This window comes from Ornithorhynchus anatinus, chromosome 3 (assembly GCF_004115215.2).
Source record: "Ornithorhynchus anatinus isolate Pmale09 chromosome 3, mOrnAna1.pri.v4, whole genome shotgun sequence".
In the NCBI taxonomy this organism is placed as follows: domain Eukaryota; kingdom Metazoa; phylum Chordata; class Mammalia; order Monotremata; family Ornithorhynchidae; genus Ornithorhynchus; species Ornithorhynchus anatinus.
In genome coordinates, this window is record NC_041730.1 from 30,973,935 (window position 1) to 31,034,882 (window position 60,948).

The 60,948-nt window shown below is 43.4% G+C and overlaps 1 protein-coding gene across 1 annotated transcript; it reads left to right on the plus strand.

Moving 5' to 3' along the window:
• Nucleotides 1–37,981: 37,981 nt before the first annotated feature.
• Nucleotides 37,982–48,482, plus strand: LMO2 (LIM domain only 2). Its single transcript, XM_029061340.2, has 3 exons — nt 37,982–38,105; nt 43,476–43,691; nt 47,486–48,482. The coding sequence occupies exons 1-3, from the start codon at nt 38,065–38,067 to the stop codon at nt 47,703–47,705; spliced, it is 477 nt and encodes a 158-aa protein (XP_028917173.1). The 5' UTR covers nt 37,982–38,064; the 3' UTR covers nt 47,706–48,482.
• Nucleotides 48,483–60,948: the final 12,466 nt, after the last annotated feature.

Below are 60,948 nucleotides of genomic sequence, written 5' to 3' on the forward strand. Positions count from 1 at the left end.
TTGGAATGTATAATTCGGCAACAGATAGAGACAATCCCTGCCCAACAACGGGATCACAGTCTAAAAGGGGGAGGTGAACCCAATGAGGTACAAGGACAGGGTCTGACCTGATTATAATTGTATTTACCTCAGTACTTATTACAGTGTTTGGCATAGAAGTAGACACTTAACAAAGACTACAATTATTATTGGACTGGAGACCATGTACTACTCCCTCCAGGCCAGACTGGAAGCTCGTTATAATCAGGGAACATGTCTGCTAATTCTGATGTATGTACTCTCCCAAGCACTTAGTACAGTGCTCTACACATAGTAAGCGATCTGTAAATACCATTGATTGATTGGTTTGTTGGAATTATATCATCATCATCACCAACTGCATTTATTTAGAACTTACTATATATACAGTCAATCAGTAGTATTTATCGAGTCCTTACTGTGTGCATGCAGATCTTTGTACCAAGTGTTTAGGTGGGTACAATACAATAGAGTTGGTAGACACAATCCATACCCTGAGGGAGCTCACACTCTAGCTGTCAAATAGACAGCTCTCCCACAGAGAAGGTTTCAACTACGTGCATTGAGTAGAAATCTGACATGAAATTAGGGAATGTTCTTCTGACAAGAGGCATCCCTCCAGATAGAACGTGATGTGGGATCTGAAGAAACAGTTGGGTGTATACATAAAATGTCAGTCAAGGCATGGGTTTGCACAGTTTTCCTTTACATGAGATTTGTCAGGAGTATAAGTCCTGTCTTATAGTAGAACTGACTGTACTAGGTGCCTGGGGGCACATCACTAAAATTAGAAACAGAGACCCTGCCCATGAGGAGCTTACAAGCATAGCTGAATCCTTCCCCATAGAGGTGGTAAATGAAATCATGTGAATGGATGAGCTTCCCAAAGAATGAGTGTAGACTGAGAAGAGCAAAAAACCCAAATAGAGGCTTAAAGCACACTCACATTAAAGAGTGAGGAGAGGAAGAGGACCCTCCTCATTTCTACTTCTGCCCAATTCTAGGCTTGAATGCTATGTGACATAGATTAGAGTACTCCTTTACATTATCCAGTGGGTGACTAGGCTGCATCATAACTGACTTTTTTATGATATTTATTAAACACTGGAGTTAATGGAAATAAAAACAGTGCCAGGCATTGTACTGAAACTGGGGTAGATACATCCATGTCCCATGTGGACCTCACAGTCTTAATCCCCATTTTATAGATAAGGTAACTGAAACACAGAGAAGTTAAGCGATTTGCCCAAGGTCACATAGCAGGCAAGTAGCAGAGCTAGGATTAGAACCGAGGTCCTCTGACTCCCAGGCCTGTGCTCATTCCACTAGACCAGGCTGCTTCTCTAGTCTCAGGTTTGAATTGTGAGGGAGCCTTCCACTAGGCCAGGCTGCTTCTCTAGTCTCAGGTGTGAATTGTGAGGGAGCCCTGAACATGCTAATGTTCAATATTCAAACACGGAGTTCTGGTTTTATGCTTTTTTCCATATTAGGTGAGTTATTAGTGATGTTTTAATTATACAATTGACCGTTAAGCTTTTTTTGAATAGTGTCTGTGATAGACAATGGCAAAAATAATGATAAATTTTCCCTTGAGAGTTCGACCTTTGGACATCAAAGGAAGCAAAGCAGGAAACCTGGCCTTGAACTGGTTTCATGATCAGCAAAGGGTGTGTCCACGAGAAACATCAGAATTCAGATTGGAGGCATGTTACTAGGCAGATGGTCTGAAGTCTGACGGTTTGTGTTAGTAACATTTTTTTTTGTTCCAAAAAGTTCCCATTCATTAGCATCTGTGAGTGATCATGGGACCAGGCCAAACAGCCTTGTCAACCAGAAAGGAAACATTTGAGTGTTTTAAATATATTGGACCAATTAGTGTCTTTTCCATTCAGTGTGAGCTAATTAGTCTCTTGGAAAAAAGAAAAGAGCCATGTTAATAGTGTGAAGGAGGCACACTGGAAAATAGCAAAGAGGAAAGAAGCATGTAGAATGTAGGAAACTCCAAGCTCCAATCTGAAAATGTGGAGCTTAATCACAAGAAAATAGTTTCTTTTCAAGGAAAAGTAAGATTAAAAAATACAAGATTTTTTTCTTATTCCTTTTTTTTTATATTAAAGTGTTTGAAGTTAGACCATGTTTGGGAGAAATTGGTGAACTTAAAAACTAACCACTATCATTGCAAAATAGTAGAAAAATGTGTTTCATTTTTATTTCCCATTGATAAGGAGATTTTAGCTCAACATGCATTGTTTCTTGGACCCTTCTAATTTTTCTTTTAAAGTGCCCTTAAAAGACAGTAGAAGGTTTTTTTTGTTTTTTCTTTATGGCATTTGTTAAGCGCTTACTATGTACCAGTCACGGTTTTAAGCTCTGAGATAGATATAAGCTAATCAGGTTGGACACAGTCCATGTCCCACAAGGGGCTCACAGTCTTATTCCCCATCTTTTACAGATGAGATAACTGAGGCACAGAGAAGTTAAGTGACTTGCCCAAGTTCACATAGCAGACAAGTGGCATTACCCTAGATTCATCTCTCTCATTCCACCTACATATTCCATCTATCACCAAATCCTGTCAGTTCTACCTTCACAACATCGCTAAAATACACCGTTTCCTCTCCATCCAAACTGCTACTATGTTAATCCAAGCACTTAACATATCCCGCCTTGACTACTTTTTCAGCCTCTTTGCTAGCCTCCCTGTCTCCTGTCTCCCCCACCTCCATACTTCACTCCACTCCCCAGATCATTTTTCTAAAAAAGTTCAATCTTTGTCTTGCCACTCCTCAAGAACTTCCAGTCATTGCCCATCCACCTCCTCAACAAACAGTAACTCCCTACCATCGGCTTTAAAGTATTCGATCAATTCCCTCCCTCCTATCTTACCTCACTGATTTCCTACTACAAGCCAGCCCATGAATTTCTCTCTTCTAATACCAACTTACTCACTGTACCTTGATCTCATCTATCTTACCACTAACACTTTACCCACGTCCGCCTAGCAACCTGGAATTCCCTCCCCTTCTGTATCTGTCAGGCTACCTCTATCCCCATCTTCAAATCCTTATTAAAATCACATCTCCTCCAAGAGGCCTTCCCAACTAAGCCCTCTTTTCCCTACTCCCGCTTCCTTCTGCATCGCCTATACACTTGGATCTGTACTCTTTAAGCACTTACTACTCACCGCACCCTCAGCCCCACAACATTTATGTACATATCCAAAATTCATTTATTTACATTAATGTCTGTCTCCTCCTCTTAACTGTAAGCTCCTGGTAGACAGGGAATATGTCTACAAACTCTGTAACACTCTCCCAAACACTTATTGTGGTGTTCTGCCCACAGTAATCACTCAATAAATAGCACTGATTAATTGACTGATCGATTGCTGGATTGTTTGGAACTTTTTGCAGAAGAAATAGAGGACTGGGTGAGTGGCTTTAAGTTAATATGACTGCAGAATCAGTGGAAAGATGCTTGTTTAGGTTTGAGGGCCTTCAATGAACAGGGAAACCAGAGAGTGTTTTGTGGTAAGGCAAGTGATACTGAGTGGTGGAAAAGAATAATATTGATATGGCCCCTCTCCTTTATGGGGGGTATCTAGTTCAGGCTTTAGTAAAACATTCACCTTGAAATTACTTGCCAGTCATTTCTTGAGATGTATCACTTAACTCAAGGCTTCACGATAATTTCCTGCTTAAATTCAGCACTACTTTACTTAACTGGCTAAGGGTCAGGACCCTAATGCTTTGATATTTTCTCAGCAGCTGTTTCTGAGGATTTCCATGTGGATCTTTACAGTGTTCCTTTCGAGCCTTGAGTAAAATCACTTTTTTAAAGTTCACTATACAGTCCTGATGTCTTCCGTTCTTATCACATGACCCGCCCAGTGTGTCAGAGCTGGGACGAGCCCAGCTGCCATGCATGTGGTATGACTTTGCTCTTCAACCTTATTACTGGACATTCTGCCCTGCCATTTGATGTGAGAGTTCGCTGACAGGCATCACGGTTTAAACGTATCCGTCCAGTTTCCTTTCAGAATGCTTTCTAGCAACCGGCGCTGAGAGAACTTTCTAGAGGTGAGTAACTGGATTGGAGTGACTAGATTTAAAGGATTCCGAATATGTACTTTCGGAAAAATTTGGCTAAGAAATTTTCTGAGTGCCACGCGGTCATTGTTATGGTCTCAGAAGCTATCACAGGAAACCATCTGTACAAAGTTAGCCTATGAATGTGCTGTTTGCAGTTGGGTGGGCTGCAGGAAATCGACTAGGCAGGAAATCCAGACTGAAGCATAGGTCACAAGTGCCAGGCCAGCTCTAGTCCCAGGAAGATTTCAATTCTTGGCAGTTTTCTCCTCAATACTGCTCACAAAGGATATGAAATACATTTCCAGTTAAAAATTAGCACCCCTTCAAGGGTATGGAATCTTGGAATTTCTTTACCTGGAGGTCTTTAAATGAGAGATAAAGTCTCATCAGAAATGGGTTGAGAATAGTCCTGCCTGAAGGCGGGGGGATGGCTAGATGCCCTCTCCAGATCCTTGTGGTATTTGTTAAGCACTTGCTATGGGGCCAAGCCCTGGAATAACCTCTGAGTTAGACCAGACACAGTCTCTGTCCCACATGGGGCTCAAGGGAATTTAATTCCCCTTTTATATATGAGGAAATTGAGGCCCAAAGAACTTAAATCATTTGCCCAAGGTAACATAGCAAGCAAGTGGCAGATTCAGGATTAAAACCCAAGTCTCCTGATTCCCAAGCCCTTGTTCTTTTCATTAGAACTTGTTGATTTAAGAGTTCGTGAATACTGTGTTCTTGGTTGTCCTTTGTGATATAGGTTACTGGTAGTTTCCATAGGTGACTTGGAAAGAAAACCATGAATATGGTTCACAGTGAAGGTGTTTCACTATGACAGTGGCTTTTTGATGTCCTTGGAAAACTCAATTGTTGTTTCAGGCTTCTTTTCCAGAGAGAGGCAATTAAAAGAATGATTTCATCCTTACTAGAATGTTTGTTTGCCTATCAACCCTCTCCCCTGGTGTATGAGAAAGACATAATCAATAATAGATATGAAATATACTTTAACTGCAGTTTCTCTGCTGGGGTGGAAGATAGAAATGCCATAAGTGTCTCCCTTTTCCTCATCTCCCCCTCCCTTCCACTTCAGCTAGACTCACTCCCTTTGCTCTTCCCCCCATCCCCTCCCCAGAGCACTGAAGTATATATGTATGTATCTATAATTCTATTTATTTATTTTATGCCTGTTTACTTGTTTTGATGTGTACATATATCTATAATTCTTTTTATTTATACTGATGCCTGTTTATTTGTTTTGATGTCTTTCTTCCCCCTCTAAACTGTAAGCTCAGTGTGGGCAGAGATTTTCTCTATTGCTGAATTGTACTTTCCAAGTGCTTAGTACAGTTTTCTGCACACAGTAAGTGCTCAATAAATACAATTGAATGAATAAGTGCCTTTGCCCATTTAAAATGGGCAAATATGGTACCATATATGCATCAATGATCATGGCTACCATGGTTTAGCAGAATGAGCACTGAAGTTTAAGAGCTACCACCTTCCTAGTTTCCATTGTGGTACTCACCTAGATACCTTTTCCATCTGGGACTGGATTACTTTCTGCTTTCTCAATTTCCCCATCTATGAGAGGAGAGTCCTTAAGTGATGGGTGCATAGTGTTTTATGGATGGGCAGAAAGTTCTGGGCACTGGAATTTGTGATGTCAGTGGGGAGAAAAGTACTACATGTCACTGAAGTAAAAATAGGTAGAGTTATGGAAAATGAACAATGGGTTCAAAGCTTCCTTTGTAATCCAGAAACCTGTTTTTTCAGAGGCCTCATGTAGAGGCTTTGGCAGCATTCATATATAATATAATATAATATAATCAAGAAATTTATAAAATTAAACCTAAAAATGGATCCAATAGAAGAGACAAAATTAATGAGGTAGGACTAAGCAACCACCTTTTCAAAAATAGTAATCCAGAGCCAAGATTTATCGGGGGATCAGATAACCTCAGGATATTAACTGGGTCAGAACCACCCACCTCCTATTGTTGCAATTAATTGTTTGGCTCCTACAGAGGGGTCAGAGAGAATCAGAGGAACTATTATCAAGAGTTATAGCCATTAGGTCACAACTAAAATGGATCAAAACACCTTTGCTCATAGAGAAACAAGTCACAGTTTAGAAAGTTTTCTCAAAGAAAAGTCTTCACTGTTATGCTCATGCCCAAAGATGAATTGTGCTTTCCTGATCTCAAAAATATATACTTCCTGAAATGGAAGAGTTTGATTAATACTCCCTTCTTAGCCTTTTTCTATCAATAATGATGATGATTTCCTCGGACAGTACTATGACAATCAACTTGATTGTTACCACCAATCCACATCTGGATTTGATCCACCAGTCCCAAATGCTTTCTGATTAAAGTAAATGAGCTTGAAAAAGAAACTATAAAATTAATGAGAATCGTTTCAGAATTCTGAGAAGAAACTGAGTAACACTGAGTCTTCTAGTCTATAGTCCATATTAGGAGAAAATGAGAATGGTTTCACCCAAAGTACTAGAGTCTTTAAGCAGTGAGACAGTAAATCTTTACTGAGTCTGTGTCTGTGGTCACTCTTTATTGTCTTATTTCAGGAGGGAATTAAGTGGATTGAGTGGGAGCATGAAAGCCAGGAGCTATAAGTTATGATTCTGACATGCTGGGGACTTACTGGGACTGTGAGCCTTCTCACCTCTCTAAACCTTAATTTTATCAGCTGTGAAATGGGTATGGGAGTTTGATTTTGATTTCTGTCAACTTGCCTGAAGAAGCATTTCAAAACAAAGCTAATAAATTAACAACTCAATGCATGCATCTGTAAAGTCCTGTAAAAATTCCCAGTTCTAATGGTATTAATATGAAGTAGGTGACAATTATGCATTTTAGTTACCTAGCCTAAAGAATTTTAAGCTCACAGAGACAGTACAGCAATGCATATACAAAATAGGTCCGTACTTTCGGTTTCCCTGCTTATTGCTCTTTTTAGGCCTGATAAAAATAGTTTGTGTTTATTGCCTTCTGCCATTTTTCTCTGGTTGTGGGAGCTCAAAACTATACACTCTTCAGGATCAAAATCAATCAATCAGTGGTATTTGTTGAGTGCTTACTATGGGCGGAGAACTTATATGAAGCACAGTACAACGGCATTGGTAGTCAGATTCCCTGTCCACCAAGAGCTTATAGAGACTTTGGGGGCTCTGTAGACAAGGGAGTCTACTTAATTTATTCAAAGTCTCTGAACTCTGTTGGTATTATTTCTATCTGTGCTGATGTTGTCTTGAATCTACTGCATTCTGAAACACCTTTGATTTTGCAAGGGAAAGATTTGAATTCATAATAAACGTAAAAAACTGCCCAAGTGTCCTGTTTGTATAACATTGCATCTCTATATAATAAAGTGGCATATTCAAAAGTTATCATGTTTACACAAAATTAGAGGAAAATTGTTATATATGTCTAACAAATAAAAATGGCTACCACCTGCCTCTGAGGAGCTCAAAATACTTTTTTATTCTTATCTTTTAATCCGAATCATCCTTGAAAAACTTTCTGGAAGTCAGGTAATTAAATAGCCATTTTATAGATGTGAAAGCTGAGGCATGGAGAGATTAGCAGTTTGCTAGGGTAAACTCCAAAGGAACTAGAGAGAGAAGCTTAGGTCTGCAAATTCCCAGGTCAGCACTTTAGCTGGGGAATCAATGTCAGAAAGTTGATGCATGGGGATTTTTCAAGTGCACATTTGCCAGAAACAAGGGTTATATATTTTCTCTTTTCTTCCTCCTCTAAGAAATGTGTGAAAAAGTGACTTGAGTTAGATTCATCCCTCATGTTTCATGCAGGAAAGAAACTATTTTTATGTTACCATAAAAGTAGCCTGTTTTCCTGGCTAATGCTGTGGGAACGATGCCTCTGAGGACAAAGCTAAAAGTAGAACAATTAGTGACTTGATGCTGGGGAGAAATTTAGACTTACATATTCCCTGCCTTTGAAAAATGTCCTTCTTCTGAAGTAATTTACTTTTCAAAAACAATTGACTTAACAGGAAAGTGAGAGCAGAAGAGACTTTACTTAGATAAGATTGGCCTGACTGGTAAATTATAGCACAAGGCAAGAATGGCCTCCGATTGTTTATTTGGAAAATTGGGTGAAGGAGAACTTGTTGGAATCCAGGAAATTGAACAACTCTGGATGGACGGTGATGCCAGCTGAAAATGACGGATAAGCCTTTGTCCTGAAACATCAGGATACTACTCTGAGAAGCAGCGTGGCCTAGAGGAAAGCGTGGGCCTGAGAGTCAGAGGATCTGGGTTGTAATCCTGCTCTGCCACTTGTTTGTTAGGGAAGGCACTTAACTCCTCTTTGCCTCAGGTTCCTCATCTGTAAGAATAGGGTTCAAATACCTGTCCTCCCTTGGTCTTAGCGTGTGAGTCCCATATGGGACAGAAACTATGTCTTACCTGATTATCTTGTATCTACCTATTACTTAGTACAATGCTTGACACATAGTAAGCACTTAACACAATTACTACTCTCATTACTCCTCAAAGTTTTCAATTTGCAGTTTTCTTTAGTAGAGCAAAAACTCCCTTGTACCTCCTCACATCTGCTTGAATGAATGTAAAAACTCCAGAGAGGAAGCAGAAATTGAGACATAAAGCCAATTAGGGTATAAATGAGGAAGGAAACAGTATGTTAAATGACTCCCCGCTCAACCCCCGCCCTACTTCCCCAGCTTGCTCTGCTCTTATCAACAAGCCTCGGACCCTCAGAGTTTATAGTGGAACAATTTGATTGAAGAACCCAAAAAGATTTTGATTATTTCATAAATCTGCTCATATCTATGTGTCCTTTTAAAAATTTAAAGGTAAAGTTATTTTGATTGTAGAATGTTAATGTTTTGTGAAATAGGCTAATCTGAAACTACTTTATAGTTCTTTCCCCTTTTCTTGTCTCTGTGGCAAATATTTCTCAATTTTCTTTCCATTCAGACCCCTCTTTTATACACTTAGAACCTACAGTTTGAATAAGGAGTAATTTTTTTAAAGGGGAAAGTTTCTAATACATGTATATATTAAGTTTTATTACATATTGCCAAATTCTTTTCTCTACTTCAGAAGCATCCTTTATTTTGAGGGTCATAGCTGAGCTAATAATTTCTACAGGAGAGGAAATTCCCTCTTTAAAATATAAAATGTGTGGTTTTTTGTATTTTAGAGGCTCACAAATCAGTTAGTAAGTCAGTCAATCATATTTATTGATTGCTTACTGTGTGCAGAGCACTGAACTAAGCACTTGGGAGAGTATAATATAACAAATATAGCAGTGTAATTACACACACCCTGAAAGAGTCCTAAATGATGCTGTGATTAGAAGGATGCTGGCTTAAGGTCCTGAGTTCCCCTGAAGAAAAAGAACAGAAGAGAGAATGTCTTTCCCAAAGTCAAAGGAAGCTTCTCACCTTCTACTGCCGATCAATCAATCAGTAGAATTTACTGAGTGGTTACTTTATGCAGGGCATTGTGCTAAGTGCTCGGAGGAGTGCAAAATAATTAATAGACATGATCCCTGCCCTCTAGGACCTTAGAATATAGTGGGAAAGACAGACACTAAAATCAATTCCCGGTAGAGGGAAGGAAGAGTTTACAGATACATAGATGAGTGCTGTTGGGATAAGGGATGGGTTGAGTACCTAAGTGCTCAGTGGGTGAGGAATCAAATGTAGAGAAGCAGCATGGCTTAGTGGAAAGAGCCGGGCTAGGGAGTCAGAGGTCATGGGTTCAAATACCGGCTCTGCCACTTGTCAGCTGTGGGTCTGTGTGCTAGTCACTTAACTGCTCTGTGCCTCAGTTATCTCATCTGTAAAATGGGGATTAACTGTGAGCCTAACGTGGGACAACCTGACTACCCTGTATCTACCCCAATGCTTAGAACAGTGCTGAGCACATAGTAAGCACTTAACAAATACCAACATCATTATTATTATTATTATTATTAAATGTGTAGGTGAAGCAGTAATAATAGTAGTAGCATTTGTTAGGTGTCTTTTGTGTGCAAAGCACTGTTCTAAGTGCTGAGATAGGTACAAGATAATCAGGTCCCACATGGGGCTCACAGTTTAAGTAGGAAGGAGAACAGATATTGAATCCCTGTTCTGCAGATGAGAGAACTGAGGCACAGAGAAGTTAAATGACTTTCCTGAGGTCACACAGCAAGTATGCGGCAGAGCTGGGATTAGAACTCAGGTCCCCTCACCCCAAAGCCCATGCAATTTTTGCTAGACCACACTGCTTCCATGTTCATTCAGTTATATTTACTGAGCACTTTCTGTGTGCAAAACACTGTATTAAGTGCTTGGGAGAGTACACTAAAACAATCAACGGACACATTCCCTGCCTACGATGTCCTTATGGTCTTAGAGGGGGAAATAGGAAGATGAAAGACTAGACAGGCTAGGCTTCCTGAAGGAGATGAGATTTTAGAAGGGCTTTCTTAATGGGACAGTAGTGTCTGCTGGATAGGAAAGGTGAGGGAGTTTCAGGCAGGAGGTAGGACACGGGTAAAGGGTGAACAATGAGAGAGATGAGATCAAGGTTCAGTGAACAGTTTGGCATCAGAGAAGCATCGGGTGAGGGTTACATTGTAGGGAGAGAGGAGAGAAGTTAATGGGGAGAGAGATGATTGAATGTCTTAAAGCCAACATGTCTCAAATTGTATCCTGGGGGGAAATCCCACAGATAAAAGAGGAGAGACACGTCTCTAGGGACTGTTTCATGTGGTTGTCTGGGATGGGTATCAGAGTGTTAGGTTGAATAGAGCAATTTAAAAGTCCTTCTAATTTGTCACATATCTAATGCCTGGCAATTTATCCAGGAGGCTAACTGTTGTTATTGATATAAAGAAACTGCGTGTACTTATTCTATTGCAATTTTGGTCCTATAATGGTTCAGGAGAGCGTTTCCTCAGAAATGGCCCGGTTATATACACAAGAGAGAATGGGTGTTTTTTTTTGTTGTTTGTTAGTTTTGTTTTTAAGCCAAAGGAAGTCACTAAACATTGCCTACGGGTAACAAAATGACAAATCAATTCCTGCTTTCAACTCTCGGCATTTGATCCGGTATTTGAAGGCCGTATTTCCTAGCAACACCTTTGGAGAAGAATGTTTTCTACTTGCAGAGGGGTAGGTGCTCTAATGGAGTCAAGAAGGATCACCTCACTTTCACTTTCTTGCTGAGGGTTTATTGAAAGTTACCATAGTTTTCAATAATCTCACAGAATGGGAGTTTTTTTGTAGTGCCAAGAATCCAATATAACAGTAAAAAAGGGAATTTAGATGGGCAATCCAAACTACTCCAGGTGTCTGGGTCCCAAAGGAAGGTAGGAGTGCATGAGAGGGAAAATAATAGGTTATCTCCTTTGGTTCAAGGTAACCCTGGAGAGTTGCATTTGTTCTGAGGAGTTCTAACAGCCTGGAAAAGTCCAGTAATTTGGGTCCGCTTTGGAGAGGGCTCTGGCTGGCCCCAGGAGTTCCAGAACAAAAGTGTTCCTGGTCTTTCCTTAGGACAGACTCAAGTCCTCAAATTGAACTCAACCTGATGTAGTGGGGATATGTTGAATGTGAGGTAGTTCAAGGCTGAACAGGACTCTAGTCCCCTCCCGTTGAACTTGGTGGGAATGAGGATGGTAATTTGTGCTTGTTGGGTGGACAGAATTCACTAAGGCGTTTTTCTTACTTTGGGGTACCAGTCTCCAGGGGCCTATGAAGATTTCATTCCTCCAAGGTGTGGTGGAAACAGAGGTTTAGTTTGATGTGGTTAAGTAAAGTTACCACCACTTCTTCGCTGCCTCTACCCCCAAACCACTCTTCTCTCAGTTCACTACTCCACCTTCCGCTTCCTCCTTTCATCTGACTGTCACTGGTAGTAACACCTTCTCCCTGAGGGTTATGCCTACATACTGAATCTTAAATATGCACCCAGAGAGTTAAAAGCTGCTCTTATCGACCATATACCATTCTAATCTTTCTATAGCAAGGGAAAATGATGATGTCTGACCTCCCTCAGTCCCATAGCAACTGTGTAGCCACCTCAGTAGCCTTAGCAATGATGTTGATAGAAGGCCTACCGTATGCCGAGTATGGTACTGGGCTTTTGGGGAATGCACAAAAGAAGTAAAACAAAAAACAAACAAAAAAAGCATATGATTCTAGGCCTCTAGGTGCTTGCAATCTAATGAAGGAGATGGTAAACTTAAACTGACAAATATATAATAGTTACAAGTGAGAAAATGGATATGAATCATAAACACAAGTGAATGGATATCAAATATATGAGCACTGAGGATATTGCTGGGACCATGATGGTGGAGAGGTTGATGAATCAAAAAATACCTCCTGTAGAAGGTGACTTTTTCAGAGGTAATTGAAGGAAAGAGGCATGGAGGAACTGTCTCGAAAGGAAATGCCAAGCAGTTGGAAAAGGCTTGAGTGTAGCTTCTTGATAGCAGAGTTGAGCTCAAGAGAAGGTGTGAGAATTACTTGAGAGGACTGAAGAGCAGAAGTTGGAGTGTAGCAGAAGAGAACAGATAGGTGAGGGGGAACCAGCTGATGGAAAGCTTTGAAACCAGAATAGACCCTGCTGATGCGATCAGCCTCGCTGCCAGATAAACCGATACTGTGAGTTAGGTTGTGTAATGCCTCTGGTTTACTCCAGCTTCTTTACAGCCTTTCTCAGTAACCAGGAAGCTCCATCATGACCTCAAGGTTCAGAAAGAGTAATAAGAACGAGGCATGAACTTCAGACAGCTAAGCATTTTTTCAGAATGATGTCTTTTGAACAAGAGAAGCAGCATGGTTTAGTGGGAAGAGTACAGGCTTGGGAGTCAGAAATCGTGCGTTCTAATCCCAGCTCTGCCACTTGCCACCTGTGTGACTTTGGACAAGTCACTTAACTTCTGTGTGCCTCAGTTACCTCATCTGGAAAATGGGGATTAAGACTGTGAGCCCCACTTGGGATAACATGATTACCTTAAATCTACCCCAGTGCTTAGAACAGTGCTTGACACGTAGTAAGCACTTAACAAATACTATTATTGTTATTATTATTATTATTATTAATAAGAAAAAGGAGAACATACTCGAAGAGTTTTACTGGAATTGTCTTGCCAGGAGAGACACACACACAAACACACACACACGAGAAAATTGTGTACCGGGGAGAAAGTAGGCACTGGGCTAATTCCCCTCTCCCCCCGACCCCATGGTTTTAATCTTCTGTAGCAGGTCCAGCAGTATCCTTGTTGTCAAGATCTGCAGGACGAGTGATGACTCAACTGTGACAGCCTTCAAATTGGAAGGGTAAAGGGCCCAGGAAATCAACTAGAAAGATGTCTTAGTGCCAACAAGTGTGCTTGTCACAGTGGGAGCACTGTGAAGAAGCTTAAAGGAACTGCGGGGCTGTGTTGCCACATTAAGATGCAATTTGGGCCAGCCATTGGCTTATTAATGCAGTGGGGTAGAGGCAGCTGATAGACAAGGGCATGTGGGGCAGCCAGTCATGGCAGAGAACACAAAGCTTGGCTGGAAGCAGAAGCAACCAAAACCAGGACCTTGAAAGAAAGAAGAGAGAGTTGATTCTGGCCAGGTTTGTGGTGAAGAAGATCCTGTTTTGGCTCTGGTGCTTTCCTTTGGGTGGGGAGCTGCCAACCTAAAGAGATAGGCTGGGTGGGGAGGGGAGGGGAGGGGCGTTGGGGCCATGGGGAGCAGCTGATAGAGATTTTGTGATTTTAACAAAGAGAAGGAGTGTGGCTTAGTGGAAAGAGCATGGGCCTGGGAGTCAGAGGTCCTGGGTTCTAATACCGGCTCTGCCGCTTGTCTGCTGGGTGACCTTGGGGAAGTCACTTAATTTCTCTCAGTTACCTCATCTGTAAAATGGGGATTAAGATTGCGGGCCCCATGTGAGACATGGACAGTTTCTAATCCGATTATCTTGTATCTACCCCAGTGCTTAGTACAGTGTCTAGCACATAGTAAGCAATGAAGAAATACCATTTAAAAAAAACAAACAAAAACAAAACAAAGGAAAATTTCTATTCTTTAGGCTATCCAAGCTTGTGTTTTCAAATTCTAAGCTCTAGAAAGAAATGAGTATATTTTCTGTGGTTTGGTTTGGCATACAAGTATTTGTTAAAATGCTGCTCTAGTACTTAAAGTAGCCTGACCTTAAAAAACCCTCATGCTTGGTGTAAATGATACTCGTAAACCTTCCCCCTCCACAGATAAATGGCAGTTTTACTTGGTTTAGTTGCCCTCATATTACCCAGGATGAAAATGTTGTAGGTTAATTTGGGAAGATAGTGAGCAAAACATGGGACATCTGCCACTCACAAATGAGGGAAAAGGTATTCTTATTTTTCAGGCACCCCAGATGTTCAAACCCTCTCTGCCATTCACAGGGGCATTCCTATTTACTGGCAGAGAGAAGGTAGCACTGACATCAGACACAGGCCCTCCTGAGATGAAACAGGTGGAGCGGAGTGGCAATTAGTGGAGAAGACAGCAGAAAAAGAGGCTGAGATGTGATATGCCCAACTACGCAGATTACATCATCTGCCTGATTTTAGGACTGGATGAATTCTCTGATGAATGGAGCATTTGAATAGCTTTTTTTTTTAAGTAACTAGAAGACAGAGTAGTGAAGTTTCAAAAGTAAAGATTATAGGAGTTGTGGGAGCCTTCAAACTGCAGTGATAGCTATCTTCAGTTTTCAGCTTCTGCTTTACACTCAGAGGAAGTCATGCTATTCATAGGCACTGTAAAGGCAGCTAAGCAATGATTCAGTCGCTTGTGAAGTGTTCTGTTATTGCTAATGTCTACGGTAACTACTAATTTGCCCATCCAATTTGTTCCTCCAAGCCAGCCACAAAGGGAGATTACTCAATTATTTTCATACAAAACCGAGGTGTTTACCATTATCTCCCTGGCAACCTTTTTGCATGACAACAAAATGCAGCACAATCTCAGAGTTACTTCAAGTCACTGGAGTTTTATTCAAGGTCAAGGACGGTCATACAGTGACACTGGTGTCAGTGACAGTGTCAGGCTTGGTGAAAGGATATCTTAGAAAGTTCTGGAGGCCTGAGAGAGGCCTCCGTGATGGGTTTCTGTGGAGGAGGCGGTGGGGGCGTGGGAGATAGAGAGTAAAAAGCAGCAGGGCTGACAGCTCGGCCCCCAGAGAATGACACACCAGGTGTTTGGCGAACAGTGTTAATTGAGATACTAACTAGGAGAGCTCTATCAGTGTATTGAAGGGAAAGTGAGAAGAGTTCAGTTCCCCAAGTCAACTCTTTTTTCCCCTCTGCTGTCATTTTGGTGACAGCTGACCTGTGCTGAGGCTGTGGGGGAGGGGAGGGGTTTTCTCATTTCACTCTCTATCTACTCTTTGGTGTGGGTAGAATGAGACCAGACCCTGAATGGTGGGAGTTAGAAACCTGCTAGGTGGCCCTTGGCGAGTTGTTCAACTCTGTGACTTGGTTTCCTCATCTGTTTATGAGGGGGCCTGCTTTTCAACACATCTAGCACTTCAGTAATAGGGCCTCTTGGATAAACAATCGGTCAGTAAATCAATGGCTTTTATTGAGCGCTAACTGTGGACAGAACCCTGTACTAACCACTTGGGAGAATACAATACAACAGAGTTGGTGGCCATGTTCCCTGGCAGTAGGAAGGCAGGGAGAAAGCCAGTGCTTCCTTGGCCATTATTCTTTTGAAGCCAAACAGAAATGAGTGGGGGAAGGTAAAGCACAGCCAGAAAGAGGCAATTCCAGGGTCATCGATTACCAAAAAATAGAAGCATAAAAAGGTTTTGTTCCTGTTTTGGGAGCTGTGAACTACTGACTACTGACTTCCTATACTACAGTGCTGCTCCTGAAGATAGAATAGAATTATTGACTTTGAAGAGTCTTCCAAAAGCCATTTGGTCCAGCCCACTGCCTCCAGACCTGTAGTTTTACAATCAGTGGTATAAGTTCGACCAGTGGAACTTGGCCCAGGTATCTTGGGTAAAACACTGCAGAGTTTGCTTTACAAAGGAGAGGTGTGTGTAATCATCTTGACTGTGTTCCAGAAGCTATCAATCAATGGTATTTATTGAGCGCTTACTTTGTGCAGAGCACTGTACTAAGCACTTGGAAGAGTACAATAAAAGAGTCGGTAGACATGTTCCCTATCTACACAGAGCTTATAGCCCAGAGGGGAAGGCAGACATTAAATTATGGATAAATACATAATCCTGTGGGGCTGAGAGTGAGTTGAATATTGAATGTTTCAAAGGTAATGCAGTAGGGAGAGGGAGTCGGGAAAATGGGGACTTAGTAGAGGAAGGCATCTTGGAGGAGATGTGATTTTAATAACGTTTTGAAGGTGGGGAGAGTGGTGGTTTACCGGATTTGAAAGGGAAGGGAGTTCCAGGTCAGAGGGAGGACGGGGCAAGGAGTCATTGGTGGGAGAGACGAAGTTGAGGAATGGTGAGCAGATTGGCATTTGAGGAGTGAAGTGAGTGTGCTGGGTTGTAGTAGGAAATCACTGAAGTAAGATAGGAGTGGGGAAAGGTGATTGAGTGTTTTGATTTAAAGCCAATGGTAAGGAGTTTATGTTTGATGTAGAGGTGGATGGGTAACCATTGGAGGTTTTTAAGGCGTGGGAAGATATGGACTGAACGTGATCAGGGAAGCAAAGTGAAGTATGGACTGGTGTGGGGAGAGACAGGAGGCAGGGAGGTCAGCAAGGAGGCTGATGCAGTAATCAAGGCAGGATAATTGCTTGGATCAGCATAGTAGTTGTTTGGATAGAGAGGAAAGGACAGATTTTAGCGAATTTTTGAAGGTAGAACTGATGAGATTTAGTGACAGATTGAATATTTGGGTTGAACAAGAAAGATGAGTCGAGAATAATGCCAAGGTTATGGGCTTGTGAGACGGGGATAGTGGTGCTGTCTTCAGTGGTAGAAAATATATGGGGAGTACAGGGTTTGAATGAGAAGATGAAGAGTTCTGTTTTGGACATGTGTAGTGTGAGGTGTTGGCAGGACATCAACGTAGAGATGTTCTGAAGGCAGGAGGAAATGCAAGACTGCACAGAAGGAGACAGATCAGGTCTGGAGAGGCATATTTGGGAGATGGTGGTTAAGCCATGGGAGTGAATGAGTTCTCCGAGGGAGTGGATGTAGCTGGAGAATAGAAGGGGACACAGAATTAAGCCTTGAGGGACTCCCACAGTTAGAGGGTGGGAGGCAGAGAAGGTCCCTGCGGCAGAGATTAAGGAGTGATCAGAGAAATAGGAGGAGATCCTGGAGAGAACAGTGTCAGTGAAGTCAAGGTTGGATAATGTTTCAAAGAGAAAGGGGTGATCCACAGTGTCGAAGGTAACTGAGAGGAAAAGGAGGATTAAGGTAGAGGCCATTGGATTTGTCCAGAAAGAGGTCATTGGTGTCTAGATACATGAGCATGTTTGAAAACAATGGGTAAGAAGCCACTGGAAAGTGAATGGTTGAAGATGGCAGTCAGGGAGGCAAGAAGGGAGGGAGCAAGTGGTTTGATAAGGTATGAAGGGATGGGGCTAGAGACATAGGTGAAAGGGGTATATTTTGAGAAGAAGTGGGAAATCCTATCTTGAGATACTGTGGGGAAAGTTGGGAGAGTCGAAGGTACAGAAAGAAGAAAGGACTGGAGAGTAGCGGGGATGATTTTAGTATAATCATGCCTGATGGTTTCAATTTTATCAATAAAGTAGCCAGGTCATAAGGAGCAAGAGATTGCCTGGGGGTGGGAAGGGGGGGGGCGGTAGTGGCGCGGGGGGGCGGGCAGGGTGTTTGAGGAGGGAGTTAAACATCTGAAACAGCAGACTCGGGAAATGAGCATAGGAGTTAATAAGGATGGGGTTGGATCTCACTTCACATTAAGGTAATTTTATTGTTAAATTTTGCTATGCTCCTCTAAGTGCTGCTCTTACTCTTCATTTTAAGTAGATCAAAAACCACGTAGCACTCCAAAACTGTTATTATTATTAAGTGCCGTCGAGTTGTTTCCGATTCATTCCCTGTAAATTCCACTCCTCTGCCGCTAAACTCCTCACTATGCCTTGTTCTCGCTTGTCCTGCCATCGACCCTTTGCCCACATCCTACCACTGACCTGGAATGCCCTCCCTCCTCACATCCTCCAAACTATCTTCTCCTCTTCAAACCCCTACTGAGAGCTGACCTCCTCCAAGAGGCCTTCCCAGACTGAGCCTTCCCTTTATGTCTGCCCCTCCTACCCTCCCCATTTCCCCTACTCTCTCCCTCTGCTCTACCCCCTTCCTCTCCCCACAGCACTTGTGTATAGTTGTATATATTATTTATTACTCTATAAATGATGTGTATATATAAACTTGAGAAGCAGCTTGGCTCAGAAAGAGCACGGGCCTGGGAGTCAGAGGTCATGGGTTCTAATTCCGGCTCCACCACTTGTCAGCTGTGTGATTTTGGGCAAGTCACTTAACTTCTCTATGTCTCAGTTACCTCATCTGTAAAATGGGGATTAAGACTGTGAGCCCCGGGTGGGACAACCTGATTACCTTGTATCCCCCCAGTGTTTAGAACAGTGCTTGGTACATAGTAAGTGCTTAACAAATGCCTTCATTATTATTATTATATCTAAATGATTCTATTTATCTTTGATGGTATTGATGCCTGACTACTTAATAATGTTGGTATTTGTTAAGTGCTTACTATGTGCCGAGCACTGTTCTAAGCGCTGGGGTAGACATAGGGGAATCAGGTTGTCCCACGTGGGGCTCACAATCTTAATCCCCATTTTACAGATGAGGGAACTGAGGCACAGAGAAGTTAAGTGACTTGCCCACAGTCACACAGCCGACAAGTGGCAGAGCTGGGATTCGAACTCATGAGCCCTGACTCCAAAGCCCGTGCTCTTTCCACTGAGCCACTACTTGTTTTGTTTTGCTATCTGTCCCCCTTTTAGACTGTAATCCTGTTGTTGGGCAGGGATTGTCTCTATCTGTTGCCGAATTGTACTTTCCAAGCGCTTAGTACAGTGCTCTGCATACAGTAAATGCTCAATAAATATGATTGAATGAATAGCGACTCCATGAATATACTTTCTCCAGAACGTCTTGTTCTCTGCCATAATCTGCAATCTTTCTAATAGTTCTTCCGTTATCACTATTATGGACTCTATCTAGCTGTTGGCCTGCCTCTTCCATGTTTTCCCTGAACTTTTCCTAGCATTGGTGTCTTCTCCAGATAGTTAGTCCTCCTGATATGTGTGCAAAATTTGCTAATCTAAGTCGAGTCACTTGGCCTTCCAAAGACCACTTTGGTTTAATTTGCTCCAAAATCTGAAACTGTAGGCCCTTTAACTGTTGTTCAAATGCCACCTGAGAGGACTCTAGAACAAACTGGATGAGGTCCCTGCTATGAGGTCCTCTAGACTGTAAGCTCATTGTGGGCAGGGAACATATCTACCAACTCTGTTATATTGTACTCTTCCAACTGCTTAGTACAGTGCTCTGCACACAGAAAGTGCTCAGTAAATATGATTGATTGGTATCATGACCCTAAAAGTGGAACTCAAGTTGGTCTTATGGCCCCAGGTGCTCATAATAAGCTAAATCATTTTGCTTCCCAAGTTCCACTGTGATCCCTGGTGCAATGTAATAGATATCTCAAACTAACTCCACCACTTGTGGGCATTAGCTTTTAGGCTAGCTCTGCAATCCAGGCACAGAAAACATCTGTGGGTTTTCGTGCTATTTTTCTTTGTCTTCTGCTGTTGAGTTACCCCCGACCCATAGCAATACCATGGGCACATCTCTCCCAGATTGCCCCACCTCCACCTGCAATCATTCTGGTAGCATCTCCATAGCGTTTTCTTGGTAAAAATACGGGAGTGGTTTACCATTGCTTCCTTCCACGTGGTAAAGTTGAGTCTCCACCCTCGACTCTCTCCCATGCCACTGCTGCCCAGCACAGGTGAGCTTTAGCAGATTGCCTTCCACTTGTTAGCCACTGCCCAAGTTGGGAATAGAATGGATATGCCTCTGCTTGACTCTCCCTCCCACAGTCGAGACTGGTATAGTACTGGAAACTTCCCAGGTGCAACCCTGAGAGGGGTTATTTTTCTTTAGGTTAGTGTAAAGTTGCTTACACTGGTCATAATGATTGTTGATATTTGTCAATATCAGTACTGCATTTTGTTTTTTGTTTGGGATAGTATAAAATTGCTTACATTAGTCATAATGACCGCTCATATTTGTCAATATCAATACTGCGTTAACTGCCAAATTCCATTGCACTTTGGGAGAAATTCTCTGGGTCAGGTTTACACTCCTTTCAACCCCTATGTTGAGAGGTATAGAACCTTGCCAACTCCCCAGGGCCATCAATTGGCTGCATCAGGTCACCTGCCTGGGTCACTCATTGAGTGACTCAGAACTATCTCCAGACAATGGTGTCCCTCATTTCATTGGAACTTGGGAAGAAGAGCTTTTCTGGAGCCAACTCACCTTTCCTGGGGCATCCTCAAAATGAAGGAAGATGGGTCCAACACAAGTAGAAGAATTGCCCAGTGGCTCATTTGCTCTCATCTGCTGGGGATTTATCCCTCCAGAACAGTCGTATGCTATTTCAGCAGATCATCATGTTCCCATTGAAAGGTGGTGGAATTTGTGTCACCATATTGGAAAGCTGTTTCTGGCAATCAAATAAAGCTCCCATCATCAAAGGCTGAATCTTGGTACTTTAAAGCAAGAAGATCCTTATTGCAGCAGTCACCTGGAATGTAGATCAGATCTGAGGCTCCATGATACTAACTGCATAAAAGCCAAAAGCTGAAAATAGTGGACATCATAAGTGGGAGGACTAGATCTCCTCATGAGATTCCACTTTTGTTTAGGTGGATGACTTGGATACAAATTTTGAGTATAAGGATTATTGAATTTGGGCTCATTCAAAACTTTTATTGAACTACACTATTAGATGAAGAGAAAACTGGGGATTTGGTGCCAAGAAATGACTGCTTTAGTCAAGAGAAAAGTGGCTGTGGCTATAAGGAAAGCTACAGTGTTATCTAGGTCACATTTCTTAAAGATTAGGTTCATAAGCAAAGTTCTAACCAGCCAGGACCTTCCGGCTGCCCTGACCTGTGTTGAGTTTGACTAATGTGTTGAGTCAAATCAGTCGATGGTATTTTAGCACTTTCTTTTCTGGTAAGCACAAAGCAGTGTCCCTGCCGTAGACATAGCAGGGCCCGCAACCTAACTGAGTTAGACAGGCAGATGCCAATTTTGTAAGTATAGCAGGAGCAAGATCAAGAATATAGTGATTAGTGTACCAGTCTACTGGGAAGAAGTGACCAAATGAATAATTGAATAGGTATATAGATTAATACTGAGGGTGGATGGCAAGATCACAGGCTTGGAAGTCAGAGGACGTGGGTTCCAATCCCAATTCTGCCACTTGTCTGCTGTGTGACCTTGGGCAAGTCACTTAACTTCTTCAGTTACCTCATCTGTAAAATGGAGATTAAGACTGTGAGCCCCAAGTGGGACAGGGACTGTGTCCAATCTGATTAATTTATATTTACTCCTGTGCTCAGAACAATGCTTGGCACATCATAGATGCATAACAAATACTATTATTATTATTATTACTATTATTATGAGACTTTTACCTCTGGTGGCTTAGAGCATATACAGTGAGCAATATTTCTGTCCCCAGTGTTCATAATATAGATCCTGAACCCAGAAATCTGGAAATTCTCTGGCCTGTTCTTGCAGAATTTGATGATTACTTTGACTCTTGGGTTGCCAATAATGATGATAAATAATAATGATATTAATAATAACTGTATTTTTAAGCGCTTACTATGTGTCAAATACTGTGCAAGATACTCAGATTCTACACAGTCCCTGTACCACCTGGGACTCACCAGCTAAGAACAGGGATTAAGATTTAATGCCCATTTTGCAGATGAGGAAACTGAGGCCCACAGGAGTCAAGCAGCACAGTCAGTATTAGAACCCAGGTCCTTCTGATTCCCAGGCCTGTACTCTTTCCACTAGGCGACGCTGCTTCTCCAGTGAAAACGTTTGGTGTGTATTAAGTAGAGTTTCTTAGATATAGGCTGGAATATGATTCCCATTTTCTTCAGACTTGTTGCTAGACCACAGTGCTGGACTACATCCATAATGCAATTCATAATCACTTGCACATCTTCCTGTACATGTGTCTCTAGAGCACAGCTCCACCTTTAGCAGTTGCTGAGCCTCCATCTCAAAGACTTTTGATGATGTCCTTAATCTGCTGAGCTGGAAGAGTTTCCCAGGGGATCGGAAGCATATTCTGATGTTAGCTGGCAAATCCCTCATTGAATCCTCTACCATGGAATCATAGAATAGATGGAACAGAATCGAAATTACCATTCAATCCTGCTTCACTCCAACCATGATGGGGAAAGGGTCCTTCAACTCTAACCTGAACAATGATCCCATCATGAAAGAGCCCAAGAATCTTGGTGACTGTCTCAGGTCAGCCAAATTTGTTGAGCAATTTCCAGAACCCTGGTCTGTTGATTTTTTTTAATGGTCTTTGTTAAGCACTTATTATGTGCCAGGCAATGTAGTAAGCACTAGGGAAGATATAAAATAACCAGGTTGGACACCATCTATGTCCCACATGGATCTCACACAGTATTAATCCCCATTTTACAGATGAGATAACTGAGGCACAGAAGTTAATTACCCAGGTTCAAATAGCAGTTGGAAGAGCCAGATTAGAACCCAGATTCTTCTGACTCCCAGGCCATGCTGGTGCTACCTCATATAAATCATCTCAGGTAGGTGGATACCTGGCTTATTCTTGATGATATCCCGGCCTGGCAGCTTTTTTTTAAATGGTTATTGTATCTTGACAGATGGATGGTCAAGGCTGTCAATCACTGAAACTCCCTCCCAACAGGGTCTCTGAATCTAAAGGAAGAGTGGATGTTAATACTGTTGAATGAATGAATGAATGATAAATGAAGTTCCCCCTGTAAGTGTTACTGCCAGAATAAACAGTTCAAGTGGAAAGACATGTTGAAATGCCTCATGGAATCTGACTTTGTCTTAGTGTGTTAATAGTAATTGCTGGTAATTGGGGCATTTGGCAATAATATTCCATTTTCAAAATTCAGCAAGGAATGACTGGAAGCTCCTTGTGGGTGGGGATTGTGTCTATTTCTATTGTACTTCCTCAAGTGCTTAGTACAGTGATTTGCACTCCATAAACCCTCAAAAAATACCATTGATTGATTGGCTAGGATGAAATAGAGTGGAGAGATTGTGTCCTTAAATGTTGTGGGCAGGAAATGAGTCTGTTTATTGTTGTATTGTGCTCTCCCAAGTGCTTAGTACAGTGATCTGTACACAGTAAGCATTCAATAAATATGATTGAATGAATGAATGAATCTATTTATTAATCTGGAACTCCATCTGACTGAAAGTGATACCTGTGGGCTGGCCCTCCCAATAGGGGTACAGCCCCCAGGACAACTAGCTAAAATGAGGCCCCCTCGGTGGTGTAGTGGGGCAGAAGTGTCACCTTCTAAGAGACACCCCATCAATGCTGCGACTGTCTGTCCATCTGTGCTTCCTGATCTCCAGATAGCTCTGGCCCTTGTTATTACCAATGGATGGACTTTGGAGAACTGCCTCACTGTGGGATGAGGGGCAGAAAGGGGGTATCGAGATATCAGCTATTAGAGCACATGACTATTCTCTCCTTTCTCCCCTCACCCCACTGCCCATAGGGCTACAGGTCTCTGATGTTCCACCAACCAGGAAGGGCAGGACCTCTAGGCATAAGACCTGGAACTTGGTTCTACCTTAGGACTGATTCTGACAGTGAGTTACTGGCACTCCCCAACTCCCAAATGCAACCTGTCTGCTGGTCTCTGCGGATCATTAAGGTGTCCAGGCATCCAGTTTTTATATAAAGAAGCATTGTTGTCTAGTGGATAGAGCACAGGCCTGTGAGTTAGCAGGACCTAGATTCTAATCCCAGCTCTACCACTTGCCTGCTCTGTGACCTTGGGCAAGTCATTTGACTTTTCTGGGTCTCAGTTATCTCATCTGGAAAATGGGGATTAAGACTCTGAGCCCTAGGTGGGGCAGGGGCTGTGTCCAACCTTATTAACTTTTATCTACCTCAGCACTCAGTACAGTGCCTGGCACATAGTAAGTGTTTAACAAATGCCATAAAATACCATAAAAAAAGTTTCAGCTGATCTGGCCTTGTCCAATGTAGATTCATCACCAGAAGCCTCTTTATCTGGGGTTTTTTATGGTATTTGTTAAGCACTTACTATGTGTGAAACACTATACTAAGTGCTGGGGTAGATAAAAGTGAATTAGGTTGGACACAGTCTCTGTTCCTCATGGACCTTACAGACTAAGAGGAAGAGCAGGAGAACTGAGGCACAGAGAAGATAACCGACGTGCCCTTGGTCACACACAAGCATTTTGCAGAGCTGGGATTAGAACCCAGTTCCTCTGACTCCCAGGCCCGTGCTTTTTTCAGTCCCAAACCTCCCTCTACTGCCACTTCTGACATCAAGTTCTCAGCCTGGAAGAATCAATTTTATGCAGAGAGAAACATAGGAGCTCTAGAGCAACTGTGAAAGGAGAAGAGGGGGTCAGGGTATATGTACCTATATAAACTCTTTAGGTTTGGACATTATCAGATGGATTTCTGCAAAAATGATGTCTGTATGATGTCGTCACATTTTGCTGTGGGCTGTGGTGATGTCAGGCATGCCTCATGCCCAGTTTTTTTTTTGTGTCATTGTTGGCCCCCTTAGTGACCACGCAGAGGTAGGGATTCAGACCTGGGAACTGGAAAAATCTTCAGGCTAATTTGTTAATCAATCTGATTTGCTAATGTTAAAATTTCTAAAGCAGATTTGGAGTCAGAACCTGGGCATCAAATGGAAATATCAAACATCAAACAGAAACTCCTTACCACTGGCTTAAAGGCATTCAATCAGCTCACCCGCTGCTACCTTACCTCACTCATCTCCTACTATAGTCCAGCCTGCACACTTCACTCTTCTAACACCAACCTACTCACTGTGCTTCAATCTCATCTGTCTTGTCACCATCCCCTTGCAGACATCCTCCTTCTTGCACGGAACTCCCTTCCTCTTCATAGCCCATAAACCACCCCCTCCCAAACTTCAAAATCCTTCTAAAATCATATCTTGTCTAAGACATCTGTCCTGACTAACCCCTCATTTCTCCATCCTATTTGCCCTCCTTAAGTCTGTACCCCTTAAGCATGCTGATACTCCACCCCCTGCCCCAAAACACGTATGTACATATCCTTATATTCTGCCGATTCCCCTATTTGTAATTTATTTTATTGTTGTCTTTGCCTATAGATTATAAACTGCTTATGAACAGGGATTATGTCTACCGACTCTATTGTTTTGTACTCTCCCTCGTGCTTTACAGTGGGCACTCAATAAATACCATTGATTGACTGATTGATTATTGGTCTTTATGTCCTGTCTGCATCGTTCAGTCCCTGTCCTTAACCTGGGGTTTTGCTAGGTATTTTGGATCTAAAAGTGAATTTTCTACAGAAGCATTCTCCTTAAAAGATACTCTGCCTCTTCAAATGCGACCACTGCATCACTTTATGGACAATGCTGAGAGGCTGGATTGTGGTAGAGAAGAAAGATCCATGTTGTCCAGTTAAAATAGTCATGTCTCTGAACACGTCTGCATTTCCATTTCATCTTTTTGTGTCAGTCTCCCCCATTAGAGTGTAAGCTTCTTGGGGGCAGGGAATGTGTCACTTAGTTATTCTGTACTTCCCAAGGCCCTAGTTCAGTTCCCTGCACCAAGTGGGTGCTCAATCAGTGATGATAATATTACTATTAACACTAGTACGGCAATGAGTTAATGTCCTATTTCCCTCATTATTTACTCTGTCTCTTGGTGTCAGTGTATCTGTCTGTCACCGCTCCACTTCCTTCCCACCTCCATGAATTACTATGGCAATAGAGATGTACTATGCATGTACCTCTTTTAATTCATTCATTCAATCGTATTTATTGAGTGCTTACTATGTGCAGAGCACTGTACTAAGTGCTTGGAATGTACAATTCGGTCACAAATAGAGACCATCCCTACCCAATGACAGGCTCACAGTCTAAACAGGGGAGACAGACAGCAAAGCAAAACAGAACAAAAAAAACCACCAAGACAACATCATCAAAATAAATAGAATCAAGGGGATGTACACCTCTTTAACAAAATAAATAGGGTAATAAATAATATATGCAAATGAGCACATTGCTGAGGGGAGGGGAAGGGGGAAGAGCAGAGGGTGGGGGGCTCAGTCTGGGAAGGCCTCTTGGAGGAGGTGAGCTCTCAGTAGCGTTTTGAAGAGGGGAAGAGAGTTAGTTTGACAGATGCGAGGAGGGAGGGCATTCCAGAACAGCGGTAGGACATGGGCCAGGGGTCAACGGCAGGATAGGCGGGAACAGGGGACAGTGAGGAGGTGAGTGGCAGAGGAGCGGAGTGTACAGGGTGAGCAGTAGAAAGAGAGAAGGGAGGTGAGGTAGGAGGGGGCAAGGTGATGGAGAGCTCTGAAGCCAAGAGTGAGATGACACCAGTCCAGTGAAAGACCAGAAGGAGGAAAAATTTGTCTCTGATCTGATGGATGGTTAAACACAGAATACTAATAACAGTAACATTCATGGCATTGATTAAGCTCTTACAGTGCGCAAAGCACTGTACCAAGAGCTGGTGGGAAATACAAGAACATTAATTCAGGCACCATCTCTAGTCCACAGGGATCTCAGGATCTAGTAAACTCATCCTCTAGACTGTAAGCTTGTTATGGTAAGGAACGTGTCTGCTAATTCTGTTGTATTCTACTCTCCCAAGCGCTTAGTACAGTGCTCTTCATATAGTAAGTGCTCAATAAATTTGATTGATTGAGGGGGAAAGGGCAGGAAAAGGATAAAGGGGGAAATTCAGCTAAAACAACAGCATCAAGAATAGTAAGGAGGGACTATTTAGACTCTTTACAATATGGCCAAGATCTGCCCTTTCCTCTCCACCCAAACGGCTACCATACTGCTACAGGCTCTCGTTATATCCCGGCTAGACTACTGTGTCAGCCTTCTCTCTGACCTCCCTTCCTCCTCTCTCGCCCCGCTCCAGTCTATTCTTCACTCCGCTGCCCGGCTCATTTTCCTGCAGAAACGATCTGGGCATGTCACTCCCCTTCTTAAACAACTCCAGTGGTTGGTGGTTGCCTATCAACTTCCGCTTCCAAACAAAAACTCCTCACTCTAGACTTCAAGGCTCTCCATCACCTTGCCCCTTCCTACCTCTCCTCCCTTCTCTCTTTCTACCGCCCACCCCGCACGCTTTGCTCCTCTGCCGCCCACCTCCTCACCGTCCCTCAGTCTCGCCTATCCCACCGTCGACCCCCGGGCCACGTCCTCCCGCGGTCCTGGAACACCCTCCCTCCTCACCTCCGCCAAACTGATTCTCTTCCCTTTTTCAAAACCCTACTTAAAACTCACCTCCTCCAAGAGACCTTCCCAGACTGAGCTCCTCTTCTCCCTCTACTCCCTCTACCACCCCCCCCCTTCATCTCTCCGCAGCTAAACCCTCTTTTTCCCCTTTTCCCTCTGCTCCTCCCCCTCTCCCTTCCCATCCCCTCAGCACTGTACTCGTCTGCTCAACTGTATATAATAATGTTGGTATTTGTTAAGCGCTTACTATGTGCAGAGCACTGTTCTAAGCGCTGGGGGAGACACGGAGGAATCAGGTTGTCCCACATGGGGCTCACAGTCTTAATCCCCATTTTACAGATGAGGTAACTGAGGCCCAGAGAAGTTAAGTGACTTTCCCACACTCACACAGCTGACAAGTGGCAGAGCTGGGATTCTAACTCATGACCTCTGACTCCAAAGCCCATGCTCTTTCCACTGAGCCACGCTGCTTCTCTTAAATATATTTCCATTACCCTATTTATTTTGTTAATGAATTGTACATCGCCTTGATTCTATTTAGTTGCCATTGTTTTTACGAGATATTCTTCCCCTTGACTCTATTTATTGCCATTGTTCTTGTCTGTCCGTCTCCCCCGATTAGACTGTAAGCCCATCAAACGGCAGGGACTGTCTCTATCTGTTGCCGACTTGTTCATTCCAAGCGCTTAGTACAGTGCTCTGCACATAGTAAGCGCTCAATAAATACTATTGAATGAATCTTTACCACTCCAAGCAGTGCAGCCCTTGGTCCAAACTACCAAAACATTTCCAGAGTTCTAACCATTGGGAAGACAAGCTATCATCCTTCAACACCTATTGTCTCTGAGAGGAGTGGGAATGAGCCTACCAACCTTGTTATCTTGTATTCTCCCAAGTACTTAATACAGTCATCTGCACACAGTAAGCACTCAATAAATATGATTGATTGATTGACTGCTGGGTGGGGGTATTGGGGATCCAAAGCCACAGAAGCCCCCTCGCAGCCTGTCTCTAGTAGTATAGGACATGAGCTGCTCTCACCTTTGACCTGTCTTCCACTCCAGCAGAGTAGGACGTAACTCTGGGCAGCAATGATGGTTGCCATGGTGGTGAAGGGTGACCCCGATAGATGAGATCCTAATTCATCGATGTCCAGATTCACCCACTCCCCTGATTCCCTTAGCTGTCTGGAGAATAGTGGGCAGGGAGAACACAGTGTTGATTGGAGGGAGCAGAGAAGACCTAAAAGAAGGGAACTTTTATAGCTTTAAATAGACCGCTCAATTGTAGGATGTCCCACTGAATGCAAACAGCAAAGAGCAGCAAACTGGGAGGAAAAGAATAACTGGAAATATCCCTGACACATTAGGGTAAAATATGTGAAACTATTTTCTGGGCTATTCTTTTGTGTTAGGAGCATTGTTACTTTTACATGAAAAAGCTGAACAGGAAATCTATTTTTTTTGAATCATGAAAAAACCGTTAGAATCCACTTACTGGCTTTAATGGCAAAAGCTCTCCACCCTACCCATTCACTTATTATCAATGACATTCACATGTTATCAGAAAACCCTGTGGGTTATTTTTCCCTAGTTTATCAGGAACTTTGTGGAAACATTTCTCCAACTGGAGATAAACGGTTCTTTTTTTCTTCTTCTTTGCTTTTTAAGAGTAACCCTGACTGAGGGATCGCTACCATTCTTTGCTAATACCTTTTATTTCTATGTTAGCAATTTTAAGAAAGGGTTCATCACTTGACTCTCAGGAGATTTGAAGGTAAAGACTTAGGAGAGTTGGGAAAGGTAAGCGACGTTTTTCTTTCTTGTTATAGATCAAGAATTCGGAGCCCTCCCTTCTCTCCTTTTCCCAAAGCAGGGGGTGTTAAGAGTTAAAAATCTGTTGTGCAGGAAGCCGATTGAACTGGAAAGTTGTTGCCATTGCCACTCTTTTCAACAAAAATGAATGATTGCTAGACCCTTTGAAGAGTCTAGATGGAAATGGTTTCTTAGAGATGCAGGAGGCTGCCTAGAGCAACTAGAACTTTTTAAAGATTCAGGCTATCAGGCAAAAGTTGCAGATGAAAGATATGTCAGATAGAAGAATATGCAGGAAATAGGAATGTAATTTTTTTCCATAGATTTTTCTCCTCAAGATAACCCAAAGCCTGTACAGTGAAAGCCTGTATAGTATGGAAGTGCCAATGGGGACGATTCAAATCTGCTTCTCAGCATATTTTAAAATAAAGGCCTTTAATGATGTCCCAGGAAATCTTCAGTTCCCTGCTGAGGAATCCCCAGAAATGGATTTAAGGGGTTGCAGGGGAATGAGAGCCACAAATTTTGAAGTTTCTAGTTGGGAAAGGCACCCCTAAGTGTCAGCCATAGGCAGTCAGTCTGCCTTTCAAGCCTAAAGAGAAAAAATGCAGAGGTGGTATATGAAATAATTTTTCTTAGATTCACAATTCCGTACAAGTGGATGTGAAGGTTTGTCCTTCCATATGGAAGACAGGGAGACACTTAATTTTGCTGAGATTAGGATGTTCATAGTAAAAGGAATAGTATTTACTAAATGTTTACTATCATTATTATTATTGTACTTGTTACTATTATGGTACTTGATACTATATGCTAAAGCGCTGGAGTAGATACAAGGTTGTGAGGCTGGACACAATCCCTGACTCACACAGAGCCCAGAGTCTATATTATCACCATTTTACAGCTAAGGAAACTGAGGTCCAAAAAGGTTAAGTGACTTGCCCAAGATCACACTGTAGGCCAGTGACAGAGCTGCTGCTCAAATCCAGATATCCAGGCTCCCAATACCATCCTCTTTCCATTAGACCACACTCCCTTCCCTGGTAGGAATAAAGGCACCCGAGTCCCTACCTCATTGATCTATTTTAGAGTGGACTTTTCTTTTCCCCGCATTCACCAAAAATGGTACCTGATGTGAAAGATGTAAGATCATGCTTAATTTAGAATATTAATTTAATATTCTAGTCCAGAATCTTCTACCACTATCCTTGTGGCTTTCCCTCTCTGTGTTAGTTCCTCACTCTGTGCCTTAGTTTCCTGAAATGGCCATAATACCTGGTCACAGGGATTTATTTTTGGCATATGTACAAGTTCTGAGTTTTTGAGAAGAGGTGCTCTTCAAATAACAAGGAGTTATTCGTCTTGGCAGCTGAATGCTGACGTGGCAAATGGCAACTGGAAAAAATGTCTGAGTTCAGCCTTTGGCACTTATTAATAATACAAGTCCACCAATGATAAAAGATTATGCAACTATAGCTGATTTTTGAATTCATCAATATGCACAATTTATGGCCAGCCAGCCAGCCAGTTTAATAATAACTTGACCTCTACCACTGGTTGAACATCATTTAATCCATATGGATTAGATTAAAATGTGGTTATAAAACCAAGATTACAGTAGCCTCTGTCTCATTTCATGTCAATTTATAGAAGGCCTCCATCCAAGTAATAAGAAGCTTTATCTACTGAATTTAAAATTTGCTAAGCTTCACTGAAAAAAATACATGAAAATCAGTCAATCCATGGTATTTGTTGAACTCTTACTGTGTGCAGAGCCCTGAACTAGGCATTTAGGAGAATACAGGACAATGGAGTTGGTAGACATGTTCCCAGTCCACAAGGAACTTACGGTCTAGAGGGAGAGACATACATTAAAGTGAATTATGAATATGTACATAAGTGCTGTGAGACTGAGGGTGGAGTATCAAGTGCTAAAAGGGTACAGGTCCAAATGCATAGGTGATGTAGAAAGGAGAGGGAGTGGGGAAAAAGAGGGCTTAATCAAGGAAGGCTTCTTGGAGGAGATGTGATTTTAATAAGGCTTTGAAGATGGGGAGAGTGGTGGTTTGTCTTATGTGGAGAGAGAGGGAGTTCTAGGTCTCAGGGAGGATGTGGCCTCAGGGTTGGTGGCAAGATAGACAAGACTGAGGTACAATGAGTAAATTGTTAGAAGAGCAGTATGGCCAAATAGAGTATGGACCTGACAGTCAGAAGGACCTGGGTTCTAATCCTAGCTCCAGACACTTGTCTGCTGTGTGAACCTGGACAGGTCATTTCACTTCTCTGTGCTGCAGTTATCTTATCTGTAAAATGAGGATTAAGACTCTGAGCCTCTTGTGAGACAGGGGCTGTGTTCAACCTGATTACCTTGTATCTACCCCAGCACTTAGAACAGTTCCTGGCACACAGTGAGCATTTAACAAATGCCATTTGAAAAAAAAAGAGAAAAGTGTGGGGAGTGGGTTGTAGTAGGAAATCAGCAAGGTACAGTAGGAAGGGGAGAGCTGATAGAGTGCTTTAAAGCCCTTTTGTTTGATGTGGAGGTGGATGGGCAACCCCTGGAGGTTCTTGACAATTGAGGAGATATGGATGGAACTTTTTTTAGATAAATGATCTGGGCAGCAGAGTGAAGCATGGACTGAAGTGGGGAGAGATGGGAGGCAGGGAGGTCAGTGAAGAGGCTGGAGCAGTAACCAAGGCAGGATAGGATAAGTGCTTGGATCAGCGTAATAGCAGTTTGGATGGAGACGAAAGGGGGATTTTTGCGATGTGTGAAGGTGGAACTGACAGGATTTGGTAATTGATGAAATATGTAGGTTGAATGAGAGAAATGAGTCATGGTTAATGCCAATATTATGGGCCTTTGAGATAGGGAAGATGGTGGTGGTGTTGATATGGTTTGTGTGGGAAGATGATGAAACAGTGAAAACAACACAGACTATGGTAGACAATTCATTCATTTGGTTTACCTGAAGGAAACACAGTCGCCAGAATTTCAAGTGACTATCTCAGAGAGAAATTCAGTTCCAATATTTACAATGAGCGTCTGTGACTAATGAAATTCTCCCAGACTGGAGTTGCTGCAGTTGTCGGTGGAAAGGTCTGGGAGTAGTCCTTCCAGGCTAATTCCACACAGCTAGGTAGAAATGCTAGAAAACAGCCTTTTCTCACGTGAATGCCGAAAACCCTCTTGCACTTGTCAACCCGAATAGCTGTCTAGTATTGGTGCTGAAGACAGCATCTGCACATTTCATCTGAGGAGTTGATATTGAACTCTCCACTCACCACCCACGCCTCATCCCTGCCAGCTGCATACTGGTGTGAGCTCACAAGGAACTTGGGTCTGACAAGATCTATTAATTTCCCTTGCTGTGCACATGGAACATAACCATCTCATAGCCTAGCCTACCTGCCACATGGAACCAAACATTACTTCTCTTCTGGTTCATGCAGTCTAATTGAGATGCCATGACAACTCCAATGTTCAATTTGATTAGCCATATTGACACAGATCCACTAAGTATAACGGAATGACATTTATTCTTCAAGATTACAGCCAGATGAAACCTGTTTTTGTCTTTTCTCCGCAAGACCTCCTTGTTTCTTTGTGGAACAATCTCCTCAATATCTGGCTTTTAGTACGATGGTGATTTCCTACTGGAGATCAGGAAAAAAGTGAATTTTAATTCCTGATGAAGAGCCTCAAATGTTCCTTGTTCCCAGATGGAATCACTCACTGAATTTGGCTGGAATCCAGTTCAATGTCTAAACTAAGCCTACAAGTTCAATAATAATTATAGTTTTTGTTAAGTGCTTATTACATGCCAAATCACTCGGCTTACTATATGCCAAGGCACTGAAGGAGATACCAGATAATCAGGTCAGATACAGTCCCTATCCTACACTTGGCTCACAATCTAAGAGATAGGGAAACCGGGTATCTTATTCCCATTTTACCCATGAGAAAACTGAGGCACAGAGGGGTTAAGTGATTTGCCCAAAATCCTAAAGCTTGCCAATTTTTTTTTTATTGGTATTTGTTAAGTACGTTTTTGGTGCCAAACACTATACTAGATATCAAGGAGGATACAAGATAATCAGGTCATACAGAGTCCCTGTCCCATATGGGGCTCACAGTCTAAGAAGGAGGGAGAACAAGTATTGAATCCCCATTATGCTGACAAGAGAATTGAGGCACAGGGAAGTGAAGTGACTTTCCTGAGGTCACACAGCAGGTACATGGCAGAATGGTATTAGAACCCAGGGCCCCTGACTCCAGGCCCTTGCTCTTCCTACTAGCCCAAACTGCTTCCCTACAATACAGTACAAGTTGGTAGACATGATTCTGGCCTCAAGGACTTACGACCTAGCATTTTAATTTATTTTATGTTACAATAAATTACAGTGAGGGGAAGGGCAGAATATAAGGATAGGAACATAAATGCTGTACAGTTGGGATGGGGTAAGTATCCAAGTGCATAAGGAGGATATGGGGCTGGAGATAGGGGGGAGATATTCAAAGTGCTTAAGGGGCACAGAGAAAGTGCATCTCTTTGACTCCTAAGTGTCAAGAGCCACTGCTTTTTGCTGCTACCCTTAATCTTTGTTCTTCTTTCCTTGCCATGAGTGGTCACTGGAGGTGTGTTACTTGAACTGTAATGTTGATGCTCACGATTCTATCACTGTTTCCCAAAGACGAGCTACAATGTACAGTGGGTTATAATAATTTAAAACCGTACACTTGAATATAAAAAATTGATATCACTATAAGGGCCCTCAAAGGTTTTTTTAATGCTACATATATTACATTAGTTCACCTCATCCCAAATTGGATTCTATCAGGGCAGAAGAATTGTGAAATGCTAAAATTAACCGTAAAAATGTTCTCTGAACTAAAATTGTTTTAGCAGTTCTGTTGTGTAACTATACAACAGAACTAAATGTAAATATAAAAGATAGTTTTTCTTTTTTGAATGGAATGATACCAACTTTAAACACTTGACTCCAAAAGATATTCTTTAAAGGGAAAGATAAAATGCCACTTCAGGTATTTTCTCAGGGAGGCTGAATGATGAAGATCCATTTTTTTCGAGGTAATATTAGAAGCCAATCTAAATTTTAATTTCAATATAACATTATTAACAGAAAAACTGTATTTCTTAGATCATTATAGAAGTGGAAAGTGAAAGTGGGAAAATGCCCATTGCAAAAACATCCAACTATAGAAAAAAAATACAAGACTAAATCATCATTAAGATAACTTGCTAAGACTAAATCATCATTAAGTAGTTACGAACACACTCTTGGCCCTTAAACTATAAACATTACTATATTTATGTTGATATTTTTATTTGAGTAAATGATCAAACTGTTCCTTTTTAAGGAATTTAAAATTATTAATTGGGGCCTTCATTTCTCCATAAAATTCAATTTCTGTTCTTTTACATGAAGTCATCAACATTCTCATTTAGCTATGACTAGTATGTCTATGAATTTTAATTTTCACTCCTGATTGTGTAGTTCATGTGTGATATTAAATATTTATCACATAGTTCAGTCCTTCCCAGTAAGTATGGCTCATTGTCTTAAAGGGAGATGTCTTATCATGAAAATAGATCTTTTTATAAAGAAAGAATAAATATACTACGTTTTGTATACAAAATTGCTCTTTAGCTTCAATCCCATATTCAAAATTGCTTTTGACTACACTCATCAGTGGCTGCAGGCTGGAGTCAAGTGGGGAAGAAAGTTTCAGGAATGATAAGAATGAATATTTCATTTTTATTCCTGGAAGATGTGAGGCGAAGTGGTTTGGAAGGTGGGTGTGATTCCTGATTCCGTCACCTACCTGACTTGTACACTGCCTTTGGGCTTCCCATTTGTAGAATAAGAGCAACCATTCTTGAATCCCAACCTGCTTTCCCTGTGAGCTAATCAAGGCTGGTCAGGTAGTGTTTTTAAAGAAGTGTTAACCCTTTGAAGGTCAGATGGCTTATAAATGCCAAGCCCTTTTTACGAAGAGCTGGTTGTTGCTATTAATTGCAAATTGCTCCCTAGTTTGCTCTTCTGCTTTTGGAAATAAATGTAAATGGGTCAAACTGAAGCAGAAAATTAAATAATATAGATGAATACCCTTCTATTTTCAACAGAAGACTGGTTTGGATTTTAACTTTGTTAATGTCTGTCACCCCCTCTAGACTGCAAGCCCTTGGTGGGCAGGGAACGTGTCTGGCAATTCTGTTGTACTGCACTCTCCCAAGTGCTTAGTACAGTTCTCTGCACATACTAAGTGCTCAAATGCCATCGATATTGATGAATGTGTCTATTGTTATACTGTACTCTCCCAAGCTCTTAGTACAGTGTTTTGCATACTGTAAGCTCTCGATAAATATGACCGAATGGAATGGAACGATGATGAATCTTTAGAGTCATCTTTCTGGTAATGGAATTTGTATAGCATTTAAACATCCTCTGCGTAGCTCTTTGGGTTCAAATGGGTTTCATATTAACAAAATGCTTTACAATTATTTATCGATAATTTGCAATGAATATTAATAATAATAATAATAATAGCATTTGTTAAGCGCTTACTATATGTCAAGCACTGAGTCAGTTTAATTCTAAAGTTTTACAGTTTAAGAGGGTGTGGTATAGGAAGCGATCCAACTCGGACAGGCAGATGGGGAGAGGGGTAGGGACCATTTCTGATTTCCTCCTGTGTATTCTTTCCCGGCATATAGTACGATGATCTATCTCCTCCGTGTGCCCAGGTCCTTGCCTCTGGCCTGGAACATCCTCCCCCTTCATATGCGAAAGACAATTATAATCCCCCGCTTCAAAAACTTAGTGAAGGCACATCTCCTCCAAGAGGCCTTCCCAGACTAAGCCCTCTTTTCCTCTTCTCCCACTCTCCTGCATCGCCCTAGCTTGCACCCTTTATTCATCCCCCCTCTCAGCCCCACAGCAATCATGTACATATCAGTAATTTATTTATTGCTATTGTCTGTCTCCCCCTCTGGACAGTACGATCGTTGTGGGCAGGGAATGTGCCAGTTTATTATTATATCGTACACTCCCAAGCGCTTCGTACAGTGCTTTGCACCCAGTAAACGCTCAATAAATATTATTGACGGCTGATTCTCTCTTGCACCCGGATTTGCTCCCTTTATTCACCCCTCCCTCACTTCCACAGCACATAAGTGTGTACCCGTAATTTATTTATATTAATGTCTGCCTCCCCTTCTAGACTGTAAGCTCTCTGTGGGCAGGGAACAGGTTATATTGTTATATTGTACTCTCCCAAGCCCGCAGTAAGTATGCAATAAATATGATTGATTGTTCTATACACAGTAAGCAACTAATTAATTAATATTACTTACTACTACCCTGCCACAGCCCACATTACCGAAGCGCATTTCTATTTTTAGCCTTGCTTCTGGATTAAGAGTTTTATTCCAGAGACTCTATCTAGTTACCATCAATCAACAGATTGATATTTTCTTGATTTTAATTCACCGCTCCTTGAAGTGTTCTAGATGGGGATATACCCCAAGCGGGGGAGAAAGGAAAACTCTATCGAGGGAAACGATCAGCCTTCAATTTCATTTTAGATGCCTCTTCCCTGAACATGAAGAATTTTGTTCACTTTAGGGTTTAAATCGCATCCGACCCACTGCCTCCAATCCCCTAAACGGTCATTCTTAGAGAAGGGCCTGAAGGGTCATTCTTTAAGGACGGTCCTCCATCGCTCCCCCAAGAAGAGGGATGAACTGCCCCAGAACCTCCAGCCCAAGGTCTGGCGCCTTTAAGAAGCGAAATCGGTCGTGATGCTGCTGCTGTTTGGATTGCTAATCCCCAGGAGTCCGGTTTAAAAAAAAAAAACCAAAAAAAACCGGGCAGCTGTCTCTTTAAATGTGATTTCCTTCTATTGTATTTGAATCGTGATCAGGAAAAAGGAAATGAAACCAGAGACAGAAGGAGGCTAAGCTTAAATAGACATTTAAGAGAGGAGGAGGAGGAGGAGGAGAAGGAGAGGAGGAGAAGAGGAGGAGGAACGGGAACGCCCCCCCCCCCAGCCCCCGGTGTGCTCACGCCCAGAGGAGAGGGGTCCGGGGTCTGGTGGGGAGTGGAGCAGCAGTGACAGGAGCGGTCACCCGGCTCACTGACCAGCAGCAGCCGGAGGAGGAGGAGGAGGAGGAGGAGGAAGAAGGAGGGAGGAGGAGGCTCGGGGATCAGGATCCCCGGGATGGAAGGTTAAGTGCGGCCCCTCGCCCAGGCAGCCCCCGGTGGGTCCCGGCCTGATGGCCGCTTTCTGTCTCCGGCGTGGGAAGGAAAGCCCGTGAGGCTCGGCCAGGGCGCCGGGGAAATCCAGCCCGGCAGCCGCGGCCCCGGAGGAGGACGAGGAGCAGGACGAGGAGGAGGAGGAGACCGAGCCCGGACCCCGAGCCCGAGCAGGAGCGGGAGGAGGAGGACGAGCGGAGAGGTCCGGGGCCTCCCCCGCCCCCCATCCCCCGGCGAAGACCCCCCCACCACAAAGGAGCCGGGCCCCGCACTCCCCGCGCCCCCATCGTCCCGGACCAATGTCCTCGGCCATCGAGAGGAAGAGTCTGGACCCCTCCGAGTAAGTGCCCGTGGGCCGGGGGCGGCGGGGGGTTGGGGGGGGAGGGAGGGAGTAGGGGGCGATGGGGTGGCTGGAGGAGCAGGAGGCTGGAAGTGGGCAGGGGGCGGCGGGGGGCTGGAGGGCCAAGGGGCAGGAGGTGGACAGGGGCCGGTGGGGGCTGGAGGAGCAGGGGGATGGAGGTGGGCAGGGGGCAGTGGGGGCTGGAGGAGCAGGGGGATGGAGGTGGGCAGGGGGCAGTGGGGGCTGGAGGAACGGGGCTAGAGGTGGCGGGGGGCATGGGGGGCTGGAGGTGGGCAGGGGGCGATGGGGGACTGGAGGAGCAGGGGGATGGAAGTGGGCAGGGGGCAGTGGGGGCTGGAGGAACAGGGGGCTAGAGGTGGGCGGGGGGGATGGGGGGCTAGAGGTGGGCAGGGGGCGATGGGGGACTGGAGGTAGGCAGGGGGCGATGGGGGGCTGGAGGAACAGGGGGCAGGAGGTGGGCAGGGGGCGGTGGGGGGCTGGAGGTGGGCAGGGGGCGATGGGGGAGCTGGAGGTGGGCAGGGGGCGGTGGGGAACTGGAGATGGGCAGGGGGCGATGGGGGCCTGGAGGAACGGGGGCTAGAGGTGGGCAGGGGGAGATGGGGGGCTGGAGGTGGGCAGGGGGCGATGGGGGAGCTGGAGGTGGGCAGGGGGCGGTGGGGAACTGGAGATGGGCAGGGGGCGGTGGGGAACTGGAGATGGGCAGAGGGCGGTGGAGGACTGGAGGAGCAGGGGACAGGAGGTGGGCAGAGGGCGATGGGGGGCTGGAGGTGGGCAGGGGGCGATGGGGGGTTGGAGGAGCAGGGGGCGATGGGGGGCTGGAGGTGGACATGGGGCGATGGGGGCCTGGAGGAACAGGGGGCTAGAGGTGGGCAGGGGGAGATGGGGGGCTGGAGGTGGGCAGGGGGCGGTGTCTCTTGCCCCTCCAAGCCTCCCCCCCAGGCCCCGGGAAGAGACGGGTCAGATGATGATGGGGGGGAGAGGGCACGGCGGAAACTAGAGAAGCCTTCCAGGCTCCCCCCACACCCCCACCACCTATCAACGGGAGCGATCGGCGGGTAGTGCCCGTCCCGGTCCGGTCCGGTCCGGTCCGGCCGGGTCTGGCCCCCTTGGACCCGCACGGTGCGGGCTGGCCTTGGATTCCTTCCCGGAGCGCCCGGGCATCTTTGGAGGGCGGCCAGCGGGGGCCAGCGGGGGCCAGCGGGGGCCAACGCGCCTGACAGGTGCAGCCCCCGGGGCCGGCCCAACTCTGCCCTCTGCCCCTCCCCACATTCCCTCCCGCTCGTCCTCCGCAGCCCCCGACCCCCAACCCCCACCTCATCCCACCTCGCTCGCCGGCCCAGGGAGCCTCCTGCTCGGGCCCAGGGGCCGCCCTGCCCCGCTCCTGGCACAGCTGCTGGGCTCAGAGGGGTGGGCGAGGTTCGGCAGAGGAGGAGGACAGAGTAGGAAAGAAGTAGCCCCCCATCGCCCCTTGCCCCCTCCAGCTCCCCATCCCCCCTGCCCACCTCCAGCCCCCCATCGCCCCTTGCCCCCTTCTGTCCCCCACCGCCCCCTGCCCACCTCCAGCCCCCCACCGCCCCTTGCCCACCTCTAGCCCCCTGCTCCTCCGGTCCCCCATCGCCCCCTCCCCACCTCCAGCCCCCCATCGCCCCTTGCCCCCTTCTGCCCCCCACCGCCCCCTGCCCACCTCCAGCCCCCCACCGCCCCTTGCCTACCTCTAGCCCCCTGCTCCTCCGGTCCCCCATCGCCCCCTCCCCACCTCCAGCCCCCCATCGCCCCATCCCCACCTCCAGCCCCCCATCGCCCCCTGCCCACCTCCAGCCCCCTGCTCCTCCAGCTCTCCATCGCCCCTTGCTCTCCTCCAGCCCCCCATCGCCCCTTGCCCTCCTCCAGCCCCCTGCTCCTCCAGCCCCCCATCGCCCCTTGCCCACCTCCAGCCCTCTGCTCCTCCAGCTCCTCCATCGCCCCTTGCCCACCTCCAGCCCCCCCCCCCCATCTCCCCCTGCCCACCTCCAGCCCCCTGCTCCTGTTTTAAAGATTTAGCGGGAGGGGAGGCTGCTGTCGTGTTTCTCCTTCTGTAAAATTGGCGCAAAATGATCCCCTTTTCTTGAAACATCACTCATTTCGACGCTTGCTTCCTGGACGACTTCGGGAGATAGAGGTCTCCCATGCCTAATCCGTTGAAACAATTCTACACGCCCACACCAAAGCAGTTAGTTAATGAGGTATCCGTGGGTGCTTCGGCGGGGATTTGTTTCATTATTTTATTTTCCATTGTTAAAGAATTTTCCTGCTGGAAGCAAGTCTTCGCTCCTCGATTTTCTAACGTATTTATTTACCTGGGCTTCGCTCGAGAAGTGGATGTGAAAGCTGTTTATTCCCCAAGGAAGTGCCCAGAATACATTTAGAATAAACACTATTGTTCTGTTTCAAAGGTTAAGACCTCAGTTCTTAAATTAGGTCCCCTTTTGTTTACAAAAGCAACTTCCTCGAACAAAATCCCAGGATAAAGCCCCATGATCTGAATGATTGAAATGCATGCAGGTTATAAATGTGTGAAAATTTATATGTGTGTTCACTGCTAACAAAAAATGTGGGTGCTGAAATCAGGCAGCGTTTAGGCCAGCAATGTCATTAACTAAACCTTTAATATTTATATAGATATATAGAGCTATATATAGACCCTTCTTGACGTTTCCATTTCCTGAAGGATAAACACTAGCTCTTCCTACTTTGGAGACTCAATACTCTGAAAATAGGATGAGCAAGTGGAAAAGAAAACCTAATGTGCCTTATGCCATTCTTCATATGCTCAGATCACTTTCCTCTGGTAAAGACCATTGTAATCTAGCATATCCCAGCTACTTGAAAAAGTGTGAAGGCGCTCTTCATGCTGTGTAGTTATGAACCATAAATTTGAAAATCAAAGAAAAATTCCAGGGCTGCACATTTTCCTAGAAATCCAGGCTGAGTTTCCAGATGGGGAAGGAGGCAAGAGAGACCTAGTTAAGCTAGGCCACTTGAAAAGTAACTTTTCAAAAGAAGGCTCTGAGAAACCTTTAAAGTATTGATCTGGAAGGTGATCCCACTTTCTCTTGCCCTTCATTGTCAGAGAGACGCCTACTAAAGGCATCCAGGGATAATGAGATATTCTTTCTTAAACCATAAATCCTGGATAGATCTATGGAGATAATATCTCCCTCTATCCTAGCTGATCTCTATGCGACTTTCTTATCTGACATTTTATTATCCTGTAGGATAGATTGATAGATTTGTTATCCCCATTTCACAGACAGACACAAGAAAGGCTAAACGACTTACCCAGGCTTACATTAATCATGAAAAGAATGACGACTAGAATTCCTGAATTCCTCATCTCTTTCCATTGTGCCCTGCTGCTTCTCTGAAAGCAATCTGTGGGCATTTCCATTTTCATTCAAGTCAGTCCTGCGCTTCTTTTTCATAGCTGATTGGGCGGCAGTGCTGGCAGCAGTGTATTCAGGGAAGCACAGGTTAGGGAAATGCCATATGCATTTTGAAAATGCAAAGCGAAAGAACAGTTCATAGGAAGAGAAGAGCAGCAACAGACTAGAAGAATGGTAAAACATCTGGAGTATTACCATTTTTCTTTTCAAGAGGGATGGTAAAAATCCCTCTGCACATAGAACGTTTTTTTTCCTCTTAAATAGAAGAGTAGTAATAGTATTAGACTGCAGGTAATCATTCATAAAGCTAAATTACTATTAAGGTTACTTTTAAATGATGAGGATCCCAGCTTATTCTAAAGGAAAATAAATCTTATAATAATAATTCTGGTATATGTTAAAGCACTTTCTATGTGTCAGGCACTGTACTAAGTGCTGGGGTGGATACAAGCAAATTGGGTTGGACATAGTCCCTGTCCCAAGTGGGGCTCACAATCTCAATCCCCATTTTGCAGATGAGGTAACTGAGGCACAGAAAAGTGAAGTGACTCCCTCTTGTGAATATACACGAGTACATGCATACACATTTCCACAGACACTATATGAGCTTTATTTTATGTAGTGTGCTGTAGATTGTGAGTGTGGGATCATTTGTATGCAATGATTATTTGGACCCCTTCAAAGATGTGTCATCTAAAGTTCTCAAACTTCTTAACAGCAGTGATTAACTAGACTCCATCATCCCTTAACGAGAGGGGAAGTGTTAACCAAATTTTCTGGATGGATAAACTGAAACACCAAGTAATGCTTCTTTTACCAGCATTTACCTAATGAATTATTATGCGGAGCAAAACATGAGAGAACTAGGTTCCCATACCAAGGGAAAGGGGGAGAAGTCCCTTTGAGAATTATGGCCCTATCATCCTGATTTTATTTTTAAAACTTAATAGATTTATAAAACATGGTTTAAGCTTTAAGAACTGTTGATTTGAAGGATATTTTGTAGCTGTGTAATATGTAGTGAATTATTTTCTGTCATCCTGTTATTGGGGGGTTTTTTGGTCTTAATCTTTCTTGAATAGATTTATTTTGTTGAATAGAAGGCCTTTCCAATACATCACTAATAGTTTCATATTTTAGAGATGTGGAGGAGGAAAGAAGCTGTATGGGGTGAGCTTTTTAAGTCCAAACAGGTCAGTTAAATAGTCAGGTCTACAAAAACACAGCCATAATGTTCCTGATGAATCCTGTGTTGAGGAAAACTCACATTGTCATTCTCACCCTTTGGCCATTGCCTTTTGCATATGCAAAACTTTTTTTCCCCGACATCACATCTTATTCTATACAGATAGACACATGTTGGAAGAACACTTCTTAGTTCCCCAAAGGCGATCTATCCAAAACACATAGTGAAAACATACAACTTGGGAGAACTGCCTATATTCTACTCATAACACTTTCCATCTTCTGAAATTTCAAAGGACTTTCATTTAGCAGCAATAGAGATCTCGGTAAATTCATTGAGTGAACCTGAAAAAACATTGCATGGTGGGATTTGAGGAGAGGAATCACTGAACAACTTTCACTCCTCTTTTTGGGGCCTGAGAATAAATAAATTTGTTTTAGAGGCTTGTCATCTTCATAAACTTGGGTGGTTAGTCTATACCCAATGTGGTTCAGGATTGTTACTATCATTATTATTATTACTATTATTAATACTAAGGAAGGGCACCAAATTTGTCTTCCTATAAAACAACAGAGGGTACATTTCCCAGTCATCACCCCTCACCCACTTGAAAACAAAACTAGACACTTGATGGCAAAAGATCACCCGTGTTCCCTGGCCTGATCTTGTGCCACCAAAAACACATGTTGTCAGGAAACTGACATATCGTGAATCCTCCACTCGCTTGTTTGGTTTTTCCAGGGAACCAGTGGATGAGGTGCTGCAGATCCCCCCGTCCTTACTGACATGTGGTGGCTGCCAGCAGAACATCGGCGATCGCTACTTCCTCAAAGCCATCGATCAATACTGGCACGAGGACTGTCTCAGCTGTGACCTGTGCGGATGCCGGTTGGGAGAAGTGGGACGTCGTTTATACTATAAATTGGGAAGAAAGCTTTGCAGGAGGGACTATCTCAGGTACAGGTTTTCTGTGGTCAATTCTTTTTTCCTCCCACTAAGACACCCAGAAGGCAACAAGTGTCTTCAATTCCCAGAGCTGCTGCATTCCAGAGTGTTTTTGGTAGCCTCCAGTGGTATGTTTCCCTGCTATCCCCTAGAGATGAATGTTGGTTAATTCTTCACAGTGTTTTGCAAATAACTCAGCACCTTTGACTGCCATCTTCCGACAAACCCCAGTGAAATTCATTTTAGGGAAGTTGACTATCTCCTGTTTTGAAGAAGAGAAACCAAGGCACAGAAGGGTGAAGTGACTGACTACAGGTCCCTACCACCCCCACCCGCCCCCAACACGGGGAAAGCAGTGGAACAGCAGGGAATTGGAAACCACATCAATCAATCAGTCGTATTTATTGAGTACTTACTGTGTGCAGAGCATTGTTTTAAGCACTTAGGAGAGTTTAATACAGTGGAGTTGGTAGATATGATCCCTGCCCACAAGGAGCTTAAAATCTAGAGACCATATCTCTTGACTTCTACCTTGGTTCTGGGTTCTCAAATTGTCCACGCTGTCTTTCAGCTGGTTTAATCTTCTGTTGCCCTGGCCCAGTTGGATCCTACTACGCATTTCTCCTAATATAATGTCCTAGTTATCCCAGGAGGTGGCTCTTTGCCTGCACATAGTAGATAGTGGAAACATCACAACATGAAACCTTAATGCAGTAGGACTTACCTAAGAGTGACAAGTTATTTAGAACCGGAAGTCTTAGGATAGTTCACTCCTGATTCTCAGGACATGTAGTTTGTCTGGAGACTAGGATCCTTGCATATCTGCACTTGGTTTTTTACATTTACAAAACTGCAATAAATTTCGAAGTAGAAATGCTTATCTATTTACCAGTAGAGCCCTAAAACAGGCTTATCTTCTAAAGTTCCCCTGATAAAGGCATTGAAGAGTGGGCTAGTTTTTATTTCATAGGGTTGTTTTCCTGTATAACAATGAACTAGAACTCCTTGGCTCTAGAACCAAACTACTAGGTAGTTTAGTGAAGGGAATGATTTTTCCCGATCACCTCAATTACGTTTCTTAAATCATTTGACTACTGTTAAATGATTTGTGTACTGCCAGAGTTGGAGATCCTGGTTATTTCCCATTTCCTCACTGCATGCGACACTTTAGAGAAAATCCAATTGCACTTGCTAATTTTTTTTTCTTCCTTCTGGGGGAAGAAGAGACTCTAAACATACACCGTTAATGGACTCGATGCCTCAGTGCCCCATGTAAATTCTTTTCAACTCTTTCTCACAACATGATTCATTAAAGTGGTGCTGAACTGAGAAGCAGGAATCAGAAGTCTCTTTTGAGCTTTACCACTGACTGCCTGAAAACAAATCTTTTCTAGCCTCCATTTACTATTTCAGTTATTTTTTAGCAATAAAGGTTGATCTTCAGGATATGACTTTAACTGGGGATCTGTTTGTTTTTAATATATCTAGCAGGAAACGTGGGACAAAACACAATAGAGGAAATAAATGACTTCATGGTCAGGGTGATGGGGCTTCTTCCTTCTCTCGGGACATCATTTCCTATAAGAACGTTCTGTCAACGCCCTCACTGTTTGTACCATTTAAGGTATTGAGCTACAGAACAGTAGTTGTCAGTACAAACGCCGTCACTGTGTGCACCACCTCCTGTTCCTCATTGGCCCAGGACCAGAGGGGAAAGATCTTCTCTCCTCTACATCCTTTGGTCAGACCCCAGCTGATGCTCGGCAATAATCATAGCAATAATAATTGTGGTATTTGTTCAGCACTTACTATGTACCAGGCACTGTTCTAAGCACTGAGGGGGATACTGGCAAATTGGGTTGGGACAGTCCCTGTCCCCCATGGGGCTCACAGTGTTAATCCTCATTTTACAAATGAGGGAACTGAGGCCCAGAGAAGTGAAGTGACTCATTTAAGGTCACAAAACAGACAAGTGGCAGAGTTGGGATTAGAACCCATGTCCTTCTGACTCCTTCACCCGTGCTCTATCTACTGGGCCATGATGCTTCTCTCTTGAGAGTCAGGAAATTGTAGTCTCTTCCTAGCTTTACCACTGAGTCTAAAAAAGGAGCAAGTGTGTTTGAGGGAGATAAAACCTTTGTGAAATATTGTACTCACCATTGTTTTACTCTGGAAAGTCTCAGTGTAATGTCAGCAGTGTGTTAGCATTAGGAAAACCTCGGGCCCTCAGGCTCCTGGACTCAGATGGCTGCAGGACTAGATGAAGGCTAAGAATTAGCTGAGCTGTGACCTTGGAGCATTTTTTTTAAGGAATGTGTTAAGCACTTAGTGTCAAGCACTGTTCTAAGCTCTGGGGCAGATACAAGTCAACAGGTGGGGCACAGTCCCTGTCCCACTTGGGACTAACAGTCCAAGTAGGAGTAAGAACGGGTATTGAATCCCCATTTTACATTTGAGGAACTGAGGCACAGAGAAGTAAAGTGACTTGCCCACGGTTACAGAGCAGGCAATTGGTGGAGCCAGGATTACAACCCAGATCCTCTGACTCCCCGGGCCATGGCCTTTCCACTAGGCAAACCTGCTTCTCGTTAGACAAGGAAAATCACCAGTTTTCCAAGAGGTCACATGTCAATCCTGGCAGCATTGCTTCCCCTTGTTTCCCCTCGCTTCCCCTCTACTCATACTTTTCTATTTTGGCCACTGTTTGGGCTAAAAAATGCCCCAGCAGTGTTGGGGAGGGAAGTGAGCATGCATGCTTTAGGGAGGCGAGGAGAGCAGGTTTCGATCCAGGAGACTCGACCCAGGAGACTCCCTGGCTACTATTGGCTCGGGTTCATTAGAACTCTTGAGACAGATTTCATCATGGCCTTGACCTGGACTCGGACACCAGCGCACTTTCCACATCAACTCCAAACAGTTTATACTTCCTCAAGCACCTGGACTTATCTCCCACTCCCCAGCTGAGGCAAGGGAGCTGGTGTCCAGGAAAGCTGGCTAAGGGTGAGTGAGGCAGTGCCGTCCTGCCAGAATCCCCAGGCAGCAGCTGTCAATCAGGTGGTCCCCCAGGCTTGGCAGGTGGCTACAGTCAGTCAATAAATCAATGGTATTTACTAAGCGCTTAGTGTGTGAGGAACACTATACCAAGCACTTGGGACAGCCCAGTGTGGGCCGGGATTGTCTCTCTTTATTGCTGAATTGTACTTGCCAGGCGCTTGGTAGACTGCTCTGCACACAGTAAGCTCTCAATAGATATGATTGAATGAATGAAGTTGGCAGACTTGTTTCTTACCTACCAGGAAACCATCCCCCAGCAAAGCAACCATCTTCTCCCAGAATTCAGTCAAATGCTGTTGAATTTCAAATCTTTGTATCGCAGAATTAAGACCCTCCACAAAGTAATTGTGGTTTTTATTAAGTGCTTACTCAGTGCCAGGTACTATGTTAAGCGCTGTGGTAGTTACAAGCAAATTGGCTTGGACCCAGTCCCTTGTCCCACATGAGGCTCACAGTTTCAATCTCCATTTTACAGATAAGGTAACCGAAGCACAGAGAAGTGACATGCCCAGGGTCACACAGCAGATAAGGGACAGAGCTGGGATTAGAACCCACGACCTTCTGACTCCCATGCTCTATCCACTACGCCATGCTGCTTCAATGAGGCTCCTTCTGCAGTCATTAACCTATGGTCCTATTTAAACCGAACCAGGTTTTCCTGTTTTATTTTCCCTCTCTATCCTCCTTCCCCTCCCCATTTTACAACCAAGTCTTTTTCAGGACTTTAGGTTTTATTTTTGGTTGTTTTTCAGGCTTTTTGGCCAGGATGGTCTCTGTGCCTCCTGTGATAAGCGGATCCGGGCTTATGAGATGACCATGCGAGTGAAAGACAAAGTGTATCACCTGGAATGTTTCAAATGTGCTGTCTGCCAGAAACATTTTTGCGTGGGTGACAGGTACCTCCTCATCAACTCAGACATAGTGTGTGAACAGGACATCTACGAATGGACTAAAAGCAACGGAATGATATAGGCAAGCGTCAATTCGGAGTCTTCAAGAGGTGACACGCAAAGGAAGGCTTGGAGGAGTTACTCCACTTAAGCTGTGAGCTCTGTGTAATGGAGGGAAGACAGGTTTTAGGGACTATGGAGCTCCTTATCAGGCAGCTTGCATAGACTCAAAGTCGCTCGTAGTCAAGCAAGGAGATTGAAACATGACTGATAGGTGGACTCTTTGGGAGAATTTACAGCCAAAGAGTATCAATAATAACTGATACTATTATCTGAGGAGTGGAAAGTTTGGGGACAAATATGTGATGTGATAATGGAATCTCATACCTGCTGATAGTGAATCGTTGTATGAAGAGTTGTTCTGACTTTGACACTTGCAAACTAGGAATGTGCAATTGATTGCTTCTTTTTTTTTCTTCCCAACTGGTAGAGTAACCCTGTCCAGGTCGTTGTCCTCAACATGATTAAGGACAAGGAGAAAGGGCCCATTCATTTTCTTGGCCACCTGCCCAAGCCCTTTAGCTTTGAACATAAGGGAAAGTATTTGCATGGAAACATATTTCAATAGAGAGTGAAACACATATCCTGTAGCCAAACAATTCTTTAAATAAATGCAGACGAATCACTGGATTTAGACACTTCTTTGTCAAGGGGAAGAATTACTTAGATTGTTTCTATACAAATGTAAATCTAAAAAGAGTCGCTCAACTATTTTATTATCCTAGATTATATCATTAAAGTATTTGTTGTGTGTAGTAAAATGAACCCGCAGACTTAATAAAAATGACACAAAAATTGAGATATAGTCTTCCTTTTGATGATTGAGAGTTTGGGGATAATGAGATATTTTACAATTTTGAGGTCATTTCATACGCAATATGTACGAATGAGATTTCCCCTGACTGCTCCTTTGCTAAGTGGGCACAATCAATCAATGATTATATTTGAATACTTACTGGGTGTGCAGAGCACTCTACTAAGCGCTTGGGAGAGTACAGTGCAAAAGCATTGGTAGACATGTACCCTGCCACAAGGAGCTAACAGACTAGATGGGGAGACAGACATGAAAATAAATTCCCGAAGGATAGGTATGTAAGTGCTGTGGGGCTAGGGATGGGGTGACTATCCAAGTGCTTAAGACGTGCAATCCCCAGTGCATAACCAAGTTGATGTCCTTAACGATTCCATAATAGGCCTAAATGTAACTCAAAAAGCTGCTTTAATTATATTTTTTAGTGTTAAATAGATTTGAGCCTAAATGCTGTATAGAACATATATTAAAAAAAAAAAAGCTCTCGACACTGACTTGCACCCTTTTGGTGGAAAGGTGTGGTCGCAATATGAAATAGGACAGAGATGCTGTGAGATTACTTGATTTTCAGGAAAGGGGGCCTAGGATACTTTTAATGACAAGTCGATTGAAAGAGGCGCTTCGTAGATGATTCGCTGTAGAGGGAACAGTGCTTGGCACATTGTAAGGGCTTAACAAATACCATCATTATTATTATAACACCTGCTGTTGTGCTAGTTACCTCGTCTCTAGAATGGGGATGAAGACTGTGAGCCCTATGTGGGACCACCTGATTACCTTGTATCTACCCCAGCGCTCAGAACAGTGCTTAGCACATAGTAAGCACTTACAAATACCAACATCATTATTATTATTATTACTCCTATTTGCAGAGACTTAGGGCCGGGTTCAAGACTGGCTCAGGGACGCCACCTGCTGGTCCTCCCGAATGCCGAAAATTTCCATTGAGTTTTTAATCCAGGGTAATAGATCCAGACTAGGAACCTAGACACCATTCATTCATTCAATCATATTTATTGAGCGTTTACCTCGTGGAGATCATTGTACTAAGCGCTTGGGAAAGTACAATACGACAATAAACAGTGACATCTGCTGCACACAAGCTTACAGTCTAGAGGGACCATGTCACCTTTCCACAGCTTTAAGACAATGTCAGTGCACGTAGAGGCTAAGAAATGAGTGAAGTGTAATTCATTATGAAACTCCTTTTAATTTTCCACAAACAACCTGTTGATTTTTTTTCCCTTTGCTCGATATAGAATAATCACATGGAGCTGACTATTTAATGGCACGACAATAACAGCCCAAAAGGTTTATGGAAGGCGGGCGGCATAAAATAAACCTCATTAATGTGCAATCTTGTTTTCTGTGGGCCTGGCTTAAATGGGGAGACTTCAATGATCACGTTTTCAGCTGCTGAAGTTTATAAATGAAAACTCCATCAAGTTATTACATTGTAAGACTCACTTCATTCATATGCTACTCAAATGACTTTTTTGAGTTGCTTACTGTTCTTCAGAAATTCTTGGAAATAAACTTCTCAATTACTCCTTTGCCAGGAAGACATTAGTAACATTTATCATTTATATGCAGTTTTTACACTTTAAATTGCCTAACACATTACTTGCTGTGGCTCAGATTAAATCTCAAATTTCATGAGTCCTAGTTATTGGTTTTGGATTAGATATATTGCTTCCCTGCATTAAAGAAAAGAGATACAGTGAAAGGCAGCACACTAATCTTAATTCATTACTATTGATGAATCATCCTCCTAAAGCATCTTTGGTTTTTTCTGTGAGATTCACAGAAAAGTGAGGTAGGAGAGAAGATAGTATATAATACCATGTCCCAACATAGTGGAAAGGATGTTCTGGGACTTTCATATGATAAACCTTTCCATTTCATAGGTTTCTTGATTCCTACACATATATTGTCTATTCTGATTTCTAAAATAAATTGTTTTCTTGGTATTTCCCCAATTCCTTTGCAAACTGGGTTAAGAATGAATTATCTTGCCTTGGGAATTATATGTTGGAGTGAAAGGAACCCCTACTTAAATGTGTAATTTGTTGTGATCTAAGAAATAAACCTTTAAAGCAATCAAAAGTTTTGCAGTCTATCTCACCCTCTTCCAATGAATACTCATTAACTCCTGTTGAAAGTCATTACAGCTTCATGTTAATAGGACCCTTGAAGCTAAATTAGGGCAGTTTTCACTGTCACATTAAAATAAAGTGTGACTTTTTTAAACTGTTGGCTTAAATTAGCCTTTGTAGTGCTCAGCTTCTAGCTTGGCTTTGTAGTGTTTTGAAATAGTTCATAACCTAATCCAAAGCAATAGTGTGTCTATAAAGGTTATTTCTAAAGTCACCCCAGAATCAGTTTTAATGATCCATGATCAAATACCTCTAAGTTAAATCCCACAGTGAGCAGGAAAGTTGTCACTTACCTATCTATAACATATGCTTCATTAATTTTTTTGAATAATACATGTTAGGAGAAAGCAAGCACTAGAGGGACTACAACTCCCCAAAGTAATCTAATCGACAAAGAATTGTGCAATGGTTGGAGGCATTTCCTTTCATAACAATGTAGAGGGGAGATATCTTCCCCAAAATCAGGGCATAGGGCTTCCCTCAAAGTTACCACACAGATCAGACTCTCCAAAAGGTTTCTCAGAAAGAAGTTGAAAACCCCCAGGCTAGATGGAGTGTTCTGTTATTGAACACTTATGTAACTGAGGCTTGCTATCTACATTACTTTTTGGATACAACATGGCTGCCAGCTTTATTTTTTATGGCATTTGTTAAGTGCTTACTATGTGCCAGGCACTCTACTAAGTGCTGAGATAGTTACAAGCTAATCAGGTTGGACACAGTCCATGTCCCACATGGCGTTCACAGTCTTAATCCCCATTTTACAGATGAGGGAACTGAGGCACGGAGAAGTTAAGTGACTTCCCCAAGGTCATGTAGCAGACAAGTGGTAGATGAGATGGAGGTGAGATGGAGGGTGTTGGAGGTCTTCACCTTACCCTACAATGTAACCTGAGGGGTTGAAAGGATCAGCTTCATCCCTTACAGTTTGTTGGCCAGGTCAGCGACAGTAGCTGGTACGTCACCACACCCACCCGTGAATGGAGACAATGTGGAAATGAAGCTGCCAAGATGGTGAGTCCACTTTTTAAGTTATTCTCCTGCTGGCAGGCTGGTGAGTACTGCAGGGACTCAAAGGCTTCCTATCATTCCTGGCCAGGGTGGGGTGAGGATCTTTCGGGGGCTCAGGCCTGATCCACTGGTCCTATTGCCTTAGCTGGATTAAAGAATCTGGGGTGAGGCTCTTCACACCCCCAGTTGTTTACCCTTATTAGGGCCTTTTCTGGGCCTCCACTGAGCTTCCAGGCTGGGTCAGAGGCTTTTCATTCTCCCATCGTGATCTGGGGCCAACCGGGGACTCTTCAGACCTCTACTAGAAATTGAGGGTAGGGAGCTGCCTTCCCTTGGAGACCACGTGGAATTCCAGTCCAGCATGCCAAACCTTCTTGAAACCCCACCCCAAGTTTGCCCCACACCTCAATATGAGAAAAACTGAAACCCAAAATCCCATTAAATACACATACACAGATACTTTAGTTTCTCATGGCTTCAGTTCTGAAACAAATTAACTTTTAAAAGATAGTAAATTAAAGAGAATTAATATATGAAATTTTGTGCAGAGAAACATGAGGTATTTCTTGCATTCACATCTCTTTCAAAACTCCTTAGAATTTCCACAGTGCATTCGCTTCTTTTTGGGTTACCTTCCTTTTTGGAAGGCAGACACAGATGAAAAGGATGAAAGGTAAGATCCTTGATTGGGATGGTACCAATATTGGGAAACAGGGGTAACATGAAAACATACCAAGTGAGATAGATCTGGAAGTTTCCGTTGTGACCATCCTGGTCTCTTTCCGGTCCATTATTTCCTATTTAATAATTACAATACCTATCATTAATAACAGTGATCATAGCATTTGTTATGTACTTACTATATGCTAAGCACTGAGGTAGATGCAATATATGCAGAAAGACCACAGTCCCTGTCCCACATGGGGCACACAGTCTAAGAGGGAGAGTGAGCAGATATTTAATCTCCATTTTACAGGTGAGGAAACTGAGGCTTGCAGAGGTTAAGTAATTTAACCTGTTTCATACAGCAGGTAAGTGGCAGTCTCCTGGCTTCCAATGCAATGCTTTTTCCACTTTTTCCCAAGGAAGAACAACTCAGTGTTTTCTCAGTGACAGGGCATTGTGGCATTGGCACTTGAGAAAATATTCATTGGGTCAAGTGAAGACACTGAATCTCTTGGTTTAATATTTGGTATACTGATGGGCACCAATATATAGGTAATCATGTCTATGTAAAAATTAAACATCTTTTCTTTCATTCCCCAAATCAAAAAAAAAATCCAACAAACCTGTTTGCCACCTCATCAATGCCAACCTATTTTTGGGGAGGTAGCATTGTCTACAGATTAGAGACGACAACTTGTTTCCAGTATACATAGGTTCAATTTCTAAGAATGCTACCATGTTTATTCCTTAGTTATCCATAGAATGGTGATAGTGATACAGGCCTCCGGGAGTGATAGAAGAAGAAATGGATAAGAAAAATCCTTAGAATTCTAAGATAAAATCAGTTAAATCTTTGGGAACAGGCCCTCCACAGACCTGAAATACAAACAAAATTATTCACTCAACAAAGACAAGTTAAAAAGGAGAGAAAAAGGAACGGTTGCTATAGTTTGAGGACCTGTGGGACAGGAGTTCATTCAATAGTATTTATTGAGTGTTTACTATGTTCAGAGCTCTGTACTAAGCGCTTGGAATGTGCAAATCGGCAACAGGGGTTAACAGTGAACCTCACCTGCTTCTCCCTTTAAAACATTTCCTTGAGTTTTGTGTGTTTAAATGTCATTGGCATTTTAAAACATGTGAATCTCTTTTAATCTTTTATTTCTCTCTTCCCATTATCCAAAGTAACACTAAAAGAGACGAGTGAATTACCGGCAGCATTACATTATAATTTAGTGCCCTTGAATAAGGCCAGTAGCAACCCAACATAATGGAGTTTTCACAGGAGACAGCAAATGGAGAGCAGTTGTTAGCGCAATATCTTTCATGAATATTGGGTTCAGCAGCTGTCTTTTCCATTGCCTCTCTTAAGGTAATGCCCCGCTTCCCATTGTCGTTGTATCTGAAAATCAAATTATTTGAATTCCAGACACATCGGCGGAAAAGTGACGGGCCCCTGCCAATTTCTGCTGCCTGCTTGGAAAAGAACATCATGAGGCATTACTCATTTATATGACTCCCAGGCAGCTGCTGTAAATTCAGCACACAGGAAAGCCTCAGGGGTTGCACTTCAGCTTGGCTTTCTAATCCTGTACCCTTCCCAAACACAAGAGCAAAACCTTCAGTTCTCAGCATTCCTCCCCTCCTCTGACGGGTGGGGACATGTAGGTTTACAACAACGAGGTAAGAGATTGAAACTGGTCCAAGGCCAGAGCACTGTATGCAGCACTGTGCACTAGATAAACAATACTTCTTATTGTTAGAGAAGCTCAAAGTGTAGTGGAAAGAGCACAGGGCCTGGAGATAGAACACCTGGGTTCTAATCCCCAGCTTTGCCACTTATTCATTCATTCATTCATTCATTCATTCATTCAATAGTATTTTTTGAGTGCTTACTATGTGCAGAACACTGTACTAAGCGCTGGGAAAGTACAATTCAGCAACAAATTGAGACATTCCCTGCCCAACAATAGGCTCACAGTCTAGAAGGGGGGAGACAGGCATCAAAACAAGTAAACAGGCACCAAGAGCATCAATATAAATAGTATTATAGATAATAATAATAATGTTGGTATTTGTTAAGCGCTTACAATGTGCCAAGCACTGTTCTAAGCGCTGGGGTAGATACAAGGTAATCAGGTTGTCCCACACAGGGCTCACAGTCTTCATCCCTCTTTTACAGATGAGGTAACTGAGGCACAGAGAACTTAAGTGACCCATCTGACAAGTGGCAGAGCCGGGATTAGAACCCATGACGTCTGACTCCCAGGCCCGTGTTCTTTCCACTGAGCCACGCTGCTTATCATTAATGGAATAATAAATATGTACATATATACACAAGTGCTCTTGGGCGGGGAAGAGGATAGAGCAGAGGGAGTGAGTCAGGGTGATGGGGAAGAGAGGAGGAAAAGGGAGGCTTAGTCTGGGAAGGCCTCCTGGAGGAGGTGAGCTTTCAGTAGAACTTTGAAGGGGGAAAGTGTGCTAGTTTGGTGGATTTGAGGAGGGAGGGCATTCCAGGCCATAAGTATAAGTATAAGTGGGCCAGGGGTTGATAGTGGGACAGGCGAGAATGAGACCCAGTGAGAAGGTTAGTGGCACCAGAGGAGCTGAGTTTGCGGACTGGGCTGGAGGAAGTGAGAAGGGAGGTGAGGGAGGAAGGGGCAAGGTGATGGAGAGCTTTGAAGCCAATAGTGAGGACTTTTGGCTTCATACGGAGATTGATAGGCAACCACTGGAGATTTTTGAGGAGGGGATGACATGCCCAGGGCATTTCTGTAGAAAGATAATCCGAGCAGCAGAGTGAAGTGTAGACTGAAGTGGGGAGAGTGGGGAGAGACAGGAGGTTGGGAGTTCAAATCTCACCTCATTGGTCTGTGAGCCCTTTATGGGATAGAGATTGTGTCTGACCTGATGGTATTTAATCTTGGCCCATAGTAAGTGCTTAAAAAATACCACAACTATCATTGGACGATAGAATGGAAAATGCTATCCCTTATTAAGGTTTGTAGAATTGCTTTTCACTTGAGGATCCTAAATGCCGTAGAGCAGCAAGTATCACCCTTCAACTTAAAGGACACAAAAAAATGGAAGGTTCCATCCTTGACCCAGACTGCTACAACTTTCCCAGTATTTTAAACGTTGGGAAGACAATCTCCAGTCCCATTGTTATTGCTACTGGCTATTCTCTCTTCTGATGGGGGCTGGGTCTTCTTCCTGGTGATAACATAAGGGCCTTCCACAATGTCCAGAACCCTGAAGACACTCATATCTGGGGACCAGCACTGCACTCGGGCTGGTGGAGGACACACTAATAATAGTCACTGTGATACTGATTTTACCATGTAATACAAGAGATGAGAAGCAGCATGGCGTAGTGAATAGAGCACAGGCTTGGGAGTTGGAAGATCATGGGTTCTAATCCCGGATCTGCCCCTTGTCTGCTGTGTGGCTTAGGGCAATTCACTTCACTTCTCTGTGTCTCAGTTACCTCATCTGTAAAATGGAGATTGAGACTGTGTGTCCCACGTGGGACAGGGCCTGTGTCCACTCCAATTTGCTTGTATCCACCCCAGTGTTTAGTACAGTGGCTGGCACATAGTAGGTGCTTAACAAATACATAATTATTATTATCATTATTATGATATGCTACACTATGTGGTATAGTGCTTACTGTATGCCATGCATGGAGTCGAAACTGCAGATTTTGTTCTGGCTTTGAACCTCCTCTTTTTTTGTGTGGCATCTGTTATGCATTTACTATGAGCCGGCCACTCTACTGAGCACTGGGGAAGATATAAACTAATCAGTTGGACCCAGCCCATGTCCCACATGGGGTTCACAGTCTTAATTCCCATTTTATAGATGAGGTAACTGAGGCCCAGAGACGTTAAGTGACTTGCCCAAGGTCACAAAGAGGACAAGTGGCAGAGCTGGAATTAGAACCCAGGTCCTTCTGACTCCCAGGCCCATGCTCTCTGCACTGCTTCTCTAGCCTTCTGCTCTTACTGAATATCCAGGTGTAGAGTTGCTTAGGTAGACTGGTGACTGAGGGACCATATTTGCCATACCTGGAGGGGTATAAGAGTGCACCTGTACCCTAGTATTAGTAGGAGTGAGCCTTCCTTTGAAATTCTGGGAGGAAGCGTGGGTTCTCTTTTAGCTAATGGGCCTGAGTTGAAAAGGAATGTAGTAAGTTGGGAATGATCCTCACTGCGCTTGCTTTGTTGCCTGCTTCTCCTCTACCAGCTCCACAGCACTTCTGAATATAACCGTAATTTTATTTATTTGAATTGATGTCTGTCTCCCCCTCTCTAGAATGTAAGCTCATTGTGGGCAGGGAATGTCACTGTTTATTATTGTGTTGTACTTTTCCAAGCATTTAGCACAGTGCTCTGCACACAGTAATAGTTCAATTAATACAACTGAATGAATGATGAAATAACTGGAATGTTCCTTCGATTGATGGCAGTGGAGACACTGACAGTTCAGCCCACAAATGCTCCAAGTCGAACTAAGTCAACTGTGGTAGAATTAGAATGGCTGTATAAACCAACATATACATTTTAGTGGTGAAAATTTTATGGACAACCTCAAAATTTTTAAAATAAGTTTTTTAATAATACTAATTATGATACTTAAGTACTTATCATGTGCCGAGCACTGTCTAAGCACTGGAGTAGTTATGAGTTAATCAGGTTGGACACAGTCCCTGTCCCACATGCCCCACAAGACTCACAGTCTTAATCCCCATTTTACAGAGGAGGTAACTGAGGCCCAGAGAAGGGAAGTGACTTGCTCGAAGTCACACAGCAGACCTGGGGCAGAGCTAGGATTAGAACCCAGGTCCTGCTGATTTCCAGGCCCATGCTCTGTCCACTACACCATGTTGCTTCTCTTTTAGCTTGGGGGGTAGAGAAGTTTGGCCCTAATTAAACAATGAAAAGATTTGGACTATAGAAATGGGTGTAAATCGATAAAACCCTAAAAATTCATACCCTATTTGTAGGCACATTTGTGTAGAGGTCCACTAGGGGCCACCATTGGCTTCAAATCTCTCCATCACCTTGCCCCCTTCTTCCTCGCCTCCCTTCTCTCCTTCTACGGCCTACCTGGTACACTCCACTCCTCTGCCACTCACCTCCTTACTGGGCCTCGTACCGGCCTGTCCCTCCGTCGACCCCTGGCCCACGTCCTACCTCTGACCTGGAATGCCCTCCCTCCTCACATCGCCAAACTTACTCTCTTCCCCTCTTCAAAGCCCTCTTGAGAGCTCACCTCCTCCACGAGGCCTTCCCAGACTGAGCCCTCCCTTTTCCTCTGTTCCTCCTCCCCTCCCCACTGCCCCTACTCCCTCCTTCTGCTCTACCGCTTTCCCCTCCCCACAGCATTAGTATATATTTGGACATATTCATCGCTTTATTTTATTAATGATGTGCATTTATCTAAGATTCTATTTATCTATTTTGATGGTAGTGATGCCCGTCTCCTTGTTTGCTTTGTTGTCTGTCTCCCCCTTCTAGACTGTGAGCCTGTTGTTGGGTAGGGATTGTATCTATCCGTTGCTGAATTGTACTTTCCAAGCACTTAGTACAGTGCTCTGCACACAGTAAGTGCTCAACAAATACTATTGAATGAATGAATGAATGAATGAATGAATGAATGAATGAATGAATGAATGAATGAATAAGCTTGCATTCTTACTAGGGCCACTAGAGGGCAGGTTACGTGCACCTTAGAGAACGACCGCATTATGGCTTTCCACTCCCAGCTATGAGCTCCTCTAGTCCACTGCTTTTTTTTTACCTGAACGTACCAAACTGCCATGGAATATTCAGTTTCTCAAGATCCAGTTTATTCTTAGCAAATAGTCTCAGGAGCGAGACTGCTTAAGTTCGAATCTCAGTGCTATTGCCGACTAATTTTGTGCAGAGCTACTGCAGTAATAGGGGAAGTGAGGTAAAGGTCACCCTTGCCCTCTCCTTAGAGATCTGACAGTGGGAGGAGAAGGGGAAAGATTCTGCCCGGTCGAGACAGGGATCACAGTTACCCTGAGTGGCCAGAACTCCTCGTTTCCTGCTGAAATCACTATTTCCCAAAGAGATAGCATTATTAAAAGTAAGCAGTAGGAAAAGGAGTCATAAATGTTGCCTAAAAAACCTAATGTGGGCAGAGGGGCAGACCTTTTAATGTCGGAGCAACCAGAGAAGCAAGCAAACTGGGGATAGAACTGGTGCCAGCCACAGGGAGAAAGTAAGACTGGGGTTGGGAAAACATTATATTAATGCTGCACTTATTTCTGTTTTCCAGTGTGAAGTCTAAAAAAAAAGGCACTTTCAACATGGAGTTTCCAAATAAATTTCCTTTTATCAAGTAAAGAATTTCAGGCAGTGACTTTCAATGCGCTCACATGGGGATATAACAATACGAAGCATTTTATCCCAAGTGAACACGAATCTGCTGAGCACAGAGCTTGTTTCAGTAGAGCAGTTAGCAATATTTCAAAAATTCTGTGTCCCAGTCAGTTGACTGGGAAATGGCTCTTGATGAAGCTGTGTGGATCTATCATGCCACAATCCCTGTATTGCTTTCATGCAGGAATACTTTTCACATAAATTTAGGGGTGGTAGATCAAAAGTTGCAGCACTTGTTATAAATGTGTCTGCTCCACTTTCATTAAGTTGAAAAAAGGATTTCAGAATCTCAGTGCCTGACCCTTTTGACTGATGCATCCAAAAGTTTAAGTTTTGTTATTTCCAGTCATCTGATGGTGTTTGTGTAAAAATGACTGCCTTTCAGTTACTGCCAGGTAAAATATCATTCATTATTGTGAAGTATTAGGAGTTTAGGAATTTAAAAATGATTCTAAGCAAGACTGAGAAGAAAAGCAACAATTCAGGGGTGCCACAAACAGGATTTTTGTAACACTTTCTGAAAACTAAGTTCTTCTTGGGCAGAGGTTGTTTTGTGTTGTACAGGCTGCCCACATTGTGCATAACAAAATTTACACTGTCCTGGAGTCTTTGCCAATTGATGAGGATGGTGTAATAGGAAGAATTCACTCCCATTTCTCTAGACTGTTAGCTGAAAACTAAAGCAGTTTTGTAGATTTCCTGGTGCTGAATTTCAAAAACATTTGGGGCATCACAAAACTCATGGGCTAACTTTCAAACTGACAGTTGAGAGGATTTAAGATTGTTTTCTGATCTAAAATAACTACTTTTCAGTATAGTTATTTGTCCAGAGACACCGAGAATCCTTCTTCAAAGACCCATCATCTGAAATGTGATTTAACTTTGCCAACAGAGAAGCGGCAAAATTTCAGCATGCCATTTTAACACTAAAGCTAAAACTATCTTTGGAAGTATATGGGGGACTCAAAGATTTAGCAGGAAATTAGTTTTCAAAAAAATGAATATGTTTATGTCATATTTAAAGAAGTAGCTTATCTGCAAACTTGAAGAAGGGAAATTAGTTGGTAAGGGTACAGTAAAGCACAACGTTAAATATTTTTGTGTAACAACTACAGCATTTGATCTGTGATGTGCACACTTCAGAGACCAGGGATTTTAGAATGGGTTTGCTAAAAAAGAATTCCAGTACCGTGTAATATTGGCATTTGTATTTGTTAAGCACTTACTATGTGCAGAGCACTGTTCTGAGCACTGGGGTAGATACAGGGTAATCAGGTTGTCCCACATGAGGTTCACAGTCTTAATCCCCATTTTACAGATGAGGTAACTGAGGCACAGAGAAGTTAAGTGATTTGCCCACAGTCACACAGCTGACAAGTGGCAGAGCGGGGAATTGAACTCATGACCTCTGACTCCCAAGCCCGTGCTCTTTCCACTGAGCCACGTTCTGAGAAAACTATTAAGCTTGTATTGCAAATTAAACCTTAGTTACCACACTGTGATGAACGTTTATGCATCACTAAATATGCTGGTGCAAATGAAAGTCCAAATTGAATGAGACAGCTCTTTAGCCATTTCAAAGATCATTGTTCTCAGTCATTTTCAAGTTCCCATTATGTCTCTGTGGAACCAATTGTTCCTACTAGACAGTAAGCTCATTGTGGGCAGGGAACATGTCCACCAACTCACTCTGTCATATTGTAGTCTGCCAAGTGCTTAGTACAGTGCTCTGCTCACAGTAAGTTTGATTGATCGATTGATTGAATTGTTCAGTTGCATTACTCTTTTCAGTAATGATTAAGCCCTTGCTAGTCACCCCACCCTCAACTCTACCACCACCACCATCATCATCATCATCATCATCATCATGAGAAGCAGCATGGTGTAGTGGAGGCACAGGCATGGGCCTGGGAGTCAGGAGGTCATGGTTCTAATCCTGGCTCTGCCACTCGTCTGCTGAGTGACCTTGGGCAAGTCACTTCACTACTTTGTGCCTCAGTTACCTCATCTGGAAAATGGGGATTGAGACTGTGAGTCCAGTGTGGGACAGGGACTGTGTCCAACCCAATTTGCTTGTATCTCCCCCCTCCCCCCGGGGGTTAGTACAGAACCTGGAATATAGTAAGTGCTTAACAGATACCATAATTATTATTATTATCATCATCAATAGTACTCATTAAGCACTTACTGTGTGCAGAGCACTGTATTAAG

Coding starts and splice junctions, on each gene's coding strand:
- LMO2 (XM_029061340.2), top strand. CDS start 38,065: ATGTCCTCGGCCATCGAGAGGAAGAGTCTGGACCCCTCCGA. Junction 38,106..43,475: donor AAGAGTCTGGACCCCTCCGA/GTAAGTGCCCGT, acceptor TGGTTTTTCCAG/GGAACCAGTGGATGAGGTGC. Junction 43,692..47,485: donor TGCAGGAGGGACTATCTCAG/GTACAGGTTTTC, acceptor GTTGTTTTTCAG/GCTTTTTGGCCAGGATGGTC.